The 72,089-nt window shown below is 34.1% G+C and overlaps 2 protein-coding genes across 2 annotated transcripts; one reads left to right on the top strand and one right to left on the bottom strand.

Annotated features, from left to right (window-relative positions):
* Nucleotides 1-9,472: 9,472 nt before the first annotated feature.
* Nucleotides 9,473-12,188, top strand: LOC124367719 (piggyBac transposable element-derived protein 3-like). Its single transcript, XM_046824796.1, has 2 exons — nucleotides 9,473-9,711; nucleotides 10,051-12,188. The coding sequence occupies exons 1-2, from the start codon at nucleotides 9,626-9,628 to the stop codon at nucleotides 11,876-11,878; spliced, it is 1,914 nt and encodes a 637-aa protein (XP_046680752.1). The 5' UTR covers nucleotides 9,473-9,625; the 3' UTR covers nucleotides 11,879-12,188.
* An 11,676-nt stretch (nucleotides 12,189-23,864) lies between these two features.
* On the bottom strand, nucleotides 23,865-55,405 carry LOC124368252. Its single transcript, XM_046825527.1, has 5 exons — nucleotides 55,347-55,405; nucleotides 53,589-53,904; nucleotides 52,375-52,619; nucleotides 25,102-25,336; nucleotides 23,865-24,458 (listed from the first exon to the last, which is right to left on the bottom strand). The coding sequence occupies exons 1-5, from the start codon at nucleotides 55,403-55,405 to the stop codon at nucleotides 23,865-23,867; spliced, it is 1,449 nt and encodes a 482-aa protein (XP_046681483.1).
* Between the last annotated feature and the right edge of the window lie 16,684 nt (nucleotides 55,406-72,089).

The following is a 72,089-nucleotide window of genomic DNA, read 5'->3' as shown; positions in this document are numbered from 1 at the left end:
TATTTTGTAGTCTGTGTATCTCATTTGTAGTCATGTAGTCTGATGTAAACGCTCATTTGAGCTTCTTTATCACCGAAAGTTTTTGGATTTCATTAGTCGAATCTGACTCCAGATTCCAGGAGTGAAGTCTGTAATAATGTCAGATTCCAGACGCTGAACTAAGAGGAAGGTGAACTGGAGCTAAACTCCACAATAACAGGGATTAAAGTGGTGTATACATTCGGTAATACAGTATGGAGTACTAATGGTATTACTATTTAGCTACTGCTTTTATTATAACTAATATGTCAATGACCTAAATAAAGAATTGTGTGCTGTTAAATAAATACATTAATACTTTTACCTCTGGTAGTGAACGCGTTAATGGTATTGATTTAGTGGTTATAAAAAGAAGAGTCTGACATGTAAACAGAAACAATGGACAGTTTGGCAACAGCTCTATACTGTGAATGGGCACTTTTTCTGTAAACAAAGACCAACCACAACACTGTGATGGGCTTTTAACGCTTAGGATTTGTGTTTATCCAACTGGATATAATCATTCAAACTGACAATGGTCTTGCTAATACATTCGACAACAAACGTTACTTATTATAATTACTATTATAGATTCTAGAGGGATACATAAACAAATGTGCAGTTGTTTCTTTCCGAAGCTAATAAACTAATAGGAATAAATATCTTTGTAGAGTTGAAATCAGCAAAGGGAACAAACCAAAGTATTTCATAGATAAGTCTTCACTTCATAGGAAACTGTCTTACGTTTTATATTAAATTATGCGCCACTTCTCGTCTTTAAACACAATTCTTTACACTTCCTTACTTCAACATTTTTCAGTCTAAGTATAAACTGCTTTAATACATTAATGTTTCATTGTCAGAGTCATACAATCATGAAACAGACATATAAAATAGAACAAATTATTGTGTATTCCACACAATAATTTACTTATCTATAATTTTTAAGTCAGTATTGTTTAAAACTACATTTTGAATAATTAAAATAGCCTTTACCAAATTACTATATATTTATGAAATTTTTACAACAATAAATACCATATTTACTTAAACAAAAATCAGAATTTGAGACTGTTTATTTATTTTGAATGTATAATGCATAGAGACTTTCATATTACAAATGTTAAAAAACATTCGAATTAAACTTTAATTTACTGTAAAGGAGGAAATTAAAATTTTAACCTCAATAATAGAATAGCGTAATGGGAGTAGAATAAAGGAATAAAGATTAAAACACATCAAGATAATAACTCCAATATAATACAGTACAAATATTATTTACGAATACATGCTTCAAAACATTGAACATCCATATATATATATATATATATATATATATATATATATATTGTGTGTGTGTGTGTGTGTGTGTGTGTGTGTGTGTGTGCGTGTGTGTGTGTGCGCGCGCGCGCGCGTGCGTGCGTGTCTGTGTTTTGTCTGTTTGTCCTTTATGTATCTCGTCACCAGGCAGTGCTACCAAAAATAACAGTTTCCAAAGCGCCTATGCATTATAAACTGCTCTGACAAAACAGTTCCGTTTATTAAATAGCCAAACACTATTTGAAGGCGCTAAGTTGTAACGTATGTTTGTCTTTAAAATAAAGTTCTGATCGAACTTAAAGTTTGAGCGTTAGACCACTTTATCATAAAATACATGTACGTGTACAGTGGTTATAAACCAATTCATTGCTTTCTTTAAATGACTCGAAAGACTATTTTTACTTATGTTGAGGAAATAATTTACTCAAATTTAACAATATTGAGAGCATAATAGAATTTTAGACATTTTTCATCATTACATATTACAAAATATATAACACAACGGTTTAAGGATTAAAATCTACCCTCTTCTTCAGCTAGAAGATAATTAAATTAGTACATAAAAAAGAACGTGCAGCAATGAACTGCCTCTGTTCTCCACTTTTCTGCACTATTCTGCCTTTTTTATCGCACTTTCTATTTATATGTACTAATTATCTTCTCACCTGAAGAAGAGGTTAGATTTCAATCCTCTAAACGTTATCTTATACATTTTTTAACATATAACGATGGCAAATATTCTATATCCTATTATCCATTTAAATCTTCCATCATCATTAACAAACTTTAAACCAATACCTAATGTACCTATTATTGAAAACTTTCATTTTTTCAAGTTTCTTCCATAAAAAGAAAGTTCTATTTAAAAATTTAAAAACTTCTTAAACAGTACCAGGGGAATGTATTTTCTTATCTTTTTTTTGGATTTTATTCACTTAGGGACAAGAAGCTAAAGATATTTATGATTTGTAAAGTTAGAGGTAAAGATCACTTTCTGTCGAAATCCCGTGAGGAAATAGAACCTACTACCTCAGTTACGTTACATGGAAGAAGGGTAAGGTAATTCTAATATAGCACCTCCAGTCCAAGTGGGCATAGGAAACAGAGGATAAAACACTCCCTTTAAAACCCCTTTAAAATTAAGGGACTCACTGCAACAGTCATCCTTCACAGTAAACTATACTATCTATTAAAAAAAACAAAAATAACATTTCACTGGACGCATAAATTTAAAAAAACTACAAATGTTTTACAATGGAATCTGGTTTTTTCCTTGCAGTGTTCAAATTTTTATTCAGCCGAGCATTGTTGTTATTAGTGAGAGGTTATTTTGGCAGTTTCGTCATTTTTTCCATGTATGTGGTATGTGGTTCGTCACATTTGTGGTTTACATTTATGTCCAGACTGTATGGAAGCTTTCCATAGTAAATAGGATGTTCTTAAATAGATCTTTCAAAAAAATTAATTAATTATAGTTTTGAAATTTAATTTTTTTTTATTTAAATATTTTCTTTACTTTACAAAATGTGACTATATTTAATGTTAAGAGATTAAATACATTTTTATACATTTATAACTTAAACATAGTAGTTATTTTATGTACATGTAAGAGAAAAATAAAACAAATTATAAAAAAAGTAAAATTCATTTTTGTTACCTTATTGCATGGTGGTGTCATATGACGTCAGGCCTGCCATTTTTTAACTAATACGCAAAGAAATTAAAAATTTTTTTTTTTTATTGAACAAGCCTATTTAACATGAAAAACAAGTAAAAAATTTTTCTTCGAATTATTTAATAATTCATGCATGAAGAGGTTAAATATCCAAGGTACACTACGTATGGTAACAGGTCTGGGTTGCATGCTCAATTTCATTTTCTATGCCCAGTCTATAGCTCATTAATTCTTGAGATGTCCTAAGGAGAGCTAAACTGACATTCAATAATACAAAATAAAGTTGGCTCAAAAAGTATGTATCATATAACTAATTCTTGCAGAATGAAGTTTCATTCAAAATTTGAAGTCTACGTATGAGAAATCTATCCTGACATATCTTGCCACATGGAGTTTTATATCAGTGTTTAAATAATAAAAGTCTACCCACCAAGTTACTATAAAATTATGTTGTAAAAGTTAGCCTACATGTGTATACAAAATTACATTTTTCCAGTCAGTGAGTGGCTTCTCTAAAACTCCGCCAATAATACGATACACATTTGCGCGAACTTAGAAAAGACCACGAACAGAAAAGATAACAAATCTGTCCACAAAACACATTATGGCATGTTTTAGTAAATGTTATCATTTAAAATGTTTTTAGGAATAGGCTGATGTACGTAGATACTTTTTAAATTGGTTGTATTATAAGTACACGTGTCATGTAAGGTATATTCCTAATCAGTTCCTTAATGTCTAAGCATAACGCGTATACAAGAAAAATTCTTTTCATATGTGTTGTGTATTTTAGGATGCAACGTAGAAATACGCCACACCAGGCTTTGTTGAGCTTGTATTCAAAATGTCAGATATATAGCTCATTCTGAAGATTTCCTGCAGGTAGATAGAGATACATAAAAAATAATGCATCAAAAACTCATTCTTGTAGAGATGATCTTTCATGCAAAATTCGCATCTCTACGTATCTTGTCACAGGCAGAAATTATAATGTTCCAGCCCCTTCGCTAAAGACAGGCATTAAGGTTTACAGTAAAGAATTTTCAAGATTGGTATACTTATTGTCTAAATGGGCATATTAAAAGAAAATGTATCATCCAGCTAGGCTTCTTATTACATTTCCAATTTGTTTTCTAATATACCAATGTCCCTGAAACATTTTTTTCATTACAGTAGCATGAAGTGTACAGGTCTCAATTTTCTTTCAGAAACGTAAGCTAAAGTCGGATCCAAATATATACATGGTTGTTTCAGTAGAGTTTACATAAGAAATTATGTGAAATACCTAAATTAAAATTCAGAAATAAATAACTAACATTAATAAGACGTAGGAAAATTTAAAGTTATATTTCATTTTATTTTTAAGTTGTAAAATATCTATTTGATTATTGTAAGACTGAAGATAATCATCCACTAGTTTATCTTTCCGCAAAACATTTCGAGGATAAAATTGCGATAAATATTTGACATTTTGCAAGCAATCCCCAGCGAAGCCTGTTACGTAACACGCGGTGTGGGGTACTCCTTACCTAGTCTGTTATTAATTGTGATTTGAGATCTCAAGAAAGCTTTAAGAAGGTTTAGAGAGAGGTAGCTGTTGGAGAGAAAAAAGTTTCTAAGTGATCCATAATGCATTAGGGCACGTCAAGGTAATCAGGAAGGAGAAAAAAATAAGTGCATAGTTGTGAAATCTATTTACTAATGTTGGCCTAGGTCAGGAGCGGCTCAGGGCCTTAAGAAAGACTTGTACATTTTATTTAAGAATTTGTTTAGGTATTTTAAAACTTCCACATGAAACATCTACCTCTCAAATCCTCAAAGGAATTTGGTGTCTTGATACCATTGTTTGTTTTTATTTGTTTGCACTCCATTTTTGTTCCGATAAAAAGTACTTAACCTATGTATGTGTTTAAGTTTTTTACATCATAACTTTCACTTCAATAGCTTTTCAGCTTCGATTGCTCGACTGATTCGGCTGTGACAATAATTTGACAAAGATTTTCCTTTACCCTCTGCTCCTGTAATAATCTTATTCTTACCTCATTTTCATGTATACCTCTAACAAAACTGTATTTTCAGACATTTGCCACAACGTTAATAGCTTAAGTCATCAATTACTTGTTTAACACTTAAATTGTCGTGACTTTTTAATTGATTAATCCTGACATTGCATTGTAAATATGAACTTTCGTTGGTGAATATTACTATATTTTAATAAAAACGATACTTTTCCACATTGTTTATTACTTGGACGAGGCCTTTCTAAATCAAAGGTTTCATCATAAATAAATATTTACATTATTTTTGTTACAATTAATATTAAAATACCATATGGTGTGAATATGCAAAAAAACTTTTTGGTAATATTTCAGCCGGTATATATAAAATTAGATATGACTACATTTTAATTTTTGAATAAATTGAGAAAAAAAAAAATAATTTATTCGAAAGGCTTCGTCCTAAAAAATAAACAATATCGAAAAGTATTTTTTTTATTAATATTAAAAACATATTCCAATTGCTCCAAGAGTATTCAATTGTGTTGGTAAGTCAGACTACTTGGTCTTAGATCAACGATGAGCTGAATATATACCAATCAATTCCTCATAATATGTCTTTCCTATAGATTCTCTGGGGAATGTTCATCACATAAATTTTGATGAAGTTCAGAATTTATGGTGTATAATAACAAGTACACCTTAATATTAGTTCATGTAATATTTCCAAGAGAAAATAAGTGCGTAATCTCTTCACAAAGTTCCCAAATGTCTTATCTTTTTGAATACTAAGTAGAGTTAATATTAGCAGTACCAAACACAATTTCATATTTTCGTTATTATTAGAAACTGTCACTGTATTCTCACAAGTTTGTGATAAGGTACTAATTTCCAAGTACAGTTTTTCAATTTCGTATCCATTATCCAATTACTATTCAAAGTCTTCGTCTTCTGTAGTACATTGTAATAGTGCGTCCTTTATTATTGAATATTTCTGCCAATTTGCTTCCACCAGTACTAACTTCACTGTGCTTCATATTCAAAGTACGAGAAAGTATAATTTTTAATGTGCTTCTCTGTGTCTTACAGTTTAATATATCTTTTGTCGTTTCTAAACTTGTCACCATTATTATGCCACTGAAAATAAAAACAATTGATCTCTGAACAAATGTATTCATCTAATAGTACGGGAGCTAGCAACGTTTCTAAAACAAGAATTTCAGGTCAGCTGAAATTTTGATATGCTGTTTTTCTTGCTCTTTCGGTTGGAGTCCGGGCTATCTGGCTGGCGGTAGTGGTTGCGTTTATTAATGCGCATCTTACCTGCACAGGTAAAAATCCTGGAGCGCTTCGGCAAATGGACAACATGGCGTCAGTCTAAAGTCACATGTTTGTTTTGTGTAATTAAAAAAAAAGCACTTCAAACTGTCTCTCTCCAATCACCTGTCTCATTTATTTCAGTAGGCAGTTCAATGTCACGGTACCTTAATTTATATTTTAAACGTATATTCAAAACTTCCAGGCACTTCTTCAGTTTATCAACCACGAAAAGAATGATTTTATCTTTATGTCCTTTACAGAAACACATTTCATTTTACCACTGGCGATTGTATCAAAATTAATAAATAAACATCACAAATAACACAAACACAAAACAAACATGTGACTTTAGACTGACGCCATGTTGTCCATTTGCCGAAGCGCTCCAGGATTTTTACCTGTGCAGGTAAGATGCGCATTAAAACGCAACCACTACCGCCAGCCAGATAGCCCGGACTCCAACCGAAAGAGCAAGAAAGACAGCATATCAAAATTTCAGCTGACCTGAAATTCTCTCTCGAAAACGTTGCTAGCTCCTATACTATAATGTTTACAACTCAAACAATAACAAAAACATGTGATCATAATCAATAGTGTATACAAACAAAATACCCAACCACATCTAGTTTGTCATAAGTACTTTACCACTGACAATCATTGTTTCAAAATTCTCCACCTATATTTTGACACAAAAAAGTGATTATACAATTAGTAGCTGAACCAAAAAAACTACTGTAAAAGTGCAGCATTCTGCAGCAGCCGAAGCAAAAACATTTAGTGAATGAGCTGAGCTGCACATGGTATGTATTTAGCAAAGACACTTTGTTGCCTTATTCCAGTTCGAATACCTGAGTAAGATACTGACGTGTTGAACTATTGCCATAACTTGGTCTCTGCAATTCTTGATATTGATTTCAAAACTCTTAATTAAGACAGCCTAGTACAGCTTTATCCATCCCAGCAGGCACATGTGATGCTCCAGGAGGAAGCTTAGCGAGGCGTTATACTGACTTTGTCTCTGTTTGAAGTATGTATCGTCAAACAATAACCACAATAGTTAACTGTCCAGTATGAGAACAATAACGGGTCGAACCTACTATAAAAGAGTAGTACCTACCTTTTTACTTCATTTACTCCAGTTCAAAAGCACAGTTTCCCATATGTAATATAAATTAATTATATATCTGAGAATACAGGTGCATGACGTGTGCCCATACACATTTTTTACTACATTTTACAATATACTGGGCAAGTAAAAGGTCATATTCTTGGCATATAAGCAATTTGAAGTTGATACGGAATCTTCTTGAAAACAATTGCTAAAACCCATACAACATAAACTATTCTTAAGTGTATAGTTCCCTAGTGGTTTACCTTATCTTAAAACTGCGTAAACACAATTTTATTACTCTGGATTATTTGTTTTTTGTCCAGTGATTTAATTAAGAATTTAATGACTATGATCATGAGCATATTCCATGATATGTAAATAGTTCGAAGCTGTGTTTTCAGTCACTAAAAACCTGTAAAATTACAGGTTATATTTATTTTGCGTCACCTGGTTGAAATAAATAACATCCAATACAACATAAATTATCACCTGTCTGTGAGTATAATAACCAATCTTTTTAAACAACATCACTATTAGGAAAAGTGCTCTTAAACGTATTTCGATACAATGTTTTTTTACCATCATAGTAAGTTGGCAGGGATTTATAAAAGTCCACTATTATGTTTTGTTTTCATCACCATTGTCATCTACTGAGTTTAACTTTCAAATATCAGGATTCTATATAGAAAATGAATTAGGTAAGGTTACCCTCAACCTGTGATTGTAAACTAATTTCAAGTGGCAGCTTGAGAACTTCAGGCTCGTCATTCCGGTTAACGTTGATGCAATGCTGATCAATGTGTATATCTAGGCCTAGTAATTCTTCTGTAAAGTTAGACGAGGTCGATGTGAAGAAGAAGCATCATTCATGATGAAAACATCTCAGCATTCACAGGTAGGAGTTAAATTATTAATGTATGTTGCCATTTTAGATACATTCTTAAATAGTTTAAGTTGCCACCCTGCCTTTCAGCAGTGCGTTTCTTGTATTCAGACAATAATTACACAAGCCAATGAGACGTGTAGGTGAGGTTATTTGGTTGATGAGAGGATGGAAATAACACATACGCACACGATCCAACGACAGACAGAGCAGTGACGATAAAATACACTTTAAGTATGGCCAAAGTCACCAACTACAATTTATTGGCCGTTTTTAAGCAGAGGGAACCTTCAAAAGATATCAAACGTCCCGGTTATATAATGGATTTTTTATAACCCTGAGGTAAAAATTCATTAGGATTAGCAGATTAGGAGAGGGATTTACTGATAAATCCCTCTGCTGCCACGTGGCTGTGAATACATACTGAAACAAATTTCTGTCTTGCTAAATGGTTGTGGTCCCTGTCCCTTTCGTGGTCCCTAGTTCCACTGACTGTAAAGGAAGCTCCGAAACTCTGAAACTGTTCTGATTTTGCTTAACTAAAGTTACAGTGTTACAAAATTACGTCCCTGGTTTGGATGGTGGGCTAAGCATTTGGCCGGTTTGCCTGTTGCGTACTAGGGTACATGGTACCTCCAATATTACTGTAATTCTTTTCAATTCCAGACTTCCATGCTTTATTAATGAAATGTGAATATTTTATAATGATACAATCTCATCCAAATAATGAAGACTGCCTCACAAATGTCGGTGCGTTTATTGAATGAAAATTCAAGGTTACTACCTTCTAATTGATGGTAACTACCGTCAATATTTACAAGAACCGTTGAAGAGGTGTTATATTATAAGGTTTCTTAACAAATGTAGGGCACTGGAAGGACTCATAGTTTCCAGCTTGGTCTATTCATGATGGATGTGCTCTAATAAGTTCAGTGGGCTCCTGGCGACTATCACTGGCCAAATAAATTTAGTGAAGGTTAAATTTTCTAGGCTTAAAGATAAACAATGATTTACCACAATAACTCTGTTGATTTGAGGGTTTCTTAATGGTTGTTTAGCATCCACTTAAAGTTTTCAATTATGCCTAACACAAAGGCTATAATTAATAAATATATTAATTCAAGTCAATACTTAATGAATAAATATTAACCCAGATATGCCTAGTGACCTATATTTAGGACACTTGTAGTGTTCTCCATAAAGCTTACTTCTGAAGTAGTTTCAGCTTTTTCCAACAGGTGGCAGGGTGGTTGCTGTCTTCAGTAAGAGCTACTGAATGCATCTGAGCAACAATCAAGTGAATGCTTCAACTAGTTTGTTTCTTTAGACTAGTTTACAAATTTAGGATTTCCAATCAACTTCATGAGCTCTGCGCCATGTGCGAAAAGTAAGTACAATACTATTATTTCGTAGTTTTAAACCTATTTAAGTACATTTCCTAATAACTGACTAACTAGTTATTACATTTATCTTGAAATGTGACCGTTCTAAATTCAGACCGTTTATAGGTTATGTTTGGAATTGGCCCGTCCTACATGTAGTCCAGTAGGCATATGTACAACAATAATGCTTCCCACTCTCAAATGAGTTTTCGACCCTTGTATTTCAAGTCGTGACTTAGTAATTGGGTTAAACTTTTTGTTTTAAGCATCAATACAATTTTTTACAGTTATTTTATAAAAAATTCTGAAAAACCTTGTTATTTATCGTACTTTGAATTTTTTAGGAACTTGAACCTTCATGAAATTTTGACGATGCTAGAAGATGAAGAGATCCAAGTGCCACCTGATGAAGAAATTGGCGTATATATTCAGCCACCAATCAATGCAAATGATGATGTCACTGATGAGGATTCTGGGGATGAGGACATGACTTCAATCCATCATCTTCCAGGAAACCAACTATTGGCCCCGGCTGAAGTTTCCCAAGAATTTGAACTGAGTGACAACAAAGATGAAGAGGATCCTTCTTTATCACAACCAACCTTACCCTCTAGTTCAGCGAAGATGGACATAGCACAGCCACCAAATAAAAAAGTAAGACGAATTCAGAATTTCACTGAAGAGAAACCAGCAAAAAAGGTTAGTAAGCCATTCACTAAAAAGCAGTACAAATGGGTCAAAGAGGACCTAAAACTAGATGATACTATTTGGAGTAATAGACAGGAAGTACAACAAAAATTAACACCAATGGAACAGTTTTTCTGTATTTTCGATGATGATATTGTAGATTTATTAGTTGAGAAAACAAATCGTTATGCGGCATTACATAACCGTTTAGGTGATGTAACTGTCGATGAAATGAAATGTTTCATAGGAGTATTGTTGTTGAGTGGTTATGTTCCATTACCTCGAAGACGAATGTTTTGGGAAACAGCTTTGGACACTCGCAATGAATTAGTTGTAAATGCAATTTCTAGAGACAGATTTGAGTTTATTATGTCAAATTTGCATGTTTGTGATAATGACAACCTCAATGCTGATGACAAGTATGCAAAAGTACGTCCATTGTTTGATGCATTGAACAAAACATTTTTTGATTACGCACCACATGAGGAACACCACTCAGTTGATGAGTCTATGGTCCCATATTTTGGGAGGCATGGTTTGAAACAATTCATCAGAAACAAACCTATTCGCTATGGTTACAAAATTTGGGTTGGTGCTACACCCAATGGCTATGTAGTTTGGAAAGACCCCTACCAAGGGAGCAGCCACACCTTGGACCCTCAGTATGAACACTTGGGCCTTGGTGCCAGTGTTGTTTTGCAGTACTGTGATGTTCTGAAGAAGAATGGTGATTTCCCGTACTTCTTGTATTTTGATAATTTTTTTTCTGGTCTACCTTTGTTTGAGAAACTGTCCCAAAAGAATATAAGAGCTATTGGTACGGTGAGAGAGAACAGAATAGCAAAGTGCCCACTGACTGATAGTAAAGATTTGAAAAAGAAAGAAAGGGGAACTTTTGAATACGAAAAAGTATGTGATGAAAATTTAATTATTGCAAGATGGAATGACAACAGTATTGTCACTGTTGTTTCAAATGCTGTTGGTGTACAACCCATACATCAGGTAAAACGCTTTTCACTTAAAGCCAAGAAACATGCTTTCATCCCTCAACCAAACCTCATACACCAGTACAACAAAAAAATGGGCGGAGTGGACCGGTGCGATCAAAATATGAGCCTGTACCGAATCCAAATCAGAGGTAAGAAGTGGTATTTCCCTCTGATCTGTGACTGCATTGACAGTGCAGAACAAAATGCCTGGCAACTTCACCGCCATGCGGGAGGGAACCTTGACCACTTGTCTTTCAGACGCAGACTTGCCTGTAACCTGCTAGAAACATTTGGTAAAGGGTGCGCGTCAAAGGCTGGACGGCCATCGAAACAATCAAAAGTGGACTCCAGGTTTGACAGATTGGACCACCTTGTTGTTCCTCAGGAAAAGCAAACGAGATGTGGGCATTGCCATGCCAAGTGCACTACCAGATGCCAAAAGTGTGATGTTGGTCTTCATACTAAATGTTTTATTGATTACCACACAAAGCCATAAACTACAAATGCACTTACTAAAAATTTTATTTAAGCTTGTTTTATATATCTTTGTTAAAAACACAGTTGAATTAAGTACATAAAACATATATATCCAATGTAAATGTAACCCTTCTAAAAATAAAAAGCATTTTTGGAATATTTTAGCATTTCACTCATATTTTCCTACTGTCCTATATATAGGCCACCCATTATTTACTAAACGACGATGAAATTTTTTACAATTATTGTTAAAATGTGTTGAAGAATACATTTATAGTATAAAAAAACTGTAGAATTAAAAAAAATTAAAAAAAAATAATTCAGGCATATCTGGGTTAATAGTAATATTATAAACCACGTAGTGATTTGATAAGGAAGGGAGGGGATTATGGTTATTCTTAATCAAACGTAAGATTTTTTATACTCTAGGCAAGTAAATAATGGGATTTAAAAGAAAAGTTTTTTTATTTTTGCATTATAAATTATTTGACAATAAACAGTAAACATTGCAATATTATGAAGAGCTTGAGACGAAGTACAGTAAACTTGAATCCATTAATCAGCAACCCCAGTGACTTGTGTTCAAATGTAACGTGTTCGAAATAAAGATGATGAGCGGACGGCCAATAGTGCAGTAGATTACAACATGCATTTTGGTACCTGGTGAGGATCTTCGAAGTAACTTCATACTGGATTAGCAATAGTGCAGTGGCTGCAATCTGGAATTTTGGTACCTAGTGAGGATCTTCGAAGTAACTTCATATTGGATTAGCAAAAGTGCAGTGGCTGAAAACAGGAATTTTGGTACCTGGTGAGGATCTTCGAAGTAGCTTCATATTGGATTAGCGAAATTGCAGTGGATGCAAACAGGAATTTTGGTACCTGGTGGGGATTTTCGAAGTAACTTCATATTGGATTAGCAATAGTGCAGCGGCTGCAAACAGGAATTTAGATACCTGGTCAGGATATTCGAAGTAACGTCATATTGGATTAGCAATAGTGCAGCGGCTGCAAACAGGAATTTAGATACCTGGTCAGGATATTCGAAGTAACTTCATATTGGATTAGAAGTAGTGCATCGGCTGCAAACAGGAATTTAGACACCTTGTTAGGATATTCGAAGTAAGTTCATATTGGATTTGCAATAGTGCAGCGGCTGCAAACAGGAATTTAGATACCTGGTCAGGATCTTCGAATCAACTTCATATTGGATTAGCAATAATACAGCAGCTGCAAATAGGAATTTAGATACCTGGTCAGGATCTTCGAAGTAAAATTCATATTGTATTAACAATAGTGCAGCGGCTGCAAACTGGAATGTTGGTACTTGGTGAGGATCTTCGAATCAACTTCATATTGGATTAGCAATAATACAGCGGCTGCAAACAGGAATTTAGATACCTGGTGAGGATATTCGAACTAAATTCATATTGTATTAGCAATAGTGCAGCGACTGCAAACTGGAATGTTGGTACCTGGTGAGGATCTTCGAAGGAACTGCTTATTGGATTTGCAATAGTGCAGCGGCTGCAAACTGTAATTTTGGTACCTGGTGAGGATCTTCGAATTAACTTCATATTGGATTAGCAATAATACAGCGGCTGCAAACAGGAATTTAGATACCTTGTTAGGATATTCGAAGTACATTCATATTGGATTTGCAATAGTGCAGCGGCTGCAAACTGGAATGTTGGTACCTGGTGAGGATCTTCGAAGGAACTGCTTATTGGATTACCAATAATGTAGCGGCTGCAAACAGGAATTTAAATACCTGGTGAGGGTCTTTGAAGTAACTTAATATTGAATTATAAATAGTGCAGCAGCTAAAAACTGGTATTTAGGTACGTGGTGAGTATCCATAACGGACATTCAGATTGGAGTTCAAATAATGCAGCGGCCACAACTGGAATTTTGTCGCGTGGTGGTGAATATTCTTGGTATAACTTCGAAATGTAGTGTCTGTGGTCCAGAGGCTATTAAGCAGGAATTCGCCACTAAGTTTGATCTTCTTTTGGATTGTGGTGGGTGTAAATGTTTGGCGTTGGCTGTTTTAGTACAGTCGCTGGGGCTTTTGATTCTTTTTTGTGTCTCCACTATTTTCTCTTCATGTTAATTTTTAGTTTGCAGATGTAGCAAATTTTGGGCTTTTGGGATTTCTTATGCCGTCTCATTCTGTTTATTCGCATAATTTTTACTAGATTGTGACATAAATTTATCCAGACATGTTTCTTGTGCATCTTTTAAAATTTTAATGATTTGTTCTAAACTATTTCTATGGTTACGAAATTTTCTAATTGTTGATTTGGAAAAAAAGGTTGGAATAAATAATGTTTATTTGTCAAATTTCTAACCTTAGTAAATAACTCCCAGCTACACTAGTTATGGAATAATAAATAAATACGAGATTTATTTATTTTAATTAGATTTTACAGCTACTCTTAGTTTTGATAGTTAACTCATAAACAATTTCCACATGAGTACAAGATGCATTTTGTAATGATAAATATACTATGCACGTTAGTATAATATAAACTCTAATATGGGCTTAAATTAATATGATAGACAAATCAGTAATAAATATTTCTTATAAGAATTAAATACATGTTGCATTATATAATAACCAACGCTATAAAATAAAATATTATTTTGCAACAGGCATCCCCTCCTTCACATAATATTAAAATACAGCTACTTGTTATACAGAGAATTTAATATGTTCATAATTAATGCTACTCAATGTTATTTTTATAAATACCAAAGGTTAGATTCAATTAAATCATATACTCAATTTTTATGTACATCTCAATGTAAAAGATTTTAACAGTTTGAATGCAAGTAGGAGTTAAGTGATTCCTTAACTTTGATGTGGCAGGCGCCGTAAGTAGAGTCAGACTAAGAGTATTCAAGGCTACTCAGTAAAGAGCCGCAGTGAAGATGTTAAACATTAAAGGTTCTATTTAAATGATTAATTCATAAGACTTGAACTTTTAATTTAATAATTGAAATTAACAATACTTAATAGCGAGCGATTCCTCATGGTTTGGAAATAAGGTTACAAAACTCTATATCTCACACTAAAAGTTTCCTTTAAAAGTTTTTTATTACACAATTTATTTAAGTTTACATTTATAACAGTTTCAAAAGAGGACAGAGTAATTTCTTCCAAGTTCTGAAAACCGATTATATACACTCCGTTTATTGAATGTGAATTGAAATTAAATTAGGCTGTTGCCATTTATACAAATTAAATGCATGTAAATGAAAGTCGTTTTACAGGTATTTAGTCTTCTCATCATATGTTAGTTTGTTTATTAAAACGCATGTGACAGAAACGGCCAAATACAAAATATTTCAATCAATGTTTATGGTAATTATATATGTAGCAGTTACCCGCGGCTTCGCACGAAATTTCCTGTTGAAAACAGTGTTTTTGAACTCTTATAAGTCGTAGAGTGAAACAGTTTTTATTTCAATTTCCCTCCAACATGCCATGATAATTTATTAAACTGCTCCGATGATTTCAGTAACAATTGAACAATTTTAGGCCAGTATGGAGGATTCCTTAAACCAAAGACAATAGCAATTAATGATATAATGCATAGTAATGGCGATATAGTGCATAATGATATACGGAATTCTGTGCAGTTTAGTAATAGAATTAAGCTTTTGTTAGATATATTAAGTTTGCCCATGTTAATTTTATGCTTTCAAGACTATAAATCGCAATACTATTCAAAAGGTACTTAAATTAATTAAACATATGATTGTGTTGTAATATTATAACGTTTACATAAAGCAGTTGATTGCTTTATGACAGGTTCTTTAAATTAATAACATTTATTTGCTGCGATCCATTTTTTATGCAAATTTTACAACTTAATCACCAGCCCTGATATCGTAGGTAGATAAGTCATTCCTTCGTAAATTCATAATTCAAGACACTTCCTTTACATATACAGGGTGATTCATGAAGTTCTCCCCCCACTTCTACAGCACATTGTACTAGTAAAAATAATGAAAAAATGTTATATAAACATAGGTCCGAAAACGCTTCGTTAGCGAGTTACAGCTAGCGAAAGATTTCGCCTGAATTCCTGGGTAAAGAGTAAAATAAAGCCATACTGAACTTTTGGAAAGGTTAATTAAGTAAGAAATATCGTGGATTCTTATGTATTTTTACCTGATAAAGCTAATAAAATAGGTTTCAGAACTGTACCTGTAGTAGTTTTTAGGGATTCAGGGTTAAATGCAAAAAATTGGGGCACGAAACAATGTTTTTTTAAGTTTGATGTACAATAACTTTGTTAAATTGGTAATAAATACATAAAATCAACAAACATTAATTGTAGAGAATTTAATTCTGAGAAAATTGATATAATCAAAGTCTAAATAAAAACATAAATAAGAACCAAAAAATCTATTTTATTTAGTATAATACATTACTAGCTGTAAAGAAATACCGTACGGTATTTAGTTAAAATAAAACAAAAACAAAATGTTTGTTCCTTAATGATGAGATAAATTGAGAAAACAAGATTAACTGTTAAATAAATTTGTTTGTAAATAAAAATATCATGTTTTATTACGTTGTATTTTTTTTTTTTTTTATAAAAATTACATCAAATGTTCGAAAATAAATGAAGCAAACATTTTCCCATTATTGTTTACTAATCATCAAAATGCAGTTTTTTGTTTTATTAATTTCTAAGTTCGTAACGCACGAATAACAGCTGATCACCAATGGTATTCTGTACTGTTACGTTAGAACTGTGTACTAGTGGTGTTTTGCAAGCTACAGCAGGAGATCGGGTTCTGTGAATCGTGTTATTAAATGCAATTTTTCTGTGAGTTATAATTCGATTGTTTATTCAGCGAAAAAATGCCTTACTTATTTACATCCGAGGAATACGCTGATATGGTTTTTTATTTTGGGTTACTGTAATGGTAATGCTAGAGCTGCTGTAGAAGAATATGAACTACGTTACCCTAATAGGAGGATTCCAGATACCAAAACAATTTCAGGAACTTTTCGTACTCTTCGGGAAACAGGATCACTACCAAGTACTAGAACCAATTATGAACGAGCTGTCCAACTTGATGGTGATATTGTTATTAATGCTGTTCATCGCAGTCCAGGTGTAAGTACACAACGTATTTCTAGGCGGATAGGAGTTTCGCAGTCAACGGTGTGGAGGTCACTTAATCGAAACAAATTTTATCCGTTTCATAAACAAAAGGTTCAACATCTACAGCTAGGGGATGGTCCGCTTCGCTTGGAGTTTTGCAACTTTTTGAATATTAATAATCAACTCTACAAGCGTAATTTGTTTACGGATGAGGCACAATTCACTCGGGATGGTGTCAATAACTTGCACAATGAACACTCATGGGCAGAAGAAAATCCACATGAGGTAGTGGAACAGAACTTTCAACACCGATTTAGCGTCAATGTCTGGTGTGGCCTTTTGCACAATCGGCTGATTGGACCTTTCATATTACCTGGACGCCTAAATGCTGAGTTCTATTTGCATTTCCTTCAAGAAGAGTTGCCGTAGCTGTTAGAGAATGTTCCTTTACATCTCAGACAAAATTTGTACTTCCAGCATGACGGAGCACCTCCCCACTTTTCACGTGCCGTTTCTGCTTACTTAAATCATCAATTTCCTGGACACTGGATTGGTCGTGGAGGGCCTCACCCTTGGCCACCAAGATCACCAGATCTATCTCCATTGGATTATTGCATCTGGGGATGGATGAAAGACATTGTATACAAGACAAAAGTGAATTCTCGTGATGAATTAATTGCCTGTATTATGGATTCGGCTGTGCAGATACAGGGAAGTCCTTAAAAATTAAGAAACGCAACAAAAGCAATACACAAACGTGCTGCAAAATGTATTGATAATGATGGCCTCATTTTCGAACATCTATTATAAAAAGGTGCGTACGGTTGGCCCAACCTGATTAATTTTGCTTAAAACTAGTAATGTATTATACTGAATAAAATAGATTTTTTGGCACTTATTTCTGTTTTATTTTAGACTTTGATTATATCAATTTTCTCAGAATTAAATTCTCTACAATTAATGTTTGTTTATTTTATGTATTTATTACCAATTTAACAAAGTTATTGTACATCAAACTTAAAAAAACATTGTTTCGTGCCCCAATTTTTTGCATTTAACCCTGAATCCCTCAAAAAATACTACAGGTGCAGTTCTGAAACCTATTTTATTAGCTTTATCAGGTAAAAATACATAAGAATCCACGATATTTCTTACTTAATTAACCTTTCCAAAAGTTCAGTATGGCTTTATTTTACTCTTTACCCAGGAATTCAGGCGAAATCTTTCGCTAGCTGTAACTCGCTAACGAAGCGTTTTCAGACCTACGTTTATATAACATTTTTTCATTATTTTTACTAGTACAATGTGCTGTAGAAGTGGGGGGAGAACTTCATGAATCACCCTGTATAAGTCTCTACAAACTAATTTGGTTACAAAGGATCAAGTTCCGTCTCCTTAATTAAATTCACATTCTTATTTCCTATACCATTGTAGAAATTTCCTTGTGCTCCGATCAAGAAAATGTATACCAACGGAAACCAACTTTGGTCATAAGCGTCTTCTTGCGGTTATTTTGATTTAGTTTCGATCAAAACTTTTCAAGTGACAGTTATAGTTTGTCTCTTTGTTCCAATGAAGAAAATATATAACTTGGTACTACTTAAATTTTACTGCAGTCAAAGAGTCAGGTCTGATTAAATTCACTTCCGGTCTAATTTATATACTTGATCTATAAAATATATACATATGTTGGCGAGTTAGCGAAACTAGACTTCACCGGAAGTCTCCTCAACCGCAACAGGAGGTCTCGGAAGCGCGCGCCCCTCCCAAACTCGGAGCAAAGCATAAAAAAACAACAACATGCCACTAGTAGGAAGAGAGACAAAGAGAGACAAAATTTCCGGTACATAATATAATTAATTAGATGGCAAACATTTTCACACAAAATGCTGCAGCACCACGGTGCGCCGAGTACCTTACAAACTAAATAACAAAAATAAATAGAATTCCAATATTGACAATAACATAATAAATAGAAATTTGACATATAAATAACATAATAAATAGAAATTTGACACATAAATAACATAATAAATAGCAATTTGACATATAAATGACAAAGTTTCAGGTACGGCATGTAGTAAATATAAAATTTTGAACTGGTAATTATTATAAACTGAGGGGAGGGAAAGGTTGTAGGATTTCTAGGCCCACTATTTTTAAAAAGTAATTTTGTTTCAAGTTTGTAGCCAAAATTTAAAAAAAAATATTTACAAATTTTCGAAGGAGGCGAGAGCTTAGTTGCCTCCACGAATCCGAATTAAAGATGAAATCCTCCCCTACAGATCATGTCACTAAACTAAATAAATACTATGGTTAACTTAACACTGGCACTCCTCCAGATATAATATAGAATAGAATAGTTTATCTGGCAGCGCTCCATAAAACCCGATCCTCTCAAGTCCAGTAAAAGAAGAAGGAAAAAAAATTTAGCTCCAACCTTGCTCAAGATAAATTGAAGCACAGACAGTTCAGTTGGAGGACGGTACAGTAGCGCTGGCAGGGCGCGGGCATTCAATGTTGGTTTACCACTGTTGTTTTCCATTGGGCAGACTCGCCGCACCAGTCATGTTGACGGCACTCACGGGGACCCTATTGAATCCCAACATAACCAGTAGATATTCAGAAAAGTTTTACTATAACCCGAGAAATAATAAAAACTTAATTATGTTTGGCACAAAGTATATATAAAATATTTAAATTTAACAATTAAAAATAACCATCTGTAGTTAACAGTACCTTTTAAGTATCGAAAAACTGTTTCCCGAAAATAACTCAAGACACCAAGGTATCATAAGATACACTACTTGGTGACAATATTAAATATTACATACAAAACAAATTTTCAAATATTTAAACATTTACTTATAAGCTAGAAGAGCCATACTAAATTATTCAGCTTGGTAACATTTACTTGTAAAAATAATTCACTGTACTTTATTCATTCTGTAATATTAATTGTAAAGTCAATTATGCCATTTACAAATAATAACAGTACATTATTTCCCAAATAACAATAATTAAATTATAATCCAAAACTAAGCCGTTCAAGCTACTATAAGGCAAATAATTAATTAAACATAAAATAGAAATCATGAATGTTGCCACCCAATTTTTGCACGCAACACAAAACACGAGGTAACAAAATTTGCAAAGTCTGTACCGTCTCGCTTACACTAAATAAAGACAAAGTGATTACTAAATAAATAATTTCCGTTCGCCGAACGGATCAATTAGAAAGCACTAGTGCAAAATATGAATTTAACAGGTATGGTAAATAAATTAACAAATTTATAACGTAACGAAAGACAGGATAGAACACTTTGCGACAAGAAAACGTACACAAGGAACACAATTTACAAAAATAATGAATAAACTACTTTTAATTAATCAACGAAAATATGTGTCTGGGTGGGAGAGAAAACCCGCCAACTATATTAAGTTAAGAGAGTGAAAGAGAAAAACAATTACCTGCCGAAAGTCGGAGAATTAGCCAGCCATGGGCATCAGGACGAGCAGTCAACAGCCAGAGATTCACGTCACCTCTGGCGAACATGTCCGACCGCTCCGATCAGTAGCCGCTGCCGGTAATCAGCTGGTCAGTAATCAGTCAAGGTCAACCACCTGACCTCGACCAATCAGTCCATCCAGGTAGAAGATAATCAATACGGTCACTCCCCCACCGACTGACAAAAGTGGCCGAGGTGGGAAAAATAATAGACAAAAATGTGCAAACTGAGCCCCGGCTCAGTTGGTTTTCAAGATCTTATTGGGTCAAAAAGCGTCTACTACGAGCACTTTTAATTTACCTCCGGTCTAAGACATTTCAAGTAATATAGTTACATTTTTGTTCCAATGACGAAAGTATATCGTAAAACTAAAACGTCTCTGCGGTCAATATGAGTCTGTTCCGGTCGTTTAAATTCACTCTCGGTCTAATTTATTTATGGTTCCACTATTGATTTATGTTGTTCTACTAACGAAAAAAATGTTTACACATGTTGGTTTTGGAATCAAACTTAGATTAATATACGGTGCTGAACTGATTATAATATTTTCACTGATCAAGAAATGTGTATATGGTACAAGGGGACGAGTATGCTAACATTTGCTTTTCTTTAACTACAGTAAAAATGCCATACACAATTTCAAGGGAGCTAACCAGATTCGATTAACTTATGTGTAAACATTCACAGCTTTTTACAATAAGATACTTTTTATAACAGCGTTTAAATAATATTGCCATTGAATTATGTGGTTTATTAATCATTGGGGGAATTTAAATTTAGAATTAGATAATAATAGTCCTAAATTAGATTTAAAATGACATACTTGTCTTTGTAATCTGCATTGCACTACTGATCAAGAACTTTACAATAATTTAATATTTTCTCAAATTTAAATGTAAACAGATGTTGTTTCTGCCTGTTTTATGAACTTCAGCTGAAAGTATTAACAGCTGTTAAGTTCACATTGTATTATGTGTCGTGGCGCAGTCTACTGGATCCATTTTAAAACATTCCAAAGACATAAATAATTAATGTATAAATAAGCAATTTAAATTGGACCGAATTGTAAATCTAAACCATTATTAAATCCACCAGAAGACACATATAACATATTCTTCAAATATCGATCCAGTCGTTTAGGAGGAGTTCAGTGACATACACACGCACACAAGAAATGTATATGTATATATACATATATATATATATACATATATATATATATATATATATATATATATATATATATATATAATATTATACATAAATGTAATATAATCATTCTTGGTATGTATACACTATTTTTATTTTCTTTTTGAGAATAATATTATGTCAAAATATTAAAGGTTATACGAAGTCCTTTTCTCTTTTCTTTTATTCTTATTAGAAGCCTCCGCGCATTTTTTTTTCATATAATATATACTTTCACACACACACACACACACACACACACACACACACACACACACACACATATATATATATATATATATATATATATTTCTTGCCATCTTGGAAGAATGGGGGGCTAGATCTGTTCCAGCCTATTCCAGTCAAAACGAGTATGGAAAAATATTGCTCGTGTCTACGCTAGCAACAGCCTCACTAGGGGAGCGGCACAATCTCCAACAGTCATTTTCCGCAGTAAACCAGACCTATCGATTCACCCTTTTACCCCAAGATCTTTCCTTTTTCGGTTAGTGATGTGCCATTCCTGAACATCCATAGAGTTCCCGAAGTAACGCTACGGTTTTTACTCTACCCAGTATAGCTTCAACTGGAAGGTATAAAACAGACATAAGTCAATCCCCCTGGCATATGAGAAATTCATTGCAACATAAACCAATATCTATTCTTACCGGGACGTATATTCGTGGATAGATCTGTTCGATTCTTTAATTTGATTCGTGTGTTAAAGTCTTCTTCTAGCATCTGTGAAAGGAAGACACAGATTATAGAAGAAGACAGGAAATCAAGAGGGACCAACGTATGGAACTAAGGGAGTTTTGTAATTGTAGCAGAAGAAAAATGAATAGATATTATTAGTATACTAGGTAAGTTTTTGCTATTTTACAGATCTATAACTTTCTGACATAACATACACTTACTTTTTGTGAAACACGTGCATATTACAAATAATTTTGTGAAACACATTTAAAGTATTATCTCATTAAAATTTTTAGGTTAATATTAGTTATATGTGTGTGTGATTCTTTTTTTTGTAAGGAGGGGGGAAATCTTCCCAAGACATCCCGGAGGATAGTGTCGGATTCGCAAGATGCGCCTACCGACTAAAACCCCCCTCCTTTGGTTGCCAGGTCTGAACCATAAAACCCATTTCTTCTGCCTCTGAGTCCCTGTGGAAACCGCCGTTAAGCATTACTTCGTAGGGAGAGGATCTAGCATTTCCGCTCTTTTATCAGGTGGTTGAAGTCATTTCTTCTCGTCTAGTTATTGCGGAGTCTATTTCTCTGTCTTTCAGTGGACCTTAATTCTTTCAGCACTTCCATGGCGAAAGTGCTGGTGGCGTCCCATGTAGCTTTCGATGACAGCATCACTTCCACTAGTACCTCTGGTTGCAGCGTCCGGTTAACAATAGTTTCCAGGTTGTCGCGATGCATACTGAATCTAGGGCACATAAAGAATACGTGTTCTGCATCTTCAGACTCCAGGACAGGACGGGCACTCCGGTGAATTGGCGTGCTTAAAGCGATAAAAATATGCTCGGAAGCAGCCGTGCCCTGACAGCATCTGCCTCAGATAGTAATTGGCTTTTCTGTGGCATCCCATTACGCTTGCCATCGTTGTATGCTGTTTTGCTGTTCTTTAGTCCTAAGTTCCTTAGGACTTGACGTAGATGTTAGGACCGTCGTTGATAGAGGGCCCGCTGTTCGTCGGCTAGCATTCGGACCGGCAGCATTCCAGCAATAATGCACGTCGCCTCTTCAGTTACTGTGCGGAAGGCACTCGTCACTCTCAGGGCACTTAACCGATATATTGATGCGACCTTTCTTCTTGTCTCTTGTACTTCAAGCGCATCAGCCCAGATTGAAATTCCATAAGTCAGTACCGAAGTGATTACCGATGATAATAGGCCCCCCGCTCTGCTTTGGGCCTCCAACATTTGGAATCAGTCGTGATAGGCTTGTCCTCACTGCCGACACTTTAGTACTCACACGTTCAACTTGCTGCTTTAAATTAAGCCGGGCATCCAACATCACACCCAAATACCGAATAAACGACTGTGATGTTATTTTGTGCTCTCCAACGTTCAATTTGACGGTTTCTAGCTGCTTTCTGCTTGTGATAAGCACTGCTTCGGTCTTATGCTGTGCCAACCGCAGTCCTGCCGTATTCATCCACTTACACGTATTCAACACAGGTATCCTGGTACACGTTTCTCTTCGAGGGCTCGCATGATGATATCCCAGATGTCAGAATTAAAGGCATTTTGAAAGTCCAAATCAGCCACTAAGCAGTACTTCTTCGTACCACGCTTCCATTGGGTCCCCGCGATCGCATCTTTAGCAGTGGTGACAACAAGGTTGATCGCAACCAAGGCTGACCGCCCTTTCCGAAAGCCATGTTGTTTGTCAGCCAAGAGCTGGTCCACTACCTTTTCAACCCTCTTATGTATTATTCTTTCCAGTATCTTACCCACTGTATCCAGCATACAGAGCGGTCTGTAAGATAATGGTTCATCCGGGGGCTTTTTACCCTTGGGAAGTAGTACCAGTCGTTGCTGCTTCCACTTACGAGGAAACGTCCCTTCTCTAGGGCATGAGTCATAGGTTTCCAAAAACAACTTTAGCAATGCCTTTATAGTTTTTTTTAAGGTGATGTTTGGGATTCCGTCCAAACCTGGTGCTTTATTGTTCCCTATTCTATCACATGCTGCCATCAGTTCATTCTCCGTTACAGGCGGGATATCTTTCGTTTCGCACTGCACTGCCGGGTAGATGAATTCCTGTTGTTGAGGAAAACAGCGTGGTGACGATCTACTTCAAGAGTAGTGGGCATGTGGGCGGCGGCATTGACTGGTTTTTTAGGCGGTTCATAGGCGGGTCTGCCCAACGGGTATTTTTCCACCTCTTCGATGAGCTCCTCCCAGCATTGTCTTTTACTATCTTTGATGCTTTGTTTAACCGAGGACGCGCTGTCTTGTACTCTGTCACCAGTTCTACAGAGTTAGGTCGTCGGTAGCCACGCTGTGATACTCGTCTTTTTCATAGGCACTCCTTGCGAAGGTCATTGATCTGTTCGTTCCACGAGTGCACCGCGGGGCGCTGATTCATGCCACTCGTCCGGAGCATACTCGCGTCGCAGGCCTGGACAACTCTCTTCATTAGATCGTTGGCTTTCTCGTCGGCGTGATTCCTGGTGATCGGGCCACTATTCAAAGCCTCTACCAATGCAGTTGAATCGAAATCTTTTACTTTCCATCCAACGGTGTTCGATCGCATGGTTGGTCTTTTAGGATTTGGGCTTGTCACTATCTCCCAGAATAGGGCATTGTGATCGCTGGCCGTATAGATGTCCATCATTTTCCAGATTTAACCGTGGCCAATGAGGCTACTGTTGAAAAAAATCAGGTCGATGACTGAACTTGCCTCTCCTTTGATGAATGTTGGAGTATCGCCATTATTAAGCAAAACCACATCTAGTGTAGCGATGACATCCAGTAGTGCACTGCCTCTTGCATTCGTCTCCTTTCTGTCCCAATCGACCGCCCAGGAGTTGAAGTCTTCGGCTATTGCCACTGTGTAATGCTGCTTCGCATCCTCGGTCAGCCGGTCAAGGAAATCACTAAATTCTTCTATGGAAAGGCTTGGTGGTGCATAACAGCTATAAAAGCGGATTCCATCAATCCACACAGCAACGAAGCCCGCTTCGCTTGTGTTTGCCACACTGAGGAAATGAAGCTTTCCACAAGACCAGATGACAGCTCTGGCTGTGCTGTCTGTTTCCCAAGGTTGACTGCTAAGGTGTCTGTAGGGCTCTGATATTAATACTACATCTAGCTGTAATTCGCGCACGGTTTGCATAAGCAGGTCGTGCGCCACCTCACAGTGATTAAAACATTGAATTATTGGTCTTTATTACCACTACTGTGATATGAATACAATTACATTTGTTTGGTACTTCGTTAAAGAATCTTTTAAATTATCGCAACATAGGTTAAGTAATGTATTGTAGAAAATAGTTTGTAGAGTAAATTTTAAACTTCATCTATTTTTTATTAAATTTAATAGCATTTAACCTGGTGTGGTACTTTCTTGCTTATTTGGACAAAACTCAATGAATATCTCATATGATATCAGCAAACAAGAGATGGAAACCCACTTAACGGAAAGAGAGGATACTCTGTTTTCCTTTGATCTGATAATGGACTTGAAGGAGGAGCTGAGTGCTATAAGTTACTTAAAGGACAATGGCTTTTATTGAGACCTTATTTATTAGGGTAATAACTCAACCATCCTTTGATCACAGAGTTAGTAAATTCTTTTGTGTTTTCCTTCTTTCGCCCTACAAATATTATTTCCCTAACAAAAACATTAAATCGCGTTAATTATAGAAATTATTACATAGTTTTTTTTATTACTATTCTGAACATAAAAACTTAAGATCGAATTGAAAATTGTAAACTTTTATATATTCCATGCTTTTTTTTATAATACAAATTATGAATACGCCTCACACCGCTTCATATTGCAGCCTTCGCTGAGTTTGCATGCAAAATGTTTAATCCATAACTTCATTCATTACTACGTCACATGCTTTAAATGATTAAGTGCTATAACGCTCAATTTATTTGCAGATTTACATATTCTGCGGTTATCTCGTGGTCCTCGTTAGGCTATTTAAAAATCTTCTCTAACACGCAGCTCACATCCCAGGGAGCAATATGCATAATCACAAAACTCGACGTATATACAGAAATGAAGCTTCATACAACATTTCAATTCTGTATGTCGTTTTGTTTTGGAAATATGACAGGCAGACCGGACTTAAATCCTCTAGCTCTTTGAGAGTTTTTTTAGCTACACGCAGAATTTTTTAACACTGACTTTAAGCTCATTTTTTAAATAAAATAATCAAACTCAATGTTTAGTTTTATCATAAATATTTTATAGTTTTTGTAACAGTGCTGTGCATAGAAACTAAAAAGTTAGTGTATCAGCTTATTTATGCGAGACCTGATTTTGAATTCCGGCTTACAATTCTGTTTCTAAATAAGACTTCCCTATTTAATGAGTTTCTTCAAAGTATGATCTGACCTTCGTGTTCAAGAAATGTAGTAGAGCGTTAGTTACGTAGCTTACCATTGGCTCAATAGTTACTATTAAAACCAATTTTATTTGATCTATATATCAATTGATATTTACTCTGTTATCTAAATAGTAACTTAATCATTACCTTATGGTCACCACACCTGATAGTATAGGGTTGGATGTAGCAAATCAAAAGAAAGTTATCTTGTGCTTATGGATTGTATTTATAAAGTAGTGAGTTATATCTCTGATAACGATCTCACAAATGTTTATATTTTTATATCCTATAAAGTCATGTATTTTATAAACCCGTATAGCCATGTTATATTCCCTAACTGTCCCTTAGCGTAATATCTAATGTTATAATGTTTTGACGTTTATTACTTGCAAACAAATAAACCGATATAATGATGTATCGACGGAAATAACGTAACGAAATATTTATCACACATTCAGGCAGATAGATGGATTGCCCTTTGACCTTAAAAGCAATAATGTTTCTTTGAGCTAACAATGAGCTCTATATATATATATATATATATATATATATATATATATATATATATATATATTTTAATAAACATTGAATCACAAAAAGTACTTGCTCCGCCGGGAGCAAGTACTTTTTGTGATTCAATGTTTATTGAAATTAAATAAGGCTATTGCCATTTATAAAGTTTAATGTATATATATATATATAGCTTAAAACCTTTCTGTCAATAGTTTCCTACAGAAGGCGGTCAGACAAACATATAGATGGACATTTCTATCAAAAAATAATAAGGTTTTTCTCGAACTATGAGGTAGGTATATACCAAATTTTTCAAGTATTTAGGAATTTCTATCAACAGTTATCGTATAGACGTGTAGATGAAAAAGTAAACAGACAGACGGGCTATTCATTGACATTTTGATATTAAAATCAATAGGGGCTTTCCCTAAACCAAGGCGAACCTATACACCAATTTTCAAATCACTAAGACCTTTCTATCGATTGTTTTCACACAGAACGAAAATGCGGATAAACGTATGACAACGGCAATATTCAGTAAAGTCCTATCGGGTCTTAATAGTAGGATATATTAGATAAAGTAACTAAATTTATTAGCGAAAATTAACAAAAGTGTAGTATGGAGGCTAGTGAATGTGTTAAAATCGACATTAACACAACTGGGGTGGGGCGAATAACAAACAAGAGGATTTAAACCACTGAATGGATACTTGTAACTCGGTGATAACAATGTTGATACATTCCGTGGCCACATTTTTACTTGCCTGCTGTAAAGTTCGTTGGTTGTAAAATTACATTTCAAACTTCACATCTTATTTTTAAAATATCTATTTAAATTACAATTCTGTGACTAATCTAACAATACTAGTGATTTATTGTATCCTTATGTTTGCTCTGTGGAATCTTTCATCGTAGATATATTACTATAATATGATTACATAAACCTAAAAACGTATTATCTAGAAGTAAAATATATTAATTAATATGATTAGGCCGACTGGTGCAAGCAGACGTCTGGCTGTGACAACTGTGGAGGTCCAAGATAGCTGTTTCAGTGGAGGTTAATTTAAATCAACTCAAGCATTTTGACATATCTTCACAGATAGTCCAATCGCAAAACATTTAAGGGAATGAGGATTTCCTTCGAAACCGCTTTGTGGTTTTCTATTTGTCAAAATTTCTTAAAACGTGGAATAATTAACTAATCATAATTAATTAATATTATTACATTCAAAAATCAATTTTTTTCTTTTTCTTGAAGTGGTGGGCTTATGATTATTTTATAAATAATATTTTAAAACCTTTTAAAATACAATATTTTATTAAATGTATTTCAGGATTAAATTTAATTGGCTTAATTGTAGTGAGTATATGTGTATACGCAGTAGTACAAAATAAAACCTAAAATTTCATATTGTTTGTGAACCGATGAACAAAACTTAATTTTTATCGACAACAGCAGTTCAATGCACACAAAGCTCACCTCACACTGTCAGGTAGTTTGTATCGATCAGTGGCAAATGATGTCAGAAATCTAATTACTGTCAGTTCAGGCGTGAAACCGGATCAAATCTCAACACACCCTGTCAAAGCCTTATTGTATGGTATAAAGGCGAGCCTTCTGGTTACTTCTTATTAATTTATTCGAACCTCAAATAATGTGAAATTGCTCAGTATTATATCTTTGTTAATTTCAAAGATACAATAACTTATGAATAAAACTGCGAATGAGTGATGAGTATTCCGTGGCTCACAATACATACCAAATTAGCAAATATCATATATGAAAATTAAGTAAAAACTATTATTAGACTTTAATTGCTGACGTTTGCATGCCACAGTCAACTATTTATTATTTTTTTAAGAAAGCTTAAAAACCTTTTTTTAAATAATTAAAATAGGAATAGCATTTTATCTCGGAGAATTCTTCTGAATAAAACTGTATTAGATAAGTAATTTCTGCACTATTACATAACCACAGATAAGGTATGACTATATTATAGGGCTTATTCTTTTCTTACTTGAAAATATGTTTATGAAGTAAAGATTAGCACCCCAAGTACCCTTACAAAATCAGAATGGTGTGGCTTAAGAAGACCTTTCAGTCGTGGAACTTTTATTCAGTTTAAAATAATAAAAATAGAGTAAAAAAACAAAATATACATTTTATCTAGAATTTTTTAGCAGGACATGGAGTCCAGCAACCTGTCATTGGACGCTTAGGCCTTAACAAATGAAGAATCAGCGATGACGTTGGTCTCTAAATTTAGGGGCAGACAATTGGGCATCATTCTCCAAAGTAAGGAAAAGGATGAAGGGTTATGTCTTGATTTCCAAAAAGGAACAGAACAGAGGGGGCAAAGGGGCAAGAAGTTAGTTAGTTCCATTTGAAGTTATTTCCGTCTATAAATGTAAGGCTTGTGTTGCCAATGCTAGAAGAAGGTGTAGAAGAGAGGTTATTGACATCTCTCTTATAACACAGGTCATGATCAACAGAATATAATGAGTTACGTCTCTCTGATTAAGGGAATGTGTAGTAATAAGTGTACTTACGTTTAGGTTTTACCTACATCTCAGAACTCATGCATAATACAACCCTAAGCACGAATTCGTTTAAACCGTAGAACTGTATGGCCCCAGACCTAACTCCCAAAACTCGTCCCTGAGAGACTAGTTACGTAATGCGATTTCTGACAGACTGGATCCAGTGGGTTAGCATTAGTGCCACCTAACCAAGTCACCCCTAGTGGGTACAATCCTTTCCCTCATCTTCACATGAATGCCCCAATGACTGGACCATACATGTGTTAATCTCAATACACCTATTTTATTAGACATATTCTATTTTTAATGCAAGGAAAAGCTAGTGGTGTTTCATTCTAATTTCCTATATAATCGTAATCAGTAAGCAATTCACCAAAGGAACACTCATATATCAATTCCTTATTATTTTAAATTATGTTTTATTCACATAGTAAATTATAAAATTAAAAACCTTATTAGGAATAGAATTTAATAAATTATAATAAAAACTGTATTTAAATGATGAAACACTGAACTCAAGATGAGACCAGCAGGAGACTCATTAATATAAAGTAGTTTCTCAATTTAGTTATCAGACTCCTTTTGTAATGCTAACAACTTCTCTTTTATTGAAATGGTGCATTGTGAGTGCGCTAAATTACTGATTATTATCTAAATATTTAATATTGCCGTTACGCATCCTTAAAACTTCAATTACTGTTTTATATCTAATCTGCCATATTTCACTCTTAACAGTACGAGTAATAATTTGAGAATACTTAGATAGCTACTGTATTTACAACAAAAATTACCTGTAGTTTTCTAATTCTAGATATATTTTGTAATTTATCTTCTTAAGAATGATTTGAACATAGTTTAATTAAATTGAAAATTATAAAATAAAGAATTATGATATAAAATTATCTATTCTACTACTTATTTAACAAAATAAAACCTGAGAAATAATATGAAAGTTGCGTAAGATATAATAAATCATTAAATTAATTTCATAAATAAAATACAACTTGCACCTTAAAAGGCTTACATTTAATTCAGCAAAAAAGTGAAAAATTTATAATAAGCTAATATTTGGACTTAAGAAAATGTTAATAAATCATTATTTTTTAACTACTGATTTAAATGTAAATGAGAAATTTGTACTAATATTTATACTATACAAAAATTCAGTTTTTTGTTAATAATAATATTTATTATTTAATTTGACAGCTTTCTGAAAGAAGCAAAGGATAGGAATATTTATTTAAACTAAGTTATAAAAAGTAAACAAATTGTAATTATATTTGTATTATGAATTTGTTGCTACCTCATTTTTATATAATATATGAAATGAGCAATGATCAAATTATTAAGTATTTAATTTCAAGATGTTTAATTTAGTCAAAAAACGTTTTAAAGAGCTTTTAACTTCTACTTATTGTAGTTACTAAAATATTAATTAAGCTCACAAGATTTAAATATGATTAATATCCAAATTTGCTCTCCTGAATCATATCCCACTGCATCACTTGGACCCCGACGTATTAAACACAATTAAATAACCATAAAGGATGTTGTAACATTCCATGATTTGAGGCAGCTATAGAGGGTGGCTAAATATTGTATAATGCTTTGTATTGTTCTTGCAACTGGACCTTAATTTGCGAAGTGATTAAGGTGTCTGCAAAACTTGATAGGATCGAAGATATTTCATGTATGTGAAAATGTATTTTTCCTGACCAAAGTAGCCTACGTATTCAAATTTTCTTTGTTAGTGCAGTAATCCAAACTCTATTGGAGCACCGGGGAACAATGTTAACTTTTTATAAAAATTTAGGACATTATTTTACATCATAAATGCTATTAATTATATTGCTATGGACTTAGTATTTTTCCACAATGGCCTAAAATATTTCAGATGTTACTGAAATTGCTGTAGTAAATCACTCAATATCGCTCTGTAAGGGAAATTTTTATAATTTATTGATACTCTTAAAATCTGTTTTACTTTCTGACCTTAAAGCCCCAAAACAAAGGTCCATATTCTTCAAATTTTCCTTCCTCCAAAGTTCAATCCTGAAATAGATAGGGAGATTGAAATATATTCTATATATTCTATATCCGAGTATATAAATATAATACAAAGCCTTCACTGATCATTACATCTTGAACTTAGCGGTATGTCAGACAGTATAAATTTTACACGCATAGGCCTCATAAGTTAAATAAAAAAACTAAAGTTATTTAATTGAGATAAAGCCTCTATAGGGGGTTAGTAGGTTTGCAACCATAATAAGAACCATATATTATTTTCAGCTTCTCGATGTCCTGAAAAGATAATATTTGACACGCGTTTTTACACTTTTAAGACACAAATACAAAATATTTCATGAAGATCGATCACCTAATAGGCGTGTAAAATGGGATTGCACCTGCTAGAATAACTATATTCTTTTCTTTTCCAACTTCCTAATAAATTGGAACGATGCAATGTTATGTACACGTGCCTCAAGATCCTAACAGACTAAGTGATGATTTTTCATGAATATCAAACGCATATAGTTGTTTAAATGGGTTTAGAACCTCTAGAAGACCTATATTTTGTAACTGCCGCTGTCTTTTAAAGGTAAAATGTACCACACACGTGTATTACGTATGTTCTCAAAGAGACTGCCAGCAGGGGAAATCCCTTAGACCGGAAAGTAAAATTACAACGGCCAGAAGTAGTCGTTATTTTACTGAAGTAGACTTTTCGAACCGATGTATGTATTTACGTACTTTTTCGTGCCAGCAGGTAAATACTTTAGACCAGCAGTAGAATACAATGGTAGGAAGTAATTGTTTTTTGAAGAATACACTTTTTAGATCTATGAACCTATATATTTTCTTGATCAGAACATCAATGCAAACAACGCTACCATGGATCTGTAAATACTGTATATTAGATCGAAAGTAGATTAGAGGCCGGAAGTAGTCTTTTCAGCCCAATGTACGTATATGCCTTCTTGATCAGGAACTTTTTATGTTAAATAGAATTGATTGAAATTAGAAATGTATCCTAAACCTGAAATAAGAGCAAGTGGGAATTTTGTTTAATCTTTGAACCTCAAAAATTAACACTGAAATAATATATAACTTAAACATATTTTAAATTGTCATGTGTATCACATAATAGAAGCTTTCACTAAGATTACTACAGACCCCCCCACTCTAAACTTAAATAGTTCGTGTAACTGAAATTTTAGCAACTATTCATTCAAATATTTCAAAATTTAGCAGACAATGTTGTTATATTACACTGGTACTCATAATATTTATTAATATATACTATCTTAGTGAAAGTACCTATGTTGTAAGATAATTGAAAATTATATATATATGTATATATATATATATATATATATATATATATATATATATATATATATATGTTGAGCCGGGGCTCAGTTTGGATAATTTTGTCTATTATTTTTCCCACCTCGGCCACTTTTGTCAGTCGGTGGGGGAGTGATTCCGTCACCGTATTGATTATTTTCTGCCTGGATGGACTGATTGGTCGAGGTCAGGTGGTTGATTACCGGCAGCGGCTACTGATCGGAGCGGTCGGACACGTTCGGCAGAGGCGACGTGTATCTCTGACTGTTAGAGGCCGTGAGGAACGAGGCGGTCCCTGACCTTGAGCAGAGAAAGCAGTTAGCACCGGATTTTCAGTGGTGGGGACGGCAGATGCTTAGTTCGCTGCTATCTCTTTCGCAGTAAACATCGTGCCATACGCGCCTTACTAAAAACATTATTTCTCGTGATATATACGTGAAGTGCCAATTTCATAGTATTTAAGTACCGTAAGTTTAGTAAAACGTGTTACGTACCTTTATAACAGTGTGTATTTTACAATTTATATATACTTAGTAAATATTTTTGTTATACATTTGTGAATAGTGTCGAGATGGGTGACATCAGAAAAAGCAAGGTCGGTGGTAAAATTTTACACAGCCAAGCTAGAGAAATAATTTTTAAATGGTACACTTTTATGAAAAGGGAAGCGGAACAAGGGCCAATATTATTAAAACAAGTTCAACAGCGTGTAGCAGAGGCCACAGGAATTTCTAAAACTAGTGTAAAAAGAATTGTGAGTGAAGAAAGAACCTCGCCGAGAAATGGTTAACGTTTCTCAACTCCCAGAAAAACATGGTCGAAAAAAATTAAAAAAAACAGCTGTTGACGACTTTGACAAGACCGTTATACGGCGGACTGTTCATGAATTCCACAGAATAGACGGTCAGCGACCTATCCTAAAAACTCTTCTTCCGGTATTAAAAGAAAAAATCGGGTTTAGAGGAGGAATATGGACTCTGAGACAAGTTCTCAAGGAACTTCAGTTTAGATTGAGAAAATCTACAGATAACAGAAAACTTTTAATAGAAAAACACGAAATAAGAGAACACAGAGTTCGTTTTATTAGAGCTATAAAACGTTACAGAGAAGAGGGTCGACCAATTGTTTATACGGATGAGACTTATGTCCACGCTTCGCACACAAAGCCCCACTCATGGTCAGATGGCAGCAACAAAGGCCTCTTAACACCTATTTCTAAGGGCGAATATGGAATAATTGTTCATGCAGGTAATGAGAACGGATTTATCGACAATGCAAATCATTTCAAAAGCTAATTTCACAAGGTTCAATTTTGTTTATAGCTTTGAGTTTGTAGCAATCCTCAAACCTTTTGTTATAGTGAATAGCGTGTAAGGCTACTAGTTTTTTCGTCTTTGGGTTATTAGAAAAACGGTGGCCGGTCATTCTTACCCGCAAAGAATTTGAGGTTTGCCCAATATAGTCCTTGGAACGAAACCAACAGGCTAGCTGGTATTTTGCATTTTTTGAGGGACAGTCCAGCTTACCAGCTATTATATAAGTTTTCTTAGTAACGATACTTTTGAATTGATCGGTCTTATCCATAATTTTGCAAATACTAAAATAATAAAATTTACATAATTTTTGCAACATAAATTTTGGCCCTTCAAATTTTTAGGTCTCTTAAGTACTATTCTAGGTGTACTGGACAATAATTTGTCAGTTAAGGGTGAGATAAATAAAATGTCGTTGCCAATTTTCATAGCTCTATTGAATTTATGGAAATCAGGATAAAATTTTGACATATATATATATAATTTATTTCAATAGATATATATATCTTTGCTATTAAAATTTATATACTACACAATAATGAACATAATATTTCTTTTAGGCTTTACTTTAATTATGGACCAAATCATTAAAGTTTAATCAAAATAACAAATAAAGTAGTTCCTTTCATTTCTTAAACATTCATAATAATTCCAACATTGAAATATTTTGTAACAATTAGAGAACAATGAATACATTCAGTGATTTCCAACAATGAATGGTTTCAGAATACAAAATGAAAACAAATGTACCAGCTAACAACTGAGCAAACAATGGCTCGTTAAACAACATTAAACTTCTACCAAGAGTCATTAGTTAAACGAGTATACGAGTATTGTAGCCAGTTTAAAGCTCATTGGAAGTTGTTCCAACAGTTCGCTATAACTGGCTGCAATTCCATCATTAACATCACTATTCTTTGCTTTCTTGGAATTATACTGTACAAAATTATACATGCCTTTTTCCAAAAGTGATGGTATTATTTTTATATATTATGTGTTTATTTATTTATTTCAACGGTGCACACCATTTATACAAATCTAATATATTAAAAATGAAATTTGGTACACAGATTAGCTTTCCACGTGTAACCACCAGGAAAATCCCGAAAAGTGAGAATTTTTCATTTTCAACCCTCAAAAAAAATTCCCAAAAAAAAATCGCGCATTCTTCACCCTGCAGGCATTTTTTGTAAGCCCGATAGCGGGGCGAAACCGTTGGAGCTAGCTCGGATCTGACGAAAAATTAAAAATCAGGAATGAGGTGAACTACAAAAATGGTCCAGTGACTTTTTGCTCTATCTTCCATTGTTAAGCGACAAAACGCTCGAACATTTGAAATTCCAGAGATTTTTTTTCGATAAAAATAATGTTTCAAGCCCGATAGCGGCCGAACCGTTGGTCGTAGCTCAAATCTGATTGACCCATCAAATTAGCAAATTGCGCGATCTACAGAAAAAGGTCCAGTGACATTTTGCCCTATAACCCAATGGTTTGGCCGCAACACGTGTTTTAAAATATTGATTTTTTAAGTTTTTCCGTGAGAGATTTTGTTTTCTGGGCTAGGTTGCAGACAGAACCTTTGTTTTAGACCAAATTCAAAATTTTATTTTAATACTAAATAATGCGGTCTACAAAAAAGGTCAAGTGACGTTTTACTCTATCTTCCATGGTGTGTAGCCGTTTTTAAAACGTGATTTATGTTAAAAATTTCACTTAAGAACTTACCTTTCGGGCTTCGATATTGGGCGAACCGTTTGCCCTAGCTTAAATATATAATGTTTTATAATTAGCTATTCATAGGATCTAAAGAAAAGGTTCAGCAGCTTTCTGTCGTTTATCTTTCCGTAAGCCTCATAAATGCTATAAATGGCTAATTCTTTGTCGTCAATTTTAGGTGTTTTAAATTTTGCAACTATAATTAGTGCGATTCATGCTGGTTCCAGATTGACCTTGTATTACTACGGTAACGAGTGACTATATCCCCCCCTCCACATCGGAAGTTGGCTGAGCGTTAGTGAAGCTTCAAAAGTAGATAGGGACAGAGTGCTTTTTAATTAATTTAATGAAATAGTGATTCCTTATCAACAATCAGGTATGGAATTATGATTTCCGAAGTAATTTAAAACCCCCTGATCAACGTTTTATTTTTGATCAAAAATACTGTACACATATCCTCGTGGCCCAGACACACATTTCCAAGAAAAGTACCACGCGTTCTTATAATTCCCGAGAACATTAATCCCTCTCCCGGGAATTTCCTGGTTGATGAACTCCTGATTAAATTAAACCCGCTGTTTAACTTAATAATCTGATAAAGGTAGTTATTAATTTATTTACACTAAATCTGTTTACACCATAGTGACCAGTGCAGACTTTTATGCCAAGCGTTGTACCGACTAAACCATAGGTCGTAGATCAAATCTGACGACACAATCGTAACACAAAATTAAATTTCGACAAGAAAGGTTCAGTCACTTTTTGTCGTATCTCTAACGGTTAAGCCACAAAATGGCCTTAGATTCAAAACTTTGATAAAAACTGGAAAATTCAAAAAAATATATGTCTAATTACTATTTCGAATTCCGCTTATCCCCGAATTTGACCAACACCCCAAAAGGGGGCCTGGGGTGTGTCAGTCATTAACCCCGCTAACATTAACCCCCCCCCGGGATTTCCTAGTATGACCCAGATAACCTCCTGAGTACACTAAACCCCCTGTGTTAACCCCCCCGGGAATTTCTTGGCATGACTTCATGTCCGAAATTTACCAATAACCAAATCTCTTAACCCCCCCCCCTGGGAAGTTCCTGGTAAGACCAGACAACCCCCTGGTGTCTTATCCCCCAGTAACGTTAACCCCCCCTAGGGAATTTCCTGGCATAACCTCATGTCCGAATTTTACCAATAACCAAATCTCTTAACCCCCCTCTGACAAGTTCCTGGTAAGACCAGACAACCCCCTGGTGTCTTATCCCCCGGTAACGTTAACCCCCCCCTAGGGGAATTTCCTGGCATGACTTCATGTCCGAAATTTACCAATCACCAAATCAATCTTATCCCCGAATTTAAGGCACTTACTTTGGGGGCCTGGGGCGTAGCGTAGCCCCCAGCGAGCCGAAGGCGAGTAGAATAGTATAGAGTAACTTAGTGTTTTAAATTTTTATATATAAGTACAACAGTAACAAGAATATGACTAGGATTAATAAATACTACACAACAATAACAAAATATGAAAACAAATAGATACATTACTTAACAAATGGTAACAAAACAATATTGAATTAAACTAGGAAAATAAAATAACAAGACTGACATTGGTACTATAGGCCAGCTGGTGAGCTAAATTACATATCAAATAATGGAAGCTACCTTAACTTTAAAAGACACAACAGATTCATTGAAAAAGTCTACATGAGTAGCCATATCACTTCCAGTTCTCAGGAGTCTAGAGAGGCCGCTGTGGGTAGGAGTAATAAGTCGAACGATGGCGTCTTTGAAATATCGTTCTGGAACGGGTTCCTCTTGAGACAAAGAGATCAACACTGCTGAGTAGAACCGGGCAGGTCCAATCAATCCATTTACTAGCTTGTATAACGTAACCAAGTCACTGATTTGACGCCTCGAATCCAGTGGACGGAGAGCAAATTGGTTTTCAATCTCAGCAATGGGTTAGTGCCAAAATAGGTCCAGCCAAGCCGGCAGCCAAGCATCCTGACAAAGCGTTTCTGTACGTTGTTTAGACTGTGTAACATGGTTGAGTTGATGAGGCGACCAAATAATAGACCCATACTCAAGAATAGGGCGGACTAGGGCTTTGTACAAGATTACCATAGAGTATGGCGAGACGAAGTGTTTAGTTGATCTGAAGATGAATCCAAGCAACGAGTTGGCTCTAGAAACTGTATGCTGTATGTGATCGTAGGGACTGAGAGAAGATGAATGAAACACACCCAAGTCCTTGAATTTAACAACTCTTTTCAGTGGAACATTATCCAGCAAATAGTCTATTAAGATGATGTTAGAACCACGTTTAAAAGATAGTACAACACATTTGCCAGCATTCAGCTCCATACCATTAGAACTGCACCAGTTAACGATGTTATTTAGTGAGCATTGCAGGGCTTTACCATCAGAATGAACCTTATCAAAAATCTTTATGTCATCAGTATATATGAGGAAGTTTGTAAGTATAATCCCATGGATGTCATTCATAAAAATCAAGAAGAGTAAGGGTGACCCAAGTGGGACCCTTGGGGAAACTCCAGATAACACAATTATAGGTATTGAAGTACTTCCATCAAACTTCACTGTAAGAATTCTGTCTCTAAGGTAGCTACTCAACCAATTTAGGAGTAAACCCCTGAACACCGTATCCCTTCAGTTTAGCAATGAGCAAGCAAAAATCAACTCTGTCAAAGGCCTTAAATAAATCCAAATAGATGCAGTCCACCTGACAAGAATCATTGAAAGCTGTCATGACATACTCCTGGAATTCAAGCAAGTTAGACACTGTTGAGCGATAGCGTAGAAACCCATGTTGTTCCAGAGAAATGAATTTGCGGAGATGAAAATACAGATGATCCATGATGACACTCTCAAACACTCTAGCCAGAGCAGACTGGATCACAATCGGCCTATAATTCTTAACATTGTTGTTTGTGACCAGACTTAAATATAGGGACAACAAAATCCATACTTAAGAGCAGAGGGAAAGATGCCGGATTGAAGCAATGCGGAGAACAAGGAGGCAAGATGAGGGGCCAAGACGGATGAACAAAATTTTAAACACCAATGGCGGTATGTTATCAGGTCCAGCACTCTTACCAGCATCAAGCGCATTTAGTCTACGTTCAATATCAGTTGGTGTAATGATACACTGAGGGACTGTAGAATTCCATCCAAAATCAAAGTCTGGAGCTGTGGCACATTTGCAACTTGAAAGGCGGAAGAAAAGTACTCAGCGAAAAGATCACATTTCTCCTTTGGCGTTTGAGCCCACTCTTGAATCTAAGGTAAGAGTGTTCGGAATGGTTGAGTCACTTTTCATGTTATTAATATGGGACCAGAAAGATTTAATGTTTCCCGGAATGCTGTTTTCTACGTTTCTGATGTATCCGTTATAGCAGGGTCCTGGCCAGGTCACAACAATATATCCCTAAGCCTACGGAAATTCTCCAGATGAACAGCGTCGGCAGTCTTCTTATACATCTTGTGTGCCATCTTCTTTTCGATCACAAACCTTTGAAGCTCTTTAGTAAACCATTTGGGAAAGCTTGTCCTACAGCATTTCTTCATAGGAGTATGCTTAAGAATGATTTGCTGCAGACTCTGTTCTTGTGTATGTTGTATGTATGTGTTCTTAGCTCCATTTTATCTTTCACGTAGTTCAGCGTCTGAAATATGATGCTGTCACAGATTTAATTCCTGTAATCTGGAGTCCACGTCCACCTGACGAGATCCAAAAAAAGAAGCTCGACTACAAAATCAAGTTTAATATAGATTAATAGGTGTTCTTGGTCACTAGTTAGGTGCACAATTAAGTGAACTACAACTTTTAAAACGCGATCCAAAGCAGAGCGGAGGAACTTATTTTTCTATATGTAACGCAGCTGTAGTTGGAAGTTTGATCATTTTCTCATGTTGAGTTCAGCTCCACTTCACCTTCCGGTGGAAAGGGTTGATTTAGTGCAAATGTTTGAGTTCAGGTCCACTTCACCTTCCGGTGGAAAGGGTTGATTCAGTGCAAATGTTAAGTTCAGCTTCATTTCGCCTTCCGGTGGAAAGGGTTGATTCAGTGCAAATGTTGAGTTCAGCTCCATCTAACCTTCCGGTCGGAAGGGTTGATTCAGTGCAAATGTTGATTGCAAATTATTAAGTTAGTATGCAAAATTTCCATAAAACATTGGAACCATTAAGCTCTCCCCCAGGATATCATTTAGTTAGTTATCACTCTATTTGGCAGCAACGTGACAATACATTATTTTATTTTTAACATCTAGAAGCGGTGCTTTTATGTTTATTTGCCACAGTTAAATGTATAATTAAACTGTTCAAATTGAGTATTCATTACCTCAAGCGGACCTTAGGTACTTAACTCCATGTGTTTTGTCCATTCGGTACAGGGCGAACCCACTTCGAGATAGTTCTAAAGAACTCACATCTAGATAACCCACAGAATGGTTGATATTCCGTCATGTTAGACACTGAGCCCAAGCTGCCAGTGTATCAGCTCTTTCATATCCTCGTGGCTATGATGCCAAGAAACAGTTATATATAAACAATATTAATGAAAATATTTGTATATGTTTTCATGGAAAGGAATATCCATGAACATAAATAAGACATCAATTTCACTATAATTTGATCCCATATTTACCATTTTAACGAAAGTTAAAACTCTACATCGATTGGAATCAAAACATATTTAGTAGATGCATATGTTACAATAAATACTTTTAACAATAATGACAATGTATTAACATCCAACTAACTGAGCACATGTGAATGTTTTACATTAAAATCTATTGAAATTAAATCTTTATTGAAATCTATTTATATTTCGCCAAAAGCGGATGAACTGGTAATAATCATTTTAATACTACAGTTTGCACAAATTCTTATTGAGGTAGTAGTATTTGATGGGTAATCACATAATACATTATATTTCTGGAATGAAACCGAGTACTGATTGGTAGTTCATTAATCATACAAAAGCTTTTAGATTAATTGTAAATTCAATGACAGACTAGTGTTTGTATAAACATTTTCTAAACTCATTCAATTTATGACTCTGACTACAAAAACTATATCCCTACTATAATTTTTCCATCTATCTGTGTACTGTATAAGTTAGTTCTAATCCTGTAGGGTCTATATTGTTATCTCACATCCTAGACCTTGCAAAGTCTTATATACAAAAACCATCATACTGGAATAGCTATTGATGGGCTTTTCTATTCTGCGGAAGTATAATGTCCGTTGTTTCAAAGAATGGCGATTCCCTCCCTCCTAGTTATGTGGAATCAGCAGTTCAATGATGGCGACGAGAGGAAAACGTACCTCAAGAGAGTGTCTATAACGTAACGAAATAAAATTAAAGAAAGTCACGAATGTCTGTAAAACGTCTATATACACTATCACTTATATATACACTAACCTGTAGAAACGTATGAATGGTGAGGTGTAGGCTAACAAATGAGATCTCTACTCACAAGTACGTAACGAAATACAAGTACACTATTCCCTGTAACTTAACTATTCTTTTCGTCCATAACAAAAATTTTTCTTTACCTGAACTATGTACCTGACAACAGTTCCACTACTTTCCCACTGAGTGTTACTACCAACCATGGAGATCTCACGTACTGATAGTCCCTTTACTGACAATTCTCTCACGTCCTGTCTAATGACTGACAATCCTAACTAAAAGGTCCCTACAAACATCTCTTATTGATGAACTTTAACTAAGCATTCTTCAAACATCACCATTCATTGATGGCCCCAAAATAGGTCTCACACTTAACTTCTCACTGAACCTTACACATGTAAATTTGTAACATAAAATCTCACAGGTAAGTCAAAACTACAGTTCTTAGATATAGAGGGTTAATTATCATATATTCACAACTAAATTAACATACGTCGGTTTGAGTAATTTATGGTGTAAGGATTAATAGTTGTTAACTGATTTAAATATAAAAGTACATGAAAATTTTGCTTATACAATTTTCTTTATTGTACCTCAATAAATGGTACATAATAAGTTTCTCTGAAAAGAGCAGCTACTACGTTCAAAAAAAATGCATTAGAAACCATAAAACATAATCAAATTCAATCTTTTCTTTCTTTTTTTATAAAAAGGAGGAGCCGATCTCCTTTTTTACATTATTCTGCCCGTCCTCATGGGCCACTGGCCTGTGCGAGGATCTTATCAAGCAGAATAAGGGGGAGAGTCGGTACAGTACAAGATAAATGGTACTGATAAAAAGTGCAACGGTCACATACAGGATTCGAAACCTGCGCTATCTCTAACACAGACTCAAAGTCCAACGTCTTAGACCAATCGGCCATCGGCACTCCCAAAATTAGTAACGATAAGGAATGGATACAAAAATAGTTAATACAAACATGTTTTAAAAATATATTTCAATATTTTAAGAAATATTTGTTATGGAGACTAGAGTATGAACATTAAAACTCTGAGTCATTTTTAAATAAAAGACCATCGATTAGGTCAAGAGAATCCCGTAAGCTCTCGGAGAATGGGGTCTCTTTTTAAGCGTGTAACATAAACACATTGAATTACGAAACGGAAAAAACCCTTAAACAAATTCATAAAAAGATTTAGAACAGTTTTGGGTGGACACTGTTTATAACAATAATAAAAATAGTTTCATACATATGTTGAAGTTTTAATTACCGTCATTAAACTTTGGAGAATTCGGAATATATATATGTAAGATTGTTTGAATGTTAAGCGTATTTTATTCGGTATAGTAGCTCTTTACTAACGGATCTTTTAACATTGACTAAAAGTAATGTTGAATTCCTTATGGGATACTTGCAAAAACACTTCCCTCCACAGTTACATTCTGATGTTGTACTTTTCCAGGGCAGAAACGTGATGTGAAACTTGATCGTTTGGGTTTGTCATAAATAATGGAAAACGCACTGTCAAATAAAGCACAACGCCTACACAGAAAGGTACATTGTGGCTGGAACCAATATTTTTCATTGAAGGTACCTACGTGAAATGCTTTCAGCATAAAACTATTTCACGTAATGAATAACGTAATTGGGAACTAATTCATAACGAGTAAAAAAACTGGTGTAATATGGCGAAAATTCATCTGAGGGTCTGATGGTCAACGTATCTTATTGCAGACTTCTTAAAGTACTCTCATTTCTTTTTTGATACGTGTATTTTTAAATGATTATTTTAAATAACGTGCATTTTTTTACCAAATCCCTTATTGATTAAATTCCTAGCTTGGAACATTTAAAAATCGACCATCAGACTCATAAATAATAATAATATGTTTTATTGCGTTTGCACAAAGTCATGGTGTCGCAACCGTAAGAGTAAATCCCATACTAAAATTTAGCATTCATTCACTGAATTAGAATCTCATTCATACATTCAATTTTTCCATTCACCCTAATTCATATTTATTCCAAATCTTCTCCACTGTTGCCTAAATGTCAGTCAGCCAATCATGTAGTCTACCAAACGTGAGTCATACACTCGTCTATACTGTAGAACGCTTTTGATATCATCACGGTTTTTAGACGAGTTTTAAATTCCTTGTGAATCGCAGCCTGTTTCATTGAATTAAGAAGTTGGTTGGCAAATTTATCTCCTGCCTGAGAAGGCAAAACGTCCATAAGCTACCGTTTTGTGCCTCCGAGTTTGGTAGTTATCCCTGCCTCCAGTTTCATAAGAGTGTATGTCGCTATCTCTTAAATATTGCACTTTGTCTTAAAAAAGAGACGTCTTCAAAATATATAGACAGGGAAACGTCAACAGTTTCAGATTCTGAATGCTGGTTTTCACGACTCTCTAAGTAGCAGTTTTTTAATGATTTTGATGGCTTATTTTAAAGAATAAGCATTCTATAAAATTGTCAGTTTGCACAGTCTCCACAAAACTACACCACAGGAGAGATGTGAGTAGATTAGTCCATAATACGGCGTCATCAGCACCTTAATTTGGGTTATTCACTATTTGGATTATAGCTTCAGTACACAAATGCAATTTTGCCAAACACTGTCTACGTGACAATCCCATGTCAACCCTTAATCAAGGTGTATTCCAAGGAATTTTCTTTAGTAGATTCCATCAATTTCGATTTTGATAAGGTGGCTGTTTAAATACTTAACATGTCTGTCACAAACAAAATGTAATAAACCTTGTTTGTCAAATTTGTTTTAAGATTGAGCTCATTTAAGTGCTTGAATTGAATTGTTGAGCTCAGTAAATGTTACCATTTAAAGTTCTGTGTTTGATTTTGCGTTGAAACAGAGAGTTGTGTCATCTGCATACAGGACAATTCGGTCGTGATGCAGCGTTTAGCGTTGTTGACGTACAATAAAAAGAGAAGTGGAAGTGGGCTGAGTAATAGACCTCTGAGGAACTCCACGTCCCAACACTCTCCCTCTCGACTGCAAGGCTGAAATTTGCAAATATTTTTTCTATTAAGCCACTAAAGTGGCATTACTCTTATCTCATGATATTCCAGTGAGTTAATGTGCTATGATCAACACAGTCGAATGCTTTTAATTCTTTTAATATTTCAAGAAAAATACTAAGCGTATTTCTGTGATTTTTATATAGTTAATGTCATTGCCAGACAAGATAAATGATACTTAGAGTAGTTACTTTAGAAGCTTGTAAAATGGTGAAAAATATTTATTTAATATTTATTTATGTTTTTAATGGTTGGTTGTCTAGATTTATAATTGTTTTATCGTTTTAATAGCCTCTCACTTTGACGTCAAATAAAACTAGCGTTGTTTACAATTCATTTCTTTCTTAGGAATAATTTCTCTATCGATTTCAAGTAAGACTAGGTTGTGTGCTCATGCAATCAAATATCATATGGTTAGCATTCACTATACACTAAGAAATAAAGCTTAACCAAGCTCCAACCAATTCTCTTTTAAATAACGAGTTAAATAGTTGCATAGTTTCAGTGAAACTAAAACTTTTTTAAACAAAGCTAACTCTTCCATCGTTTTGAAATAAGCACTGTCTATCTCGGTCCTGCAACATCATTATTCACAATCTTCAGTTGATTAATAATAATAATAAACACTAATGATAAGTGTGATGGTCACTGGGAGATCTTCCAATATCCTGACCAAGTATAAAGGGCAGTGATTTTGGGTCCTATAGAAGGACAGTAAAACAGTTTTCATAAGTATCAATGAAATAATCAAATTTCTCTGTGGCGTTCTATAATATTTAAACGAATAGCAGCACCAGCAATGTTTGAAGCAAATAAATTGTTTTAGGCCTTTGTGGTGATGTGATATGATAGTCTATACCATTCCATTGTTCATGGTCATGAGGTTCAAACTCTAAATACAATTTAGACTGCCTCTTACTTCAGTACTTCAGGATAGAAATACTAAATCCGTAATAATCTTAGTGAGAGCACGTATGATGTAATATAACGAAGTGCTATGATAATTGTGCATCGAAAATGTTGTGTACCGAAAGTTTATATTTTTTTAGTGTTAATTATGAATAGGTTCAAAAATCAAACAAATTACCACTCGTTCTTATTTCAGATTTGGTGCGTGAAGGAACATCTCTTTGTCATATAAATTATATTTCACGCGCCATAGTAGAGTTTCCCTTGTTCCCACGATCAAAAATATACACATACACTGTTTAATAAGATTGATCATAAAGTGTCTTCTTTGAGCCCTTAAAATCTTATGGTATGTTATTCCCGATGCGCTATGAGTGTTTGCATTATTGCCTCCGTCAAGAAAATATACAGAATAAATACATGGTCTGAAAAGTCTTCTTCGGTCAAAAAGCGTCTACTTCCGGTCTAATGGTTTTCTGGTACCGGTAGTTTATTAAGTGCACAATACACATGTGCGTCAAAGTGAAACTTTTTAGGGCAGCGAGAAGTTTAAAAAAAACCAAAATATTTAATTTGTAGGGACTAAAATCCCTGTAATTTTTATTGGGTGGTTTGTCAGAATATAAATTCTTTTTTTTATTTGATGAACGTGTGCGACACATGTGGATAAGCAATCCTCTTCCTTGAACACCGAGAAGTAGAAAAACAAAAGTTCTTCAATGGGTTGCAATCTCATTTCAACCACTATACACGTTTGACCTATATAGGAAACTTTCATTTAGCTTTTGAGAGCATTTGTCAAATTTAATATTTCTAAAACATCGATAAGTTGAAAAGTATTTAAATTGGTAAATTTCAGAATTATTGATGAGTGAGTGAATGAGGGCTTTGCCCTTTATATATACTGTAGGTTTCACGCAAGTTTGTTAAGAAATTGAATATACGAATAACTACGGTGAACCATAAATGTGAGATATGCGTAGTGGGCTTTTATATCCGCGTTATCGGTAGACAATAACGCCTTTATTATCCCATTTCTCTTGCCTATAGAGGCGACATCACCACGGTTCGTTTTTAATAGCCACAATATTCTTCGAAATATGAAAAATTGGGATGTATTTCCACGAAAACCTAAAACATTCCTAAAAAACTTTGACTAACCACGCATACCAGATACACATTACATAAATAATATTCAAATAACACGAAGTCCATCTTCTGCCTACTCCCTATTACATTTCAGTTAATGTATTGGGGCCATATCCTGTGATTCAATTTTGGAAACATCAATGTGATTAACATTAAAACTAAATCAAACCAATCATTCTTCTACTAAATTAGGCTATTATTATAAAAGACATATTTATTACTTCCAGATCATATATTTCAAAAGCGCTTTCGCCGGTTAAAGCATCAACAGTGGAAGTAAGAAAAATGTTTTTCATACTAAAACCGTACCACTTCCATCAAGCATACAACGTAGAAAATGGATAAATCTAGTTAATTTGTATTTCTCTATTAAATATTTTTTGGGCCCCACGTGAACCTCTGGTTTGTATAATAATATCTATAAGATGCCCTTATCACACTAGATCATTATCTAAGATTGGTAAGGTAAATATTGTACATGTAACAATCAAGTGTTTCAATATAACCATATTGATCCCGGATGACGTTTTTATAGTAAAGATGATGCGCAATAAACTGTCCAAAAGGATTAACTCTATTCGCCAAAAAACTGGATATTAATTATTCAGAAAATTACTGTTGTTGCTAAGTTACCTCAAAGCCTCAAACAATAGAAAATATCACGTTTTGTCAACAAAGCATAATGTGACCAAAAATAAATACTGGAACTTTTTAGTACGGGGTAATAAAGTGCGCTAACCCTTTTAAACAAATATATGATGAATCCATTGTCCAGTTATATACATTCCATTTAAAATCTAGGATTGTTATATTTATTTTGTATTCCGCAATGAGTTCTTTATTGGTTCCACGGCCTTTTTATTACGATCAAGCTACAATTTAGAGACGCAAATGCGTTAACATTTTTAATTGTAATCTGTTACAAACTACAACTGTATGAGGTATATTTCTCTAGCTTTACGAAAGAAATAGTATTTGCAATTAGGTCAGTAAGTTTGTCTATTACCGATATAGATTACCGACTGGGTCAAAATCAGAAAGCAATTAAAAAATGACGTACTACAATAACTAACTTTAATATACATACTCTTACTTTAATCTATAGGACATTGCTCTCCACTAGTATGAGATTTCTGCCATCTGTCGGGAAACGCCTGAACTACTTGACGCTGGTGCTGCTCCGGAAATAAAGATTGTTTTAAATAATCCGTCAAATAAATAACAGTGTGGTTGTTTTCAACGTGACAAGGATGATATCACAAATTTTTAGAAACTGAGAGTTCTCGTAAACTGACAGATCGATACTGCGTGGTGGGGTCAAAGAGGTATTAAATATTGTATATCACACACATTGCCAGCTATGGTGATTTGCGGTTTCCATTTGGTAGCGATAGCGGGTAGAAGTGAATCGTTAAAAGGAGATTTAAATGTTTCATTCATATGTACATCCTAAAATCTGCCACTGCAAATATGATCTAGAACACAGTTATGCAGACTTTCTATTTAGTAAGTATGTAATTAAGAAGGCCTATAAAATAATATTTCGCATGCAGAGAACCTCAGATATTGTTACAGAAGAGTCCTATTATCGAGTCAAATATTTCTAAATGCAAAATTGCAGTTGTTGAAAATGTAATGTAGTACATATTTATTTTATTTAGATAATTTTTCTGTTTAGAAACTATATAAGTTCATAGTCCTTGTAGTGACACGTGTGAAGTGTAGTTTTAAAATGAGGTAGGAGTACGCCACACCAAGTGAGGCTTCGCTGAGGTTGCATGCAAACTTTTACATCTTTGGCTCATTCATTCCCGACAGAGGGCTTGCGAAGACACTACATCCCCTCTGGTAGGACAAAGAGAAACTATGTAATTACGCCTTCAATAACGTTCGGCCAAATCGCATAGTTGGACATGCACCACCATAAAAATACCATTTCGTGTATGCAGAATTGATTAAATCTTTCTCGATATATCTTGTCGGATAATACATTTCCATTCTTGTTCATTACGTTTTCTTCCATAGTAGTTTCAAAATAATAAAAGTTCCGGTGAGTAATGCAACGCAAGAGTGCGCTGAAATCAAATCTTTTTACTGAGTGTAAACTTTCACGTTCCACTCTTTTCCTTTTTACTCTATGAACAAAAAGTTGTTTCAAATCACAAATGATTGGATTCAGTTTGTTTACGAATCCATGTATTCTGTTTTACTTCTTGCCATCATGATTACTCATAAAACCAATTTTAAAATATTCACTAACGCTCAGCCAAATCCTATGGAGAGGCATGCACCATTGTCCATTTTAGTGTTGTTAGTATATAAATGAAGCTTCAAACAGACTTTTTGATAGATTGGTTAGTTCGTTTTAGATATATCCTTACAGACAGAAAAGAGATTTTTCCAGTCTTACGAGTGCTTCGTTTATACAATACAATATACTTTTATTGCCATTAACAATTTTAACATTGCATAGCATGCGTCACATAATAATAATTGTATATTCATTAAAATAATAAAATGTCTTATGCTAACGATTTAATTTTTAAAATACCGTAAACTATATCGATTTTAGTTAACAATAAAAGTTGTCAAGCAGTAAAATTAATATATAATAAAAAATAACTTTGGATGTGAGCGCCCCTGTACTACCGCACATTGAAGCTAGTGAGATGGTCCATGAATTCACCAACTGTATAAAATGAATGAGTCACTAAAAAGTGTCGCAATGTAATTTTGAACCGATTTAGATCATTTATTGATTTTATTTCTTCAGGGAGCCCATTTAGAAACTTTTTGCAGGCTTGAGAAGGAAGTTGCTCGTATTTTCTCAATCTATGCTGAGCAGGTCTGACATTTTCTCGATACCTTGTATCGTAGTTGTGAATGTCACGACCTCAAACCATTTGGCTCCTAAACCGACAATGTACAGCAGTCTCCAGTATATACAAACATGGCAATGTTAGTATTTTGAGCTCCCTAAATGAATTTCTACACGACTCTCTAAAGTTTAGTTTAGCAATAATTCTGATAGCTCTCTTCTGTAAGACAAAAAGTCTGTGGAAGTCGCCATTTGAACAGCCACCCCACAATATAATACCACAGGATAAAATATGTGGGTGGACCAAACCGTAATATGCAATTTTCATTATTTGATCTGAACAGTATTCGGCAAGACCTCTCAAAAGATAAATATTACTTGATAGTTTCGCACAAACACTGTCCACATGGTTCCTCCAAGTCAACACTCTATCGAGGTGTATTCCCAGGAGTTTCGTAGAGTCAACTTCATCCAGGACCTTGTCGTCCAACATCACAGTAGGTCTGTACTGAAATGGCGCAGTGCTTCCACCAAAAACCATATAATTTGTTTTTGAAAAACTAAGTTTCAAGTGTATGTTTTCAAAGTATTGTGTACATACATTTAATTCTTCGAAAGCTTGAATTTCGACTTGAAATTTTGATTTGCACGTGAAAGAGAGAGTCGTGTCATCTGCATATTGGACTATGTGTCCTTTATGGATTTTTGAATTCAAATTGTTTACGTACACCAGGAACAAAACTGGTCCGAGGATGGATCCCTGAGGGACCCCATATCTAAGACTGGTTGTACGTGAAAATGAATTTTGAACTGATACTTGTTGTTTTCTATCAGAGAGGTATGACTGAAGCCACTTCAGCGGCAAACCTCTAATACCGTTACTGTGCAATTTTTTCAGGAGAATGGTGTGATCCACACAATCGAAAGCCTTAGTCAAGTCAAGGAAAACTCTGAGCGTTACTGTTTTCTTGTCCAAGCTATCAACAATCAGCTCAATTAAGTGCGTGATTGCATCGATTGTGGATTTACCTTGTCTAAAGCCAAACTGATTTGGAGATAATATATTATTTTTCTTAAAGAAATTTAGCATCCTACTTAAGAAAAGTTTTTCAAACACCTTACTTATCACTGGTAGGATTGAGATTGGCCGATAATTATTTACTTTCAACGGATCATGTTTCTTAAAAATTGGAACTCCTACAGCTCTTTTCAGTGCCGTAGGAAACATGCCTTCTTGGAAAGATGTATTGATTATCATTGTCAGCGGTTTCAGCAGAGGCATGTAACATTGCTTGAAAAGCCATGTCGACACGCCATTTACGTCAGTTGATTTCGACACCCTTAGAGAACGCATCACGCCAGCCACTTCCTCCTCTGCTACAGGAGTTAACGCCATTGACATGACGGGACTTGGTGTTTGACTCGTTTCAGAAGAACAGCTAAGATTTTGATTTGAAACATTAGAAAAAAAGTCATTAAAAATGTTTGCCACATCTGAATGGTCCTTAATAATTTCCCGATTGATTTCAATTTCTATAAGTTTATGGGGTGCCTTAGTTTTGTGCTTATTATTTATACCCCAAGCGGTTTTTTGAACATTTTTTGTTTCCTTAATTGCTTTATTAAATTCATAGGCTTTGGCCGCTTTAATAACCTTTCGATAGATTAATTTATACTTTTTTACAAACTTTTTGAATTCTACACTTGATAGTTTTGATTGTTCCCAATACAACAGTAAATTATTTTTAGAAACAATTATTCCTGGAGTAATCCAATTAGTTTTTCTTTTCTCTTCATAATTAATTTTTTTAATGGACAGTAGATCTAAATGTAGATTGTAAATGAAGCAATCATTTAAATAATCGAACATTTCCGACTTTAACAAGTTCTCGATTCAACCCTTTGTTTAACAGGTTAATGTTAGAAGGACGTGTATCTCTTCTATATACAGTGACGTCTTGTGTCTTTTTAACCTGTTGACTGATTTTGATTAATTGCGCATCATGGTCAGATATGGCAGTGGCTACAACGGACACGAACGTCCCGGGTATGTCGGTCACAAAGTTATCTATAGCTGTCTGAGAACCACCAAACACTCTCGTTGGTGAATTCACCAACCATCCCAGATTGAAGCTAGCCTCGGAATCTTGGAACTTTCTGGTTTTGCTACAACCCTGATTCAATACGTTAATATTGATATCTCCAGCTACCAGAAATTTTCGATTTTTTGACGTTAACTCTACTAGGAAATCTATAAAAAGAATTTACTTTCCGAGCTTCCTGGAGATCTATAAACAACATAAACCAAGATTGAGCAACCATTACTGAGACTAACAGAAATAGCCGAGAGCTCAAATACCTTTTCCTCCACGTGAGTCGCATCCAACCTTTTAAATTTAAAACATGGTTTGACAAAAACAGCAACGCCAACTCCTTTAAAGTGGGTCCTATTAAGACTATTGGCAAGTGTTTAGTTTTCTATAACAAAGAGATCAATATTTTTGTCATTAAAACCGTGTTCGGACAAAAGCAGAATATCCGGTTTGAGCTCGTCACAGAGTAACGGAGTTTATTAGTTGCTGATTGCGCATTTTGGTGTACGATAGTTAAAATTCCCGAGCTTGAGACACTTTGTAGGGGCGATGACAATTCTTTATACCTGTTAAAGGCTCTTTTACGTTTACTAAAAAATTTTTCTTTGAATTGGTGTTGCAAACACCATCTGGATCAGGTAGGCCTATGCATTGAGTACTAAATGATTGAAGATGTGAAGTGCGCTGATTTTCAAAGTTCTTTTCAGAAACATCACTTGCAGTTGAAATTGCAGACGGCTCCGTCGCAGCCGCATGACTACTGTTGCAGGTGGTCTTGAGGGCATTAGAGTAGGTGTCATACTGTTGCATGGATACTGGTGGAGAAGGAAGAGTTGTTCCATTGTCCATCCTCATAGGAGCTGAGGCAGGCGTCGAAGACATCATGCTGTTAGTGACCCGGTTGGATAATTTGGGTATTTCTCGTAGGGCAGGAAGAGACTCATTTATAGGCTGCGAAGTGGCTATATCTCTTGGTTCTGACTGTGTTAAAGAGTTTACTTTTATATTTTGCAGTTCACAATCCGAAATTCTTCTGCTTATTTCAATTTTTCCGTATTTATTAAGATGGAGTCCGTGGTTGGTAAAAAATCTTCTTCCAAAGTCTTTTATATCGACAACCCAAGTACCATAGAGTTTTTTAAGTTTACTATTTACGAGATTTATTTGATAGTTTACATAGTTGCTCCAATGTAGATCATGTCTATGGAGTATCGGCACTATAATCCATTGCGTATGTTTGTTTGTTTGGACAAATTGGGTTATAAGTTTTGGTAACTGTTTTGCAGGACGATTATTACGACGTGTACAAGATAATACATCATTTGTCCCTACACATATTACACCTATATCTGTTTCTGTCATTTCACTTGACATTTCCTTGGCATTTCTCAATATATGATTAGATTAAGCGCCAGGCTTAGAACAAACAAACACCGTGTAGTTATTACACACAAATCCTTCAAAGTGCTGACATAAATCCTTTCCGTGACTGTCCGAAAATACATATAGTTTTCTTGTGGATCCCGGTGCAATGACTTGTTCCTGTGGCATGTTCATTTTCTTCTTATTTTTGTTTTTACTTCTTTTTCTTCTTCTTTTCGACTGTGAGACGTTGAAACTCTCATTGAACTCAGATGTTAGGACCGGCAGATCATTTAGAGAAGAGAAATTATTAGCAGAATGAATCTCCAACGGCTTACTAACAAGACTGTCCTCGTTCCTTTCCCGTTTGCCAACTGTAAGAAGAAGCTCTTCGTGCAATTTGAGTAGGTCATTATATTTTTCATTAACAATAACAAGTTCAGTCCGAAATCCTAAGTTAATTTCTTCAAATTCAGCCATTTTGATTTGCGCTACGTTACAATCTCTACAAATTCTCGAAGATTCACCTAGCGGCTCGGTTTGAGTACTGTTGCCACAGCAGCTTGATATATCATTCTCCTCACCTACCGTTACTGATTTAGCTGTACTTTTATTAGGTGTATCTTCTGCTATCTCCAGGAGCCTTGTTAATTCCTGGATATACGAGATCAAGCTAGACTGTCTGTCAGTTAATTCGGATATTCTAGCCAGAAGTTGATCTTTAGATCTAAGGCAGTCGTCATCGGCTTGTGTCTCTACAGTATAGCATTTCTTTTTATTAATCAGCTCCAAGATGAGAGGTGATAACGTTGGAGTCATTGAGAAGCAGGAAGATACTGGGCGAGGGGTGGCAGGTGATTGTGATAATGTGTGCATAGTAACAGGGTGCGTACCACTGTGTTTTCTGTTACACACAGTCAGTTCAGTTCGATTTTGGTCAGTCCGTACAGATGCACCACAAGAGCGGCCCAAACAGCGCCAGTTGATGTCTCCATTTACAAGAGTACGGTGTTCTCTTTATTTATATCCATCGTAATGAAGACGCGGTTTACCTTTTTGGGAAAGTTTAATGGTAAACTTCATTATTTATTAGTATTTTTGGAAGTATTATTAATTAATTAGTTGTTAAATTAAAGTTGTAATACATAAGCGCGCCCGTAAAATATGGATGCACCTTTCTTACAAGAGGAATGTTAATTGCCTACTTTAAGTTGAAGCCTGGTCATTAATACAACGGTTTAAGCTCAGCCAATAACATATGTGGGTATTATATGATTTTTCTTCTTTTGAAACACTGCTATAAACAGGGGGCGTCCATTAGGCAAACTAGGTGGCAGCTTCTAAGGGTAGCAAAAAAAATAAAAATTACTAACATTTGGATATATTATTGTAATTTTACCGAGGAAAAAGTTAAATAAAATGGCATTGTTTTATTTTATAACTTGAGTTAAATCACAGCAAACATTATTTAAAGTATCAGCGTAAACCACTGGGTTTTTGCGCGTTGATTAAACTTATGATAGGCCTATTTAGCTACCCTCTATGTGACAGTGACGACAGCGAAGTGCCAAGAGGAGGTGAGCCCGCACATTGTTGTTGGATGTGGTTTTGAAGGTTATGTATAGCTGCATCGCGTCATTACAATATCCTAATCCCTGATAATCTTCCTAAACTTTATGGCCACTTCACACTGCACGGGGATAGCTAGCTTATTAAGTGGGACCTAGCGACAGGGCCTACCAGTCGTTCATCATGCGATCTTTTGGAAACGAGGTGAACACGTTTCAAATTGCGAAGCGCAGTGTGAGTCAGCCGGCCACGTGCAATCCTTACTACAAGTACCCAGCGCTTTAAATTCAAATTTAATTATTTTCAGATATGTTGTATAAGGTATAGCATTCGTTGAAATCAAATAACATTAAAGTGCTAGTCGAACATACGATAAATGCTCTCATGCCCCTCTCATTCCTGCCAATATTCCCAATTTCAGCGCGCCGGTAGTCTTGTCACTCTACCGTTTGTGCGGTCACCCAGTCGTGTGCGATAAACTCAAAGTCAGCACTACCAAAAGCGATTACATCGAGTTTCCAAGCCTTAACCGCTGGGACGTTCTTTACTGAATTTGACAATTTAATGAAACCAAAATCTGTCCTCTGTCTTTCAGTACCCGCAATTGTGTTGTAAAATCCGTCCTCTATCTCCCAGTTCGGTATGTGTCTCTACCTTTTGTCTCATATCTTGGCCCCTTGTCAAGACACATCTAGACATACAAAATTACTTCCAAACTTTAATTGTGCCATTATCCGAATCGCTTGCTTTTGCTACAACACTGTTTTTGTTACATACCTGAGCTCGTATTTTGTGTTTAAAAGTTGGTGGTTGTAAGAATCTTCAACATCTGACATCTTTTCGATTACTGATCGTAAAATCGAGTCCGTGTGAATTTGCGCATATCAAGCGTAGCAAGCATAGCATACATTCAACCTACCCACGTGACGTACAAAGAGACCTTTTAATCAAGTCAGTGGAACCCATTCATCACTCTACATTTGTCGATTTTGGTCGTCGCTGGGTAGATTTCACTATCGGTATTTAATACAGCTTGATTAATAAGCATAAAAGTGTGGTCGTATACAAAAGCACATTCTCAAGGTGACAGTGCCGACCCTGGTAGTTAACTTGATAAATATATAAATCACAAATAAATTAATAAATGTTATAATAAAGCTGTATTTAACTTTAAAACTACTACTAGTCACTAGGAACTGAACTTTTAAATTATCTAAGACGTCTTAAATTTAAGAGTTACTTATATATCTACAAATATCATTATTAAGTAATATAATGTTTAGTCCTTTAGACGATTTTTGAAGAATTATTTATGAACATAAATTTTGACAAGTTGCAACAAAAAATATACTGTTTCTTCCTAAGGCATATAGTATAAAAATAATTACTTTTATCCTATTAAGCATATCAGATTTAAAATATCAGAACGTATATATTTACGTATGTTAAATTTATATTTGTTATTAAATTCTTTGATAATACAAGTCAAATGAAGACTATATTTTCAAACTATAAACTAGATCTGCACGTACACTATCTCCTATTTTATTAGTTTCAAATACATACATCCAGATTAATAACGGCAGTGTTGTTATTGGACGGAAGCTATCATTTCCGATCATGTCTACCATATCCGCAATATTTCACATTACGTAATGTTTGCCACTTTTCTAAGTGAACCTTATTTTTGTTTATTTCTTTTAACTACTACTTATTTTCTGTGATAAAACGCCATACTGTGAATTGATATATTTCTTATTATATCAGTACGTGGGTATTCCAAGTTAGACACCTACTGGTAGCAGATAATGAGATTACTATTCAGTGGGTAAGAAGTGTTCTGCTTTATTTTTAGATTGTATCAGTCGTAGTTTTAACTAACATTAAGGTATGGCTTTGTATCTCATATGTAAGTTTTACAAATTTATACTGAGTCTCTCAAAGTCGCTGGTGGGGATACGGACATTTTACTTTAGAGATTTGGTTACACAGTATGCATGTCGTGTGAGTAAAGGAAATCCTATTATCCTTTCAAATCATCCATCGACAATAACAAACCTAAATAGAGAATTAAAATTACTACTTTACAGATTTAAAAATAAAGAAATAGAAAAAGAAAGAAACTTTATTTCTAACAAATAAAAATGACTGATACGATTTTTGTAACAACGCAAATAAACGTGGATTATCAAAAACGATGTTTACACGTATAGTTCAAAAACTGTGTTCGCTAAGTCCAGCGGAAAAAGACTAGTTCATATTTTCCTAAATATTCCATACACTGTTCTCAATCTCTGTCATGTGATCAGAGTTATATGACGAAAATATTATTATATACGCTACAATACATGACTTACAGATCTTGTTATGTCTATAACGCCGGAAGGTGGAAAATGTGTTCCTTTTTTCTTAAAAGTGTTCTAGTTAAATCCAAAAATATCTTAAGTTCCTCATGTTTTAATGTAGGCCTAATGGAAATTTTTACCTAACATAAATAGTTTAAGTTATTTTTATTCATGTGAATATTCCATAGTGTTAAACATTTTCTTAAACTATGAATCTTAGTTACATTATATGCATTCTATAACAATAAGAAACTACCGGCATTTAATAAAAGTAACAAGTCACAGTAAATATTCTAGCCTACATTGATAAACAAGCAAAATATCCATTTTGTGCCTTCAAACCTCTGGGTGACCAGGTACCCATGTTTGACACACCCTGTACAGACAGCGAACGTCACCCTGTAATCCAGCTATTCGAAGGTATATCTCTTAAACCAACCAGTTCCTGAACAAATATTTGATGATTTGGTACTAGTTATAAGTTTTTTACAACTGTAGATTTGGTACACAGTATGCATGTCGTGTGAGTAAAGGAAATCCTATTATCATTTCAAATTATCCATCGACAATAACAAACTTAAATAGAGAAGTAAAAGTTGCCACTTTACAGATTTAAAAATAAACGGGGATTATCAAAAACGATGTTTATACGTATAGTTCAAAAACTGTGTTAGCTTTTAGTATAAACATACGAGAAGAAATTTACAATATCCACCTACCCGGAGAATATAGGAATAAATGGTCTGAAGACTCCGTCCTGCTCATTTAATTTTATGGTCATCTCCTTTTCCATCTACCAAAGTCCAGCGGAAAAAACTAGTTCATATTCTCCTAAATAATCCATACACTGTTCTCAATCTCTGCCCTGAGATTAGAGTTATCAGTCTATAATATTATTATATTACCTACAACACATTACTTACAGATCTTGTTACGACTATCACGCCGTAGGCTGGAAAATGTGTTTCTTTTTTCTTAAAAGTGTTCGAGTGAAATCAAAAAATATCTTAAGTTCCTCATGTTTTAATGTAATGGAAATCTGACATAACTTTCTTAAGGTATTTTCAATTATGTTAATGTTTAAAGTATTAAACTGTAAATCTTAGTTACATTATGTTTATTCTATAATAATTATTCTACTAAAATTGACTACTTATTTTTCATTAACATGTTAATAACTCATTTTGGCGGGCCTTCTGGTTACTTTTTATTAATTTATTCAAACCCCAAACAATGTGAAATAACTTAGTATAGTATATTTGTTCATTTAAAAGATAAAATAATTATTTATGAATAAAACTGTGAATAAGTTATGAGTATTCCTTGCCATATAAATAGAATTGGAAAGGTCATATAAGAATTTTAATTACAAATTATTAGACTTTAATTGCTGACGTTCATATGCCACAGTCGACTATTTATTTTTGTTTAAGAAAGCATACACACTTTTTATAAATAAATAAAATTGGAATGTTATTTTATCACGGAGAATTCCTCAGACTGAAACTGTATTAGATACGTAATTTCTGCTCTGTTACATAATCACATAGTAGGTATCACTATATGTTTAGGACTGGTTCTTCTGCTACTTGAAAATATGTTTATGATATAAGGCCTAGTACTCCAAGTATCCATAGTAATTAGAATGCCGTGGTTTAAGAAGACATTTCGGTTTTGGATAATTTATTAAATTTAAAATAATAAAAAGAGAATAAAGAAACAAAATATACTTTTTATCCTAAATATTAAGGCAGGTCATAGAGTCCAGCAACCTGACATTGGACGCTTAGACTTAGACAAATCAGTGATCAGCGATTACGCTGGTCATTGATATAGGGGCAGAAAATTGGACATTATTCTCAAAAGTACAGAAAAGGATGAAGGATGATGATTCTTGATTTCCAAAATAAAAAAAAAATAAAAAAACAGAACAGAGGAGGCAAAGGGTCAGAAGTTAGTTACTTCCATTTGAAGTTTATTATCGTCTATATCTGTAAAGATAATGAAGACAATGCTAGAAGAATCTGTAGATTAGATATTATTGACATATCTTTAATAACACAGGGCATGATCAACAGAATATAATTAGTAACCTCTCTCTGATAAAAAGCCTGTATCGTAATAAATGTACTTACATTTGAGTCTCTCCTACATTTCAGAACTCATGCACAATGCAATCCTAAGCACAATTTTTTTGGGATGGACCCACTCCTAACTAATCCCTGAGAGTTCGTAATGCGATATCTGACAGACCAGAACTAGTGGGTTAGCATTAGTGTCCACTTAACCAAGTCATCCCTAGACGGTGCAATCCTAATCCTCATCTTCACATGGATGTCCCAATGACTGGACCATACATGTGTTAATCTCAATACACCTATTTAATGAGATATATTATATTTTTATTGCAAGGAAAAGCTAGTAGGATTTTATTCTAATATTCTATATAATCGTATTCAGTAAGTAATTCACCAAAGGAACGCCCATAAATTAATTCCTTACTATATTTAATTTTTTTATTGACGTAGTAAATTATAACATTAAAAAACCGTATTACGAATATAATTAAGTAAATTGTAAGAAACTGTATTAAAATAAAGAAACACTGAACTCAAGATGAGACCAGCAGGAAACTCATTAGTATAAAGTAGTTTCTCAATTTAGTTATCAGACTCCTTTTGTAATGCTAACAACCTATCTTTTATTGAAATGGTGCATTGTGAGTGCGCTAAATTACTGATTATTATCTGAATATTTAATATTGTCGTTACGCATTCTTAAAATGTTAATTACTGCTTTATATCTAATCTGCCATATTTCAATTTTAAGGATATGTTAGAATAGTAATTTGAAAATACTTAGGTAATTAATTACAACAAAAATTACTTGTAACTTTCTAATTCTGGGTATATTTTGTAATTTATATTCTTAAGAATGATTTTAACTTAATTTACTAAACTTCGACATTAATAAAATAAAGAATTATAGTATAAAATTATCTATTTGTCATAAAGTTAATGGAGTTTGTTTGAACTTAATATAACCTGAGAAATAAAATGAAAGATGTGTATAAGATAAAATAAAACATTTAATTAATTTCATAAATAAAATCAAAATTAAAAGGCTCACATATTAATCGACACAAGACTGAATTCGTTATAATAAGCTAATAGGTGAACTCAATAAAATGTCAATACATTATTATTCTTTAACAACTGATTTAAATGTAAACAAGAAACTGGTACTAACATGTATACTATACTAAAATATTTAACCGTTTTTTTTTATAGTATAAATTTATATTGTTAAATTTGACAGCTGTCTTAAAGAAGCAAAGACTAAGAATAATTATTGAAACTAAATTATAAAAAGTAAAGAAATGTCTATTAGAATAATATTATATATTTGATGCTCTCACATTTTAATAATATAAGAAGTATTTAATGATCAAATTGTTAATGATTAAGTATTAAATTTCAAGGTAGTTAATTTAATTTAAAAAACGTTTCAAAGAGCTTTTAACTGCTAATTGTTATAGTTAATAAAATACTTATGAAGCTTTTCTTTAATAGTGACGAAATCATCAAAGTTAATGACAATAATAAGTAAAGTGGTTCCTTTCATTTCTGAAACATTCATAATAACTCCAACATTTAAATATTTGGTAACAATTAGAGAATAATGAGTACATTCAGTGATTTCCAAGAATGAATGGTTTCAGAATACAAATTGAAAACAATGTACCAACTAACAACTGAGCAAACAATAGTTCGTTAAACAACATTAAACTTCTACCAAGAGTCATTAGTTAAACGAGTATACGAGTATTGTAGCCTGTTTAAAGCTCATTGGAAGTTGTTCCAACAATTCGCTATAACTGGCTGCAATTCTAACATTAACATCACTACTCTTTGCTTTATTGGAATTGTACTATACAATTATACATGTCTTTTTTCCAAAAGTGACATTACACTGTAATGGTAATATTTTTATATATTATTTGTTCTTTGAGCATGTTGAATTTAGCTCATTTCACCTCTCACTTAAATCAGCGTCTAAAATTAGATGCTGTCACAGATTTAACTCCTGGAATCTGGAGTCCACGTCCACCTGAAGGGATCGAAAAAAGAAGCACGGCTACAAAATCAAGTTTAATATAGATTAATATGTGTTCTTGGTGGCTCTTTAGGTGTACAGTTAACTGTACAACAATTTTTTGGACACAATCCAAAACAGGGCGGAGGAACTGAGTTGTCTACACATAACGCAGCTATGGTAGGAAGGTTTGATTAATTTCTAATGTTGAGTTCAGCTCAATTTCACCTTACACTTAATGCAGCGACTGAAAACTGACCCTGTCACAGACGAAGGTGAAATTGAGTTAAATTCTATATTCACGCTGAATCAAGCCTTCCCACTGGAAGGTTAAATAGAGCTGAACTAAACATTAGAAGTTAATCAAACTAACTGAGTTATGTGTATAGTTCTTACTTCCTTGACGCTTTAATTTGAAAAGTCTGATGTCACTTTACGCGAAAAACTTTTGTAAGAGTTTTATAAGATCTGAACAACAAAATTAAATTAATTAATTGATTTTGTGAGCGTCAGCAAAGCCAAACGCATGTGGGACGTAAAAAATTTTTTTTTTTCTATTTGCCTATATGTTCTTCTGTCCGCACAGTATCTCTAATAAAACAAATTAACCTATAGACTTGAAACTTTGCATGAAACTTCATTTGTATATAAGCAACCCTGACTTCGATGATGGTGTATGTGACCACATGAAATTTCTCTGAGCAAACACATTTTGATTGATGTTATGAGTAACCATGGTGGGAATGAGAAAGTAGCAGAATAAATATGTTTTCACAGACTGAGTAATATCATATTAGATTATAACATGTATAATTTAAGCATATTATGTAGCCTACTACTCCAAAAAATATAACATAATCTTTTGTCTAGTCTTTCATTGCCTAATTATTGTTATCAAACCCAAATTCTTAAACAAAGATATAAATATACCATGTGGCAACATATCAATAAGATTTAAATTGACCAAACTTTTCATTAAACTTCTACATAGAAGAATTAGTTCTGGAGCAAGTCTAACAATAGAATCTCAACATTAAAATCTAGTACTAAGTAGGCTTACACGATTATTCCATAATTTTAACTTTGAAATTAATGAAGTATGTGTACTACTACTATTTATTTATTTCCAACGGACATACTTCTGCATTTTTATATTCAAGATCCATATAATTAACTTATAACAACTTAACCTAAACAAAAATCTCTACAACAAAACGTGTGAATGGCTGAAAAATAATACTAACATAATAAACTATGTCAAGGTATAATATATATCACGAATATATATATATATATATATATATATATATATATATAAATGTTTTAAAACAGTAACAGTACAAACAGGAAAACACTAAACTTGAATTATTTTATCCTCAGGTTACAAATACTAAATCAGTAATAATCTTAGTGAGAGCACGTATGATGTAATATAACGAAGTGCTATCATAATTGTGCATCGAAGATGTTGTGTACCAAAGGTTTGTATTTTTGGGTGGTAATTTTATGAATAAGTTTATAAATCAAACAAATTACCACAGGCTCTTATTTCAGATTTGGTGCGTGAAGAATCATTTCTTTGTCATATAAATTATATTTCACGCGCCATAGTAGAGTTTCCCTTGTTCCCATGATCAAAAATATACACATACACTGTTTAATAAGATTGATCATAAAGTGTCTACTTTGAACCCTTAAAATCTTATGGTATGTTATTCCCAATGCGCTATGAGTGTTTTCGTTATTGCCTCCGTCAAGAAAATATACAGAATAAATACATGGTATAAAAGTTTTCTTCGGTCAAAAAGCGTCTACTTCCGGTCTAATGTTTTTCTGGTAGCGGTAGTTTATTAAGTGCACAATACACATGTGTCAAAGTGAAACTTTTAGGGCAGCGAGAAGTTAAAAAAACCAAAATACAAAAATTGTAGGAACTACAATCACTGTGATTTTTATTGGGATGTATGTCTGAATAAAAATTCTTTTTATATTTGATGAACGTGTGCGACACATGTGGATAAGCAATCCTCTTCCTTGAACATCGAGAAGTAGAAAAACAAAAGTTCTTCAATGGGTTGCAATCTCATTTCAACCACTATACACGTTTGACCTAAAACAGTAATCTTTCATTTAGCTTTTGAGAGCATTTGTCAAATTTAATATTTCTAAGACATCGATAAGTTGAAAAGTAGTTTACATTGGTAAATTTCAGAATTATTGATGAGTGAGTGAATGGGGCTTTGCCCTTTATACATACTGTCGGTTTCATGCAATTTTGTTAAGAAATTGAATATACGAAAAACTACGGTGAACCATAAATTTGAGATATGCGTAGTGGGCTTTTATATCCGCGTTATCTGTAGACAATAACGCCGTTATTATCCCATTTCTCGTAACTATAAAGGCGACGTCACCACGGTTCGTTTTTAATAGCCACAATATTCGTCGAAATACGAACAATTGGGATGTATTTCCACGAAAACCTAAAACATTCCTAAAAAACTTTGACTAACCACGCATACCAGATACACATTACATAAATAATATTCAAATAACACGAAGTCCATCTTCTGCCTACTCTCTATTACATTTCAGTTAATGTATTGGGGCCATATCCTGTGATTCAATTTTGAAAACATCAATGTGATCAACATTAAAACTAAATCAAACCAATCATTCTTCTACTAAATTAGGCTATTATTATAAAAGACATATTTATTACTTCCAGATCATATATTTCAAAAGCGCTTTCGCCGGTTAAAGCATCAACAGTGGCAGTAATAAAAATGTTTTTCATACTAAAACCGTACCACTTCCATCAAGCATACAACGTAGAAAATGGATAAATCTAGTTAATTTGTATTTCTCTGTTAAATACTCTGATGGACCCCAGATGAACCTCTGATTCGCATAATTATATCTATAAGATGCCCTTATCACACTAGATCTTTATCTAAGATTGGTAAGGTAAATATTCTACATGTAACAATCAAGTGTTTCAATATAACCATATTGATCCCGGATGACGTTTTTATAGTAAAGATGATGCGAAATAAACTGTCCAAAAGGATTAACTCTATTCGCCAAAAAACTGGATATTAATTTTTCAGAAAATTACTGTTGTTGCTAAGTTACCTCAAAGCCTCAAACAATAGAAAATATCACGTTTTGTCAACAAAGCATAATGTGACCAAAAATAAATACTGGAACTTTTTAGTAGGGGTAATAATGTGCGCTAACCCTTTTAAACAAATATATGATGAATCCATTGTCCAGTTATATACATTTCATTTAAAATCTACGATTTGTATATTTATTTTGTAAATTACGCAATAGATTATTTATGGGATACACGTCCAAGTCTTTTTACGATCAACCTAAAATGTAGAGACGCAAATGGGTTAACGTGTTTAATTGAAATCTACTACAAACTACAACTGTGCTAATATATCTCTTGCTTCACGAAAGATGGTGTATTTTCAATTAAGTCAGTAAGTTTGTCTATTACCAATATAGATTACCGACTGGTTCGGAATTAGAAAAGCAACTAAAAAATGACTTAGTACAATAACCAATTTTAATATACATACTCTTACTTCAATCTATATGACATTGCTCTTCACTAGTATGAGATTTCTTTCTGCCATCTGTCGGAAAACGTCTGAACTACTTGAAGCTGGTGCTGCTCCGGAAATAAAGATTGTTTCAAATAATCCGTCAAATAAATAACAGTGTGGTTGTTTTCAACGTGACAAGGATGATATCTCAAATTTTTAGAAACTGACAGTTCTCGTAAACTGACAGATCGATACTGCGTGGTGGGGTCAAATAGGTATTAAATATTGTATATCACACATTGCCAGCTATGGCGATTTGCGGTTTCCAGTTGGTAGTGGTAGCGGGTAGAAGTGCATCATAAAAAGGACATTTTAATGTTTCATTCATGTGTACACCCTAAAATCTGCCACTGCAAATATGATCTAGCACACAGTTATGCAGACTTTCTATTTAGTAAGTATGTAATTAAGAAGGCCTACCAAATAATATTTCGCATGCAGAGAACCTCAGATATTGTTACAGAAGAGTCTTATTATCGAGTCAAATATTTATAAAATAAATACAAAATTGCAGTTGTTGAAAATGTAATGTAGTACATATTTATTTTATTTAGATAATTTTTCTGTTTAGAAACTATATAAGTTCATAGTCCTTCATAGTGACATGTGTGAAGTGTAGTTTTAAAACGAGTTAGGATTACGCCACACCAAGTGAGGCTTCGCTGAGGTTGCATGCAAACTTTTACAGCTTTGGCTCATTCATTCCCGACAGAGGGCTTGCGAAGATTTTTACATCCCCTCTGGTAGGAAAAAGAGAAACTATGTCATACAACGCTTCAATAACGTTCAGCCAAATCACATAGTTGGACATGCACCATCATAAAAATCATTTTCGTTTATGCAGAATTGATTAAATCTTTCTCGATATATCTTGTCAGATAATACATTTCCATTCTTGTTCATGACATTTTCTTCCATAGTAGTTTCAAAGTAATAAAATTTGCGGTGAGTACCACAACGCAAGAGTGCGCTGAAATCAAATCTTGTCACTGAGTGTAAACTTTCACGTTCCTCTCTTTTCCTTTTTACTCTATCAATAAAAGTTGTTTGATGTCACAAATGATTGGATTCAGTTTGTTTACAAATCCATGTATTCTGTTTTACTTCTTGCCATCATGATTACTCATAAGACCAATTTTAAAATATTCACTAACGCTCAGCCCAAATGCTATGGAGAGGCATGCACCATTGTCCATTTTAGTGTTGTTAGTATATAAATGAAGCTTCAAACAAACTTTTTGATCTATTGGTTAGTTCGTTTTAGAGATATCCTTACAGACAGAAAAGAGATTTTTCCAGTCTTACGAGTGCTTCGTTTAAGCTCAGCCAATAACATATGTGGGTATTATATGATTTTTCTTCTTTTGAAAAACTGCTATTAACAGGGGCGTCCATTAGGCAAACAAGGTTGCAGCTTCTAAGGATAGCAAAAAGAATAAAAATTACTAACATTTGGATCAATTATTATAATTTTACCGAGGAAAAAGTGGAATAAAATGGAATTGTTTTATTTTATAACTTGAGTTAAATCACAGCAAATATTATTTAAAGTATCAGCGTAACCACTGGGTTTTTGCGCGTTGATTAAACTTATGAGAGGCCTATTTAGCTACCGTCTATGTGACAGTGACGACAGCGAAGTGCCAAGAGGAGGTGAGCCCGTACATTGTGGTTTTGAAGGTTATGTATAGCTGCATCGCGTCATTACAATATCCTCATCCCTGTTAATATTTCTAACCTTTATGGCCACTTCACACTGCACGGGGATAGCGTAGCTTATTAAGTGGGACCTAGCGACAGGGCCTACCAGTCGTTCATCATGCGATCTTTTGGAAACGAGGTGAACACGTTTCAAATTGCGAAGCGCAGTGTGAGTCAGCCGGCCACGTGCAATCCTTACTACAAGTACCCAGCGCTTTAAATTCAAATTTAATTATTTTCAGATATGTTGTATAAGGTATAGCATTCGTTGAAATCAAATAACATTAAAGTGCTAGTCGAACATACGATATATGCTCTCATGCCCCTCTCATTCCTGCCAATATTCCCAATTTCAGCGCGCCGGTAGTCTTGTCACTCTACAGTCTGTGCGGTCAACCCAGTCGTGTGCGATAAACTCAAAGTCAGCACTACAAAAAGCGTTTCGAACGAGTTTCCAAGCCTTAACCGCTGCGACGTTCTTTACTGAATTTGACAATTTAATGAAACCAAAATCTGTCCTCTGTCTTTCAGTACCCGCAATTGTGTTGTAAAATCCGTCCTCTATCTCCCAGTTCGGTATGTGTCTCTACCTTTTGTCTCATATCTTGGCCCCTTGTCAAGACACATCTAGACATACAAAATTACTTCCAAACTTTAATTGTGCCATTATCCGAATCGCTTGCTTTTGCTTCAACACTGTTTTTGTTACATACCTGAGCTCGTATTTTGTGTTTAAAAGTTGGTGGTTGTAAGAATCTTCAACATCTGACATCTTTTCCAATACTGATCGTAAAATCGAGTCCGTGTGAATTTGCGCATAGCTAGCGTAGCAAGCATAGCATACATTCAACCTACCCACGTGACGTACAAAGAGACCTTTTAATCAAGTCAGTGGAACCCATTCATCACTCTACATTTGTCGATTTTGGTCGTCGCTGGGTAGATTTCACTATCGGTATTTAATACAGCTTGATTAATAAGCATAAAAGTCTGGTCGTATACAAAAGCACATTCTCAAGGTGACAGTGCCGACCCTGGTAGTTAACTTGATAAATATATAAATCACAAATGAATTATAAAATGTTATAAAAAAGCTGTATTTAACTTTAAAACTACTACTAGTCACTAGGAACTGAACTTTTAAATTATTTAAGACGTCTTAAATTTAAGAGTTACGATTTAAGAGTTACTTATTTATCTACAAATATCATTATTAAGTAATATAATGTTTAGTCCTTTAGACGATTTTTGAAGAATTATTTATGAACATAAATTTTGACAAGTTTATAACAAGAAAAATAACAAAAAATATACTGTTTCTTCCTAAGGCATATAGTATAAAAATAATTACTTTTATCCTATTAAGCATATCAGATTTAAAAATATCAGAACGTATATATTTACGTATGTTAAATTTATATTTGTTATTAAATTCTTTGATAATACAAGTCAAATGAAGACTATATTTTCAAACTAGAAACTAGATCTGAACGTACACTATCTCCTATTTTATTAGTTTCAAATACATACATCCAGAGCAATAACGGCAGTGTTGTTATTGGACGGAAGCTATTATTTCCGATAATGTCTACCATATCCGCAATATTTCACATTACGTAATGTTTGCCACTTTTCTAAGTGAACCTTATTTTTGTTTATTTCTTTTAACTAGGCTACTTATTTTCTGTGATAAAACGCCATACTTTGAACTGATATATTTCTAATTAAATCAGTACGTGGGTATCCCAAGTTAGACACCTACTGGTAGCAGATAATGAGATTACTATTCAGTGGGTAAGAAGTGTTCTGCTTTATTTTTAGATTGTATCAGTCGTAGTTTTAACTAACGTTAAGGTATAGCTTTGTATCTCATATGTAAGTTTTACAAATTTATACTGAGTCTCTCAAAGTCGCTGGTGGGGATACGGACATTTTACTTTAGAGATTTGGTACACAGTATGCATGTCGTGTGAGTAAAGGAAATCCTATTATCCTTTCAAATCATCCATCGACAATAACAAACTTAAATAGAGAAGTAAAAATTGCCACTTTACAGATTTAAAAAATAAACGGGGAATATCAGAAACGATGTTTATACGTATAGTTCAAAAACTGTGTTAGCTTTTAGTATAAACATACGAGAAGAAGTTTACAATATCCACCTACCCGGAGAATATAGGAATAAATGGTCTGAAGACTCCGTCCTGCTCATTTAACTTTATGGTCATCTCCTTTTCCATCTTCCAAAATCCAGCGGAAAAGACTAGTTCATATTTTCCTAAATATTCCATACACTGTTCTCAATCTCTGTCATGTGATTAGAGTTATATGACGAAAATATTATTATATTACCTATAACATATTACTTACAGATCCTGATACGACTATCACGCCGTAGGCTGGAAAATGTGTTTCTTTTTTCTTAAAAGTGTTCGAGTGAAATCCAAAAATATCTTAAGTTCCTCATGTTTTAATGTAATGGAAATTTTTATCTGACATAACTTTCTTAATGTATTTTCAATTATGTTAATCTTTATAGTATTAAACTGTAAACTTTAGTTACATTATGTTCATTCTGTAATAGTTACTCTACTAAAATTGACTTTTTATTTTTCATTAACATGTTAATACATCATTTTGTAATATAATTTTCAATTTGTATAAATTATTATTTCGTCGTATATGTTACTTAGGGTTACCAGTTAATTTATGCAGTGCTATTTACCAAACAAAATATAGAACGCATAAATCATATAATAACTATGAATATTTAGTCAAAGTGTCTAGTTACAGTGAATGTTCCAGCCTATTTTTATAAACATAACAAGCAAAATATCCATGGTGTGCCTACAAACCACTGGGTAACCATGTACCCATATTTGACACATCCTGTACTGATAGCGAACTCACCCTGTAATCCAGCAATTCGAAGGTCTATCTCTTAAACCAACCAGTTCTCAAACTAATCTTGGATCATTTTGTACTAGTTATAAATTTTTTACAGCTGTAGAGTTACTTTACTTTCCTATCATCTGCCTATCAAATAATTATACTCGCTAAGAAAGATCTATCGTACTACATAGATACGTATTTTTAACTTCATCGTAATTATTCATCATTATACTTATTAGTCATCACAATAATCCATTATTATACTAATTCCCAGCTCATTCATCCATAATTAAATACATTACACAATACAATCATCCGTCATTTTACTCAACTCTAATTACAAAACAACCCTTATGATAATATCCATAGTCATATTAAATCCCCATTATAATCATTTCTAATTATGCTAACTCCCGTCATACTCATTCCTCATCACACTTATCCTTCACACACATTGTAAGAGATAATTGGATGACGTATTAATTTAATTGATATTTTAATGAGTAGTGATTATGTAATTTCCCCTGTAGAATATTATGTGTTTGAGTTAAATTGTCAAATATTTAGAATTACAGTGATTTTATAAATAACATCTCATGAAAGTCTAACACACTGTATTTCAAAAATGGGATCACATCCTTTAGAGGTATTGTATAAGTAGCCTAAATCATGATACCTTGCTGCCATTTGGTGCATGATAGGGAAAAACGTTTTAATGTGACATTACCTTATGTCCTACTTTGCTAGGTACTTATTCGTTAATTTATAGTATTAATTGAACTTTGAAGACAATAGCTTCTTTAGAGTTCTTTCTTTCTAGAGTTAATTTCTTTTCTAAATGATATACTTCCAAGCCTAATTAAAACGCGTTGGTTTCTGAAAGAAATTACTTAGTTTGAAATTGTATTATTTTATACCATTTTCTGTGTTTACCTATTGAACACTGGTGTTGGATTGATATATTAATAGTGTAAACATTTCACCACATGTAAAAGAAAATCCTCACAAGAATATTAAATTAACCACCGCAGATGCTTAGCTTACAACGAGAACGTTTATTCCAGGACTCTATCATGAATTCTTATGCTTTAGAAACATCGTTTCTAATACCTTCAGTACTTTACTGTAACAAGGAGGTTTCTAAATCATATAAGATATTAGTTATTAGATTCTTACAACAAAATATAAAACATAATATGATGTATATGGTACATCGTGAAGTTCAAAAAAACTGTTATTATATCGATTTTCCAAAAGGATTACTCGTGTATATAGGGGGTAAATTAAGTCCTGATACGCCTGGATATATTCCAAACGGATCGTGATATCGATGTAAAAACTTCACCATACCTATTAAAACGCTTTTATGAACTTTTAGAAGGATAAAAATATTCCCCATCCATTTTTCCAAAGGGAGGTAGGGGGGGTCAGTTGAAATTTTCAAATTGCAACCCCTATCTTGTGACATATAATTTTAAATTCAAAAGAAACACAACAACATGAAAAAACATCTCTATGTCGATCTTAGCAAAAGTTATGGGAAAACACACCCTTGCATCCAAGGGTGTAAATAAATTCCTGATACGCCTGGATATATTCCAAAAGGATTGAGATATCAATGTACAACCTTCACGAGACTTATTAGACTATTATTTTGAATTTTTTGAGGGTAACAACAATTTCACCCCCTTCTTCACAGGGGAGGTAGAAGGGGGGGGGGGGTAACTTTTACATTTCAAATTGCAAAACTGAATCACAAAAAGTATTTTCTTCACCGGGACTCGATAACTCGGATCGCTAGATCAGCGAGTGAGTGCGCTACCACTACACCACAGAGTCCTTACTTTTGACAATTCAATTATTTTGTAACTTGGCCGTTACTGTGACAGCAACGTCGTTTTATAAATATGTATATATTATAAAACACTATTATGGTGCTATCTACCAGTATTGCAGGAAACCTAGTTACTCTCTATCAGCGAATAGTTCGTTGCTCTTTATACAGTAAAATAACTAACACTAGTTCCCTGCGACAACGAGAAGTAAGTGTAAGAAAACCTAGTTACTTCCTTCTGGCTACTGATATACCACCTAGCGGAAGTGACGGGAACTGACAAGTAAAGTATAAACACAGTACAAGCTCAAGCTAATAATCCAATTGTGGCCGTTGAGTTGTGACCAACAGATTTAATAACCATTTTAGTATATCTATATATATAAAAATGAATGTTTGTATGTTTGTCCTTTATGGAATCGTGAACTATTGGGCCGATCATGATGAAAATTTGTACGTATATGTATTTTTCCACGGAGAAGGTTTATAAGCTATGCCCATCCCTTTCCCGATTCAGGATTCCGCCCCACTGGTTACAGAAATACCCATAAGAAATGCATTGCAGCAAACATATGTTAACGTCTTTTCAAATTTTTAATCAGCTGTTCTTTGTAAACATATATTACACTTATAGTTTTAAAGCATAGAGTAAGCTTAAGAGAAACGGACAAATTTTGTTTAAACTGTTTTTTGCAATCACTGTTAAACATAGACTTTACTATCCAGATAATACAATTCAAATTTGACGTAAAAATTCACCTTTAACTGCAATATTTATTTAATATAAACCATGCTCATGCTTGATCAGAAGAGTAATGCAGATATCATAATTACTATCTTACGTTGGCTACAAATATAAAGAATGTTATAAAATCAACCTTAGTTGTTTTTTTTTGACAGAAGTATGGTGTTCTCAAAACTCCGTGTGTACATATTCTCTCGATCGAGACAACAAAGCAAGCTCAATCGTGGGCATCGGAGATATAACTAATTTAATCTAAAAATTTATTATAGTAAAAAAAAAAATTTACTAAGT

Source organism: Homalodisca vitripennis, chromosome 8 (assembly GCF_021130785.1).
Source record: "Homalodisca vitripennis isolate AUS2020 chromosome 8, UT_GWSS_2.1, whole genome shotgun sequence".
In the NCBI taxonomy this organism is placed as follows: domain Eukaryota; kingdom Metazoa; phylum Arthropoda; class Insecta; order Hemiptera; family Cicadellidae; genus Homalodisca; species Homalodisca vitripennis.
The sequence above is the reverse complement of the archived record's forward strand: the minus strand, read 5'-3'. Positions and strand labels throughout refer to the sequence as shown.

What these genes read in the sequence shown, in the direction of transcription:
- LOC124368252 (XM_046825527.1), bottom strand. Translation starts at nt 55,405, where the DNA reads ATGTCAGATGTTGAAGATTCTTACAACCACCAACTTTTAAACACAAAA. An exon ending in CATGCGGCTGCGACGGAGCC is followed by an intron (nt 25,337 to 52,374) that starts GTCTGCAATTTC and finishes CCGCTTTTATAG; the next exon opens with CTGTTATGCACCACCAAGCC. An exon ending in CAACATTCATCAAAGGAGAG is followed by an intron (nt 24,459 to 25,101) that starts GCAAGTTCAGTC and finishes CCTCAACAACAG; the next exon opens with GAATTCATCTACCCGGCAGT.
- LOC124367719 (XM_046824796.1), top strand. Translation starts at nt 9,626, where the DNA reads ATGCTTCAACTAGTTTGTTTCTTTAGACTAGTTTACAAATTTAGGATT. An exon ending in CTCTGCGCCATGTGCGAAAA is followed by an intron (nt 9,712 to 10,050) that starts GTAAGTACAATA and finishes TGAATTTTTTAG; the next exon opens with GAACTTGAACCTTCATGAAA.